This window comes from Gymnogyps californianus, chromosome 1 (genome assembly GCF_018139145.2).
Source record: "Gymnogyps californianus isolate 813 chromosome 1, ASM1813914v2, whole genome shotgun sequence".
NCBI lineage: Eukaryota > Metazoa > Chordata > Aves > Accipitriformes > Cathartidae > Gymnogyps > Gymnogyps californianus.
This window is the reverse complement of record NC_059471.1, coordinates 153,318,065-153,390,153: the sequence shown is the minus strand read 5'-3', so window position 1 is coordinate 153,390,153 and position 72,089 is coordinate 153,318,065. Positions and strand designations below refer to the sequence as shown.

The 72,089-nt window shown below is 38.2% G+C and overlaps 1 protein-coding gene across 1 annotated transcript; it reads left to right on the top strand.

Moving 5' to 3' along the window:
- The first annotated feature begins 15,790 nt into the window (after positions 1–15,790).
- Positions 15,791–59,172, top strand: MTPN (myotrophin). Its single transcript, XM_050906369.1, has 4 exons — positions 15,791–15,966; positions 41,121–41,234; positions 42,402–42,485; positions 55,896–59,172. The coding sequence occupies exons 1-4, from the start codon at positions 15,895–15,897 to the stop codon at positions 55,980–55,982; spliced, it is 357 nt and encodes a 118-aa protein (XP_050762326.1). The 5' UTR covers positions 15,791–15,894; the 3' UTR covers positions 55,983–59,172.
- Positions 59,173–72,089: the final 12,917 nt, after the last annotated feature.

Below are 72,089 nucleotides of genomic sequence, written 5' to 3'. Positions count from 1 at the left end.
TAAAGCAAAGCCAGGCAACAGGAAAAAATGTGCATTTATATGTGAAGTAAATGAAAATTTGCTTACTGGAATGCCAGGAGAAAAACAGGGAAGGAAATGAGAATCCTTTGGGGCTAGTTACTCAGTCCTTGTGCTAGCAAAACTCTGCATAAAGCCATGTTAATTTGTCTGTGGTCCCTGCAGAAGGATGCAAGTTAGAAAAGAAGGTACGGCACCGAGAGATTCAACCTACTTTTTTTCCCTCTTCTGTATTGATCCTAACCAAGAAACCGCTGCACGTTTAGGAGGCAGTGATCCACACGACAGCTAGCCTGCATAGGCGCAAGCCTGTGCTGTGCTGCGCTTCACGTCCAGCGTGGCCCTCAGGCCTGTGTTGTGCTGCACAACGACCTTGGCTGCAGGATAACCTCAGCCAGACCATTGCAACCGAGGAGCCTGCAAGCAGATCCCACTTGGTACCGGCGCTGGCACCGCCTGCCTGGCCTTGCCTTTATCTAAAAGTGCAGCAAGAAGTTCTCATGACAACGTCCCGTAGGAAAAGAGTTATTTTCTTGTAAGGAAATTACACATTAGCTCGAATGACCAAACGGAAGAGCTTCTCTCCACAGACAGGATCTGCTCTGCTCTGCTCTGTGCGGTGTGCAGTGGGAAAATCTATCCAGGCTCCATCCGATGCTCTGCGAATGTAGTGTGCCCAGCATCTGAAGGGACGTAAGATTTACTCGCTATCTATATTCTTCTTATATTCTGTCTTATTAAAGCAGTTCTCTTATTAAACCATTTGTTGTTGGGTCTTTCTTATTGAGGTTCAGACAGGACCCTGCACCATCCCTCTCTTCCCTCAACGGTGCAGAACAGCTTCCAGCTGAACTCAGTCTAATATCATCTCATTAAAAAAGGTACAAAACCACTATGCCACTCCCCAGAAATATCTCCAAGCATTCCTCCCACTGATAGCTCCTCCAAAATTAACACTTTAAGATTGCATTAAGGATGGGAGTATGAGCTAACCGCTGCCTCCATCCACTCTGACAAGAAGGCAACAGTGACTCTATTTGAAGAAGGTACAGGCAGTTTACTGGCAGGTTACCAGCACAAACCTTCCATCTGCATTCCATTACAGGTGCTGTGCTGACATCTATAAATTAGCTCTTTCTGTTTTCTTCAATTGGAATCACTCCATTAAGGACAGCAGTGAAAAATATATGACTCCCAAATAAAGTGCCCGGTATCGTTTTAGACACATAATGAGTCACGGGCAAGGAATAACGTATTTTATTTGAAGTTCACTAGTTAAATAAGCAATCATTTCAAAACATCAGTGCAGACTACATCCAGTACTATCTACACTACCACCAAACCCAACTGTCTGGATACCTATCTCTGCTAGCAAGGCTAGAACTGAGTTTACCCTTTTTCTGTATCTAATTCTTTTTCTCAGAGGAGCTATGAATGGTGATTTTAATTAAGGCTACCGGCCCATCATCCCAATTCCTCTTACTTTTGCTAAATTTTAGCCACTGGTTAATAATGGTAAAGTGGACAATAATCAGTCTGGTACATCCTAATTTAGAAGTGCTTGACCTTGCAATCTTAATCTACTTTCATTAATAATGGTCTTGAGCAGGTAAAGCCTACTTACCATGGTCAAAACTCTGCACAGATACTATATACTTAAATTACATAATTCCCTGATTCAGAAAATCTTGACAGAATATGTTTAAAATTACTAGCCCAGGACTAAAGAAGTAGATAATAACAAAACTGCCAATGGATTACAGGAGTTTCTTGCCTCCAATCTCATGATTAATCCACTAATATTCTTTATTAAACAGAGTTTTAATTCAGCTTCTGTTCTCTTGATATTCTATAATACTGACTTGAAATACTAGTTACTGCTCTTATTTTTATGTCAGATGATCACAGATTAAAATTCCCCTAACCATAAGCAAATGGAACAGTTACCCGCTGATGGTAGTGTGGAATATTACACAGGACTTTCAGTTCAGCTCCAAAACTGCAGTTTACTAAGTTAATGCTTCAAATACCATGGCTGGTTCATTGACCACATAAGGTGCAATAACAGCAAATTTAATTTAAAATTTAATCTATTAAAGCAGTAGCTAGGTACAACAGTGAAAGGCTCCAGAGAAAAGGAAAAAAAAAAAAAATCTGTTTGCTGTTACTCAGCATACATTCCCACACTTTCTCCTATTTGCTCTTGCCACTTGCATAGAAAGCCTTATTTCTGTCTCAGGTGTTCAGACATTGGTGCACGGAGATTTTATATCATTACCCAGTCTGGTGGGTCTTTTAACCAGAAAACCCTTCTCAAATACAGGGAGACTTCTCCTACCAATTTTAGTATCTGTAATACAGACAGGAAACATTAATATCAGGCTAAAAAAAATCTGTAATGTCAACATGTTGAAGCAGAACTGCTTACATTAAAATCATTACCAAGAGAAATTGGTGTATGCATTGACATTAAACATTCTAAAGCCACATTCATTCTTCTAGGAGAAAAGCTATATATAGTGGATTATTTTTTAGAAGTAGATGCACATTTAACAGCAAGATTGTTTTTCTACTAGCATAGCAAATGTAGTCAAACAGATTCTGGGTGGAAAACTGCAGCAGCATCTGGGAATTTGGTGGAGCTGATCGGCTGAGATACAAGCAGTGTGAATACATGCCCATTCATTGCTCAGGTAACTGTTGGTTATTTCCATGTCTGTTCTGGTGATTATGAATTATTTATGCTTCATCCATAGTTTGTTATAGCAATTGTTAAGTAAGCAGACAGTTATGAAATATTTAAATGCACAGAATAGGAACATGACTAATGCCCAAAGGAAAAACAGGTTTTGGGACATCAGATTGATTTTGCACCCACTGAAATAGGATTACAACATACAGAAATCTGCATGCAGATTCAGCATGCAGAAATATGTACACACACATATCTGCATAATCTACTTGTACATGCATGCATATAGGCATGCTTCATAATTACCTGCAAAGAGGTAAGATATATAACTACAATGATGTCTTCATTTGATTTTACAAGCAATAGAGATAACCTCTGAGTACATAGGCACTGGTATATGACAAATACGTACAGAACAATGCACTGAGAGTACCCACACCCTTACGCAGACCCAGAAGATGTCATTGCTGCTTTGTAACATCAGGTTAGGATAGCATCTCTTTTGTGCCCTACTTCTTTACCACTGGTAGATCAAGCCTACCTAAATTCATGAAAAACTTATCCATGGACCTCAAAGCACTTTATAAAGATGGCTAGGTATTATTTCAACTCACAAACATGTAGAAGTGTCGTGGTTTAGCCCCAGCCAGCAACCAAGCACCACACAGCTGTTTGCTCACTCCCCTCCCCCCGTGGGATGAGGGAGAGAATCGGGACAATAAAAGTGAAAAAACTCGTGGGTTGAGATAAAGACAGTTTAAGAGGTAAAGCAAAAGCTGCGCACACAAGCAAAGCAAAACAAGGAATTCATTCACCACTTCCCATCGGCAGGCAGGTGTTCAGCCATCTCCAGGAAAGCAGGGCTACATCACACATAATGGCTACTTGGGAAGACAAAACACCATCACTCCAAACATTGCCCCCTTCCTTCTTCTTTCCCCAGCTTTATATGCCGAGTGTGACGTCATACGGTAAGGAATAACCCTTTGGTCAGTTGGGGTCAGCTGTCCCGGCTGTGTCCCCTCCCAGCTTCTTGTGCACCCCCAGCCTCCTCGCTGGTGGGGTGGTGTGAGGAGCAGAAAAGGCCTTGACTCTGTGTAAGCACTGCTCAGCAGTAACAAAAACATCCCTGTGTTATCAACACTGTTTCCAGCACAAATCCCAAACATAGCCCCATACTAGCTACTATGAAGAAAATTAACTCTATCCCAGCCAAAACCAGCACAAGAAGATATGCCTGAACTCATGCAGTGAGCTTAAAGTCTTTAACCACATGCAACTAATCATGCCTTCCTTCATGCAACAACCCTAATTGAGATCTGGTCTTGAAATCCCATTTAATTTCTCTTTGTGTTGCACCTGCCTAAACCTGAGGTAGTATTACATCTGTGCTCACCCCTTTCCTGACTGCCAAACGTAAGAGGTGAACTTCGTCACTCGGTACGCAGGAGGAGACTCATTTCACGAAGATAACCACTAGAGGTCAGGCAGGATATAATTCATGGCCACAAAGAGAGGGCAGGTTTTTCTAAGAGTGGCCCTAGCAAGAGAAATGAGTGACCAGAGTGACACTTACATAAGACGATTTAAATATTTGCTATTTTCATGTCAGAAAGCAAAACTGTGCTCTTGAAAACTGATATATTCAAGGCAGATCACATGCACTGGTATGAAGGCAATGGTGAGGAAATAGTTTTATTAGATAGAAAACAGGTGTGCAGTTAAATATGGACATTCTATATAAATAGAAGTTGGTCACAGTAAACATCTCGCTCAGCAAGCGTTCAAATCTACCCAAAGTTTACTTGTTTACTGGATCTTCAGTTGCCACCTGAAGCAGTTTTTCCACATTGCTTTCATTACACAAAGGTGTGCGTGGGGAGGAGAATACAAAGTAGAAAAAACCTATAATACTCGATTTTTCTTGGCTGACTGAGAAATGCAGTCCCAGCCTTGGAATACATGCAGAATATCGTAATGAAATATTCAAAATAGTTCAGCAGCTACTTCCCTGAATCACTCACTCAGTTGTCACTGTTACGGTGAGGTCCCCAGGGACATCTATTCTTTCAGTGGAAACAGATGAGTTAAGCTCAGTGCGTGCACAGATGACCACTTCTTGTCACAAAACCAGTAGCACCACTCAGTGGGAGAGCCGATCTCCAGCTGCCAGGGCCTCCTTTGCCTCACAGGCTTTTCCTGTCCACAAAAATGCTACTTCTGATCAAAATGCCTCTCCCCTCCAACATATATGCTCATATTCCCTTGCAGCCTATACAGGGCTATAAGTTCAAAGGTTAGGTAGCAATTTGTACTTCACAGAGTATGTTTTAGAGAACTTCCTCAAACAATCATGTTTCTTTTTCCCATATACCACTTCACTACCTCATGCACTCATCATCCTGCCTGACTTGCAGCTGAGTTGCTCTGACGTCACTTCTATATTTCTTGGAAGCTCATTTTCTTGGAAGCATTTAAAATAATTCCACCAACACTGACATTAAGGTAGGCTCAGTTATCCAAAAACAGGCTACAGTGGCTTTGGTTTGCTTACTTACTTGCAAATAGCTATGTTTTATCAGATACCATACCCAGAGTGAACAGAAGAAATGATTGAAAAATCGGTAACATTTACTAAGCTTCACATCTAACTGTATCTCCTACATTCCTACTTCGGTATAGATCTGTAAATCTATACTTAGAGACATCTGTCTCTGATAGCTCTGTCAAAAACAGCACATCCACCAGAAATATCACTTTATTCAGGTTAGCCAAAATCTGTATAGGCACTTGCCATCTACTGGACTGTGAGACAGTTGTGTTAAGTATATAAGTCCTTAGTGGTATTAGGCAAAAAGAGATACAAAAAATTTAGACATACTTGCCACAATATGATAGGAAATAAAGAAGGAAAGACGTGTAATATGTGTTACTAGTTGAAAGAGAATCTGCTAACCTTTTAATACTTGTTGATTTCTGATAAACCTTTTCCTCCTACAACAGCTGATGTCATCTTTAACAGATATTAAAAAATAAGTCCTACATCTTCTATGCAGCTGCTTCAATGTCAGAACTGGCCTCACACAAAGCGGGAAAAACTAGGAACCCTTCTGTTCTGGATTTGTATCTGAACAGATAAACAAAAATTAATGTCTAATTGTTACCTGTAATGGTGCAAACTTGTTTCTGCAACTGTGGCTTATGCTGACTTGCTTATTTATAGTAGGAGTGATCTACCTCTTATCACTATGAATAGGGACTACAGAAGTAAACTGAAAGGCGGTACAAAAGTCTGCTCTGGTTCCTGTGTCCCTATACATTTTATATATGTGACATTGCTACTTTAATAAGTCTATACCATATGCATAGACAAATATGCATGTAACCTTCAGTTTCCTTAGATGCCTCAAAAAAAAATAAAAACAGAGAGGGCCAAGCGCTCATCAGTTTCCATGGAGAGGAACAAGAAAATATAAAGACACAGGAAAATTCACTGTTTGTCTCTTGTTTTTATTTCCACCTCCACTGCAAAGCCCTGAATTTCACATTGCATAGCAGTTAGAAATTGGAGAGTAACACCTGGTGGATGGAGAGAGAAATAATGTCACAGCTCTGTGCATAGGACAGTACAAGCTTTATTATTAGCATGTACACAATGTAATCTGCAATTGCCTTTCAAATGGGAATTGCGACAAAAGACTCCAAATACTCAATAAGGTGCTATTAGTGATTCTGCAAGTTAACGAAGACCATACCAGAAACAGAGGACAGATATGGAATGAGGCATACACAGTATGTGGTCAGTATGTGTTGATTTATCCAGAGAGGCAGTATTGACACGCTGCTTCTATACTCCATCCCCTTCGGCACAAACAGAGTATGTATCTTCACAAGAATAGCGACAGACCTCCTGAGCATGTTGACTGAATGGAGCAAAGTATGGATGACAAGTGGCTATGCAAACTCATGGTGGATGAGCACAAAGCTTTATAAATAGCTATAGCTGCAGAAATATTCTGGGCATAGGACTCTCCCTCTCCTTTTCTGTGTTGTTTGAGACTTTATAATCCCATGAATCTGCTAAGAAATTAAACAAAGATATTCATTAGCACATGCATGGTTAATTAAAAGCACAAATAAACTGTAAGTGGCAGAATCAGGAGGGGCTACGATACACAGTCTTTTCCATCATCAAGGGTAATGCATACACTTTGGGAAGCACTGGATAGCATGGTGCAGAGGCACCTGAGTTGGTTCCATTGCTCCAGCAAAACATCTCCTAGGATGAGAAGGAGCAATGCAGATGTTTATGTGTAAAGGGTATATGGGTAATGAAAGAGTTACAGTCTGTTAACAGTAATGATGTCTGTATACTATGTCACTGTACCTATCATCACAAACATTAGCAGCTATGTTTCTGAAGTGTGACATATACAGGGCATAAGCAATCTGACAGAATACACTGAGCATTACTTAGCTGTCCTGTTGAGACCATTGTAAGGCTCCTGCAGTATTCCCACACACAATGATGGAGTAATGCATGTTACAGGTTTGCCAGGGCCTTCAGTAACTGCACTATTAAGGTGAAAGGTATAATTTTAAGCTGTTTAAAGTTAGGATGTCATTTATTCCTCCCACCGTCTGCTAAGACCATGGAGAATACAGCAAAAACATACCTTGGGAAGATGGAAGGGGCAGCATTGCAACACAACACCGCTCCAGACAGTACTGTACTGGAGATCCTCACCAAATTGAGAGCAAAATGTTTCGTAATCCATCCGATCCACGTAACAAGAAGAGATATACACCCACTCAAGGAAGCTATTGCCTTTGTAAAAGAAGGAGAACCTAGCCCAAACTGTTACATAAATAGATTATGGTAAGAGCATTACCACAGTTCTGCCTCTGTTAATATGAAGGGATAGTCCATGTATTAAATAGCAAATGGACAAGAGAAAGAGAAAAATATGCAAAGAAAGAAATAAACCAAGAATGAAAAGGGCAAATCTAAAAAAAACAAGTTATTGCTTCAAAATAAGGAAAAGGTTGCTGATTAAAACTGAACATCAAGTCACATCGGTATCTGAAAAACACTGAAAAGAGATCTCAAGCACAGCATTTTTAGTTGATATATCCTGTCCGTATTTTTACAAGAAAGACACAACTGGAGACATGATTGCAATATAAATAATGTAAGAATATGGATAATTATTGTGAAAGAAGAACATTTTTGTTAATGTAGAAAACCAAACTTTTTCAGTGCTGTACGAGGAACAAGTATCTGTACTGCGGCTAAGGCCTTTCTTACATCTGTTTCCAAACATATTTATTTTTTGACACAAACAGCCTGCAAAAGCAGAATATGTTCTATTTTTGTGAAGAAATCTGCCTTTCAAGAAAGTATCCTAACTCTTTTTTTTTTTTTTTAATTCTTCTCCAAAGATGAGTAGTAACAATCATAATTGATTCCTTACACTTCTGTATCCTGCATCTCAGCATATGATTGTCAGGAACAACCCCATCAACCATATATTCACAACATTTTTCCACTGATATAGCATCCTTCATCTGAGATTCTCAAGGCTTTTCACAACTGTAGAAAAGTTGTGATTACGGATGTTTGTAGATTACGGATGGGAAAATGAAGGCATAGGAAATGATGGTTTGGACAACAGTGTCTCCCTGTGGCACCATGACTGTTACTGTCATTGCTTGTTGTTTGTTAAACATCACTAGTGAACAATGCAAAACCCAAGAAAATAAGGAAGTTATTGTCCTTGTCCTTATATTTATAAGCAGAGACTCAGTTTATCAAACACATTAGAATATACAAAATATTCCTCAAAGTATTAGAGTATTTAAATCAGCACAAACATATATAACTGAATGAGTTTTGCTATACTATATTGAAGGTCTTCTGTTTATCCACTGATGCTCACAGGACAAGCAGTGTACCTGCGAAGAACCTACATAAAGCCAGGACCATACTGGTCTGAAATGGTACATCTCAGGGTGGAACCAGTGGTCCCAATTTTATTATGGTACTTAATGGAATATTAACCTACATGTTTCATCAGTGTTTTCAAATGTTCAAAAACTAAATTCCCTATATATAATCTGCATGATTAATTTGGACATTCTAAACTTGAAAACTGTGGTTTTGATTAAAGAAGATTTATTCCATACTTCGTAATTGCAACCTAGGTACTTCCTAGAACAATGATAACTTACAGTAAACACACAGAATATATACACTGTAAAATCTGTGTACAATACTCAGGCAGTTGCATTTGATTCTACTGCTTACAGCTAGATCCATAAGTACTGTTCCATAAAACATTCAAAGAGCAGAAATACAGCATATTTCAGCTTTTTTATGTGGGTGATACAAATGCTCGTGTTTAAGTTTCATTTTGTAACTTGGGATGCTGAACTAAGGTTGTTCATTTTGTGATTTGGGTTGAAAGTGGAGGGTTTCAGACAGTGCTTAAAGCACTAAAAAAATGATGAGACTGTTCCAAAATGAACAAGATTTGGAAGTCAGTAGTCGATGTCTCTGCTGGTTGCAAAATCTTGCCACCGTGAAAAAAGGGGGTCCTAGGAAATTCTCGGCTTAGTAAGGGTAAAGAAACCCTAACACATGCTGAAGTACACAGTCCATGAGTGGTAAACTGCAGATCTAACAAGCAAAAGCTCCAGAGGCAGCTTTCTCTGCTGTGTAGAAACTCAAACGGTTCAGCAGAATCTTTGTAGGTTTTTCAGACAGAGCTTTTTCCTACTAAAAGCAGACGTATGACTATTTCCTAAATAAAAACCTGGAAGATTGCACACAACTGTCTGCTATCTCAAGGCACTGATCTGGATGGAAAAGCAAATGGCAGCAAAGAAAAGTTTAAGTATAAAATGCTTTATTCTGGCTTATCTTGAAACTTTTAAACATTTTTTGCTTGTTTGTTTGTTCTACTTCTGGTATTACCCAACCTCTCGAGTCGTTCATTCACCCAACATATAAGTTACGCCAATTTACACTCACTTTCCAAACCATAACTTTCACACAGACACCTTCTCTGAATTAGGGTAAAAATGCATGAATAGATGTCATTTTTTTCTCAATGGCTGTCATTTCTACAAAAGGCAGAAATTTTCCATCTGCAATTCTTCCCTATAGAGCCGGGCAATTTCTGTTTTCTAACTTTTTCTAAAATCCTAGAATTTCATCTACAGTATTATAATTTAGAATTATCTCTATGCAGCTGAGCAAGTTCAATAATCATTTATTTTCATTTAAATAGAAAATCATATAGGTATCACTTTTAGTAGTCAGTTGTTTATTGCTTTAACAACAAGTACTGTGAGAAAAATGATGTTGCTTATGTTTCCTCTTTGTTAGTATCAGTCCCTAATGCACCCAACTCTCATTTGCTTACTAGCAAAAGATTTCACCTTTGTCAGCACTGCAAAGCCCATACTGTTGTGAAAAAGCAAACTGCAACCTATTCAGACTCTTGCACCATCAGCAAAGCTTTGGGCTAAGTTCTCCTGATTGTGACGCTCAGCAATACAAGTCCCTTGCTTTGGAACAGAGACTGCGTTGTCATTCACGCCAGCATGAGCATGAGCTCTCTGGTGTTTAACCCTTCATTGCAACAGTTTGCTTGAAGGCAATTTCAGCCTTCAAAGGAATAATCAGTAAGGAGTGACTGATCCTTTCTAGTCATCACTTGTGAGGCTGCAGATGGAGTATTGCTCCCAGTTTTGGGCTCCCCAGAGTAAAGAAGACATTGACATACTGGAGTGAGTGCATCGGAAGACGACCAAGATGATAAGCTGACTTAAGCACATGACATGACAAAAAGCTGAAAGAAATTGGCTTGTTCAGCCCCAAGATTACAAGGTCAAGGTGGGGGGAGGGGGATCTTACTGCTGTCTTCAGCTACCTCATGAGAATATAGAAAGAAGACAGAGCCAAACTCTTCTTGAAGAGGTAGGTATAGCATAAGAGGTAACAAATATATAGTTACAACAGGGTAATTTTTATTAGATATAAGGATTGTTTGTTTGTTTGTTTTGTGAAAGCAGTCAAACATAGGAACAAGTTGCTGGGAAAAGTTGTGGTTTCATCACACTGAGATATTCAGAACTTGACTGGAAAAGGCTCTGAGCAACCTCATCTAAGTTAGCCCTGCTTTGAGCAGGGATTACACCAGATGACCTCCAGAGGTTCCTTCCAACCTAAATTATTCTGTGTTTCTATAATTTTATGATTTTAATTTAGAGAAATAACTGAGATTATCAAGAGAGAATTTCTTGAACTTCCATTTCCTATGCACTGCTCCTAAAAAGAGAAATAAAGTTATAGAAAAAAGGTATCTTCTCTTGCGTGAAGGCACAAAGATTTTAGTTCATTTCAGTCATGGAGACAGTAATAATGACTTATACCTATACTCTTGTAAACAAAAGAAGAGAAGGTACAGTACTTAAATGTGAAATAAACAAAGAAAACTGTAAAAACTTACTGGCACGTACAAATGATACTGAAAGAGAGAAGGCCTACAGTCAAAATGTGCTCTGTGTTAATAAATAAGCCCAGCCTGGTCAAACCTCCGAACCATTATTCGCCTTCTGATCTTGCTGAGAGTATTTGTCAACACTGACACACTGCTTGCTTCAGTTTTCAGAGCCAGCCCCTTGTTTAGCAATTGCTAAACTGACTGCTAGATCGTGTTTACTAAATAGTGTCCGAGGAAAAGGCAGTTCCACTCCATGGGAAGATGCATTTCCACAGAATGATGCCCTTCCTCACTACCAAAGGCTGGCACCCAAGGTACTGCATTACTTTCCAAGGTCCAGCCTCACTGGGATTCATGAACAAGTACCAAAAAACTGGAGCTGAATGTCTGACTTTGTCTGCTTCCCCTGCTATTTCAAGTACCACAACAAATACATTCAACAATTGTTGGGTTTGCCTGTCAGCAAGCCTTGCTTGACCTCGGGAGAGAAAAAATAACTCGTTTCCTTTTCCTTTCCACTCCCTCTTCCTTCAGACACTTCATGTCACAGATGGGCAAAGCAAAACCTGGCCCTATATATATATATATATATCTACTTTTCAAATATTTATACAGATTTTCTGAAGGTTAGGAAGAAATTTATTTGCAGTAATGTCAGCAAATATTAAACTATATTCACATAGCTAAAGAAAGAACTCAGGGAGACAGGAGATACTTGTCTTTCATATCCTGTACAATAAGTTTTGAGATGCATGGACCAAAACCCAAAACTTTTTTGGCTAAGATGAAGTAAAACTGTTGTTGGATTCAAAAAGTAAGGGGAAGATACTAGCATTTCTTCTCTGGTAATCTCCATGGCAGACAAACTGCATCAAATAGTATAAATATGACCAACTAATAAACAGAAAGCCAATCAATTGTCCCATTTTCACCTGTCATTCCTAGACCTCTTGTGTCAGTTCCATAACTTTATCTAGTCTGCTGTTAAATTTATTATTTTCTCCTCAATAGATTGCATTCTATATGATGATATTTTATATTACTGCTTGGTGATTGTTGCTGAACTAACAGCTGTTGTGTATGAATTTTTTGGCATTACACAAAGGGAATATAGTATATATGAGATCAAACACGTGTTTTTAAATAAAACCTGCAAGGGTACCAGTATGTATTCAAGTCTCTTCCTTGAGTTTTTATGCTGTTCTTTTTTTTTAATTTCGATAGCTAAATTCATTGGATTGTCTTGTATTCTAGACTGTGTACTGCATTTATGATTTATACAAGCATAAGCATTATATAATAGTCACATTGTATAACTGAATATAACAATGAATTACTATTTATTTGTTGAAACAGATAAATGTAAAACTACATTTATATGCAAAAGTATATGGGCAAACAGATGAAGATATATGCAAAAAATAATGATGTTTATATTCCGTCAGTGAGATTCATTTACAGAAGTGAAGCTCTGGTCAACAGAGCAGGATGAGTCTATGGGACACTTTAGCAGTTACATAGGCCTGCAAAACAGGGCTTAACCAGTAAGCAGATAGATGAATTTCATCTCAACGGGAATAACTGGGCTAGAGAAGGCACAGTTTGTTGATCTAGCAGTCTTCCTACACCTTAACTTATTATCCCTTCCTGTCTCCTCCAGCCATTCGAATGATGGGGCAATGCACCTCGTGCTTCTTCTCAAATTTTCTGGAGGATGCAGAATAGAAATAACCAGTTTTTAATCAGAAAACGAAGCACAGATTCGTAGAGAACATACAAAGATATGCTGTGCTGACTGTGATAATGTTCGTTCTTGCTTGTAATGCATTTGGCTTATATCTCTATCAAAATACAAATGGCACTTTGTTTAGAGGTCTCCTTTATACTATAACTCTTCTGGAGCGTGACTTGCATGCTGTGTTGAAACTCCTGCTGATGAGACTAAAATACTGTTTTGAAGTGGGGAATGTCACCAGGTGAAGGCTTATATCCGAGAAGCCAGTGTAAACTCCATGGCTAACAGTTAGGGCTCCCTCTCAACGATGAACTAATTCTCCAAACAGTGAAATTGCAGCCGGCCCAGAGCTTTGGCTAGCATGGTTAAAGACTGTACAAAGAGGCGATCCTTTCCACAAATGGAAGGTGTATCTGCTACTGCTTACAAGACAGACAAGGTAAGTAGAGAGATGTGTAAAAGCAGTTCTTTGTTTAAGGATTACAGTCAAACCCAGGTCTCACAGACTTTGTTTCGTACTGCATTTCTTTTCAAGTATCTGTAACTTTATGGTGCTTTCAAGAGAAAAAATTGTGTATAAGAAATTCCTTTGCTAAACATTTATTCACTGCATTTCTTTTGCATCTTTTTTCTGATTAATATGTCTAATAACCAAAGTTCTTACATGCAAACAGACTTCTAGGAGTTGGAATGAAGCTCGAAAAAAGTAAAAGGAAAAGAAAGAGGGCTAAGGCAGTGCATGCAGCTTTTAAGGCATGTATGACAGCACCCCACTGTTAGAAAACGGTATCAGGTATAGGTTTTTATTTCTGGAGGCATGCCTGAGAGATCCAGTATTAGTTACCAAGCAGACAAAAGCCACTTTGAATTTGGGCCTGAAACTAACTGATGAGTGTACCTCTAGAAAAGGCATGTATCAGTTAGAAGGGGAGAAATATCCGACTAAACCATGTACTTTAGGTAACAGAACTTGTAGAGACAGAGGGAAGTGTGAAAGTTTTTTTGCTTCAGTGATGAGACAGGAGTAAGGATAACATAGGCAAATTATTGGCAAAATTGATTGGATTCATAGGCTAGTGAGTACAAATATGGCAACAGAAGGGCCCAGCAATGTTTTAAAAAATATGGTCACAACTTGGCTCCTTGATGCATATTCAAAGATCTAAGCAAGTATCCAGAATTTTAAATGTTTTCACCAGACTTACTAACTCCGGATTATTTAGTCTCCCTAAAAAAGGAAGAAATTGAATTTAGCTTATTAAAAAAATCCAAACTTGCTTATCATTTCTGCAGACTGAAAATTAAGCACTGAAAAATTCATATTTATGCATGTACTGGGAGCATTACAAAACAATGCAAGGGCACTTGACAGTTTGCCTTTCACAGTTTTTTGTTTTCTTTTTCTTTAATGACATTAGGAAAAGGATCAAAGACAAAATCATGTGTTCCAAAACTTCTCAGTTTATAAGTGAAATCAGTAATTAATCCAACTTGAAAGGTTATAGATTTTTATTTCCTTGCAAGTAACATTCTAGCTATTTCAACTAAAATTAATTACCATTTAATCCTTGACAAAAATCTGCAAAGCCCTACATATTTAACATTTCTGTGGTTCAAAAATACAAAGAAAACACAGAAAAATCACGAGCTGTATGGCACCACCACCCACCCTTACAAATTTCCTTTGGCTGTATAATGGTGTGCCCCCTCGTTCTCCCTTGCTGCCCTTAAACAGTATCTGTCCATTTTCATACTGTTGCCAGACTGGGTACAGTCAGAGCAGAGCAGCTCTAGCTCTAAGGGTGTTCAGAACGATGCTTGCCAGAGGGGATTCGGAAGAGTGGCTGCCTGTCAGCAGTCAAGCATGATTCACACAACAGGCCGCATGTTCCATACGCAAAACATGCGGTTTCAAAAAACAGATGCAACCACCAAGTGCCAACCTATTAATTAATTATCACATACTTCCTTTTATGTCTCCTCGCTCATGTTTTGGAAGCGTTATGATAATTATTCACAGCATGTTCACTGCCTCGGGTTTTGTAGAACAGCTATTTAGACAGTTCCCTCAGCGGGAACACATACTTAAACACGCAGTTCCTCAGCCGGTTTGGAGGCAGGAGCCACCGGCCCGCCGCCCCCCCGGAGCCCAGCGCGGCCCGCTGCGCCCCCGGCATGCCGCAGCGTCCCAGGCAGAGACGCAACGCCCCAAGCACATCTTCCACAGGGTCCTGGGCACCGGGTGAGGTAAGCGTAAGGCTGAGTTTCACAGGGCTCACCTCCCAGCCCGCGGCAGGCTCAGCAGCCCCGCCGGCGAGCTGGCGAGACGGTTGGCGGGGCCCGGCGCAGGCCGCGGCACCATGGCAATCTCCGGGCAACCGGGGGCGGGGCGAGGCCGCGGGAACTTAGAGCGCATGCGCTCCCATCCCTTTCCCCGCCCGGCGGTATCTCCGGGAGCACAGGGACGCTTACAGTGGGCGCATGCGCAAAGTGGATTCCGTGGCAGTCTGCGGAAAGCGCATGCGCGCCGCGCCCCCGTCTCCCGCGTGGGTGTCTCGGTGGGGTGGGTAGGGGACCGCGGGGGAGGGGAGCTGAATGGAAACCGGAAGCGGAAGCGCTGCGCGCAAGTAAACCGCTTTTCCCTTCAGTCAGGCGGACTCTGCCGTGCTTCCCTCTGTCCGCGTGCCCGGCCTCGCTCCGTGGCGCCGAGCCCCAACCGCGCTAACTGCCGCCGGCCCGCCGCCCCGCCCAACCGCCCGCCCGCCCGCCGGCAGGCAGGCAGGCAGGCAGGCAGGCAGGCAGCGAACGAGCGAGCGAGCGAGCGAGCGGCCGCCTGCCGGGGGAGGGGCTCCTGCCCTCCGCGCCGCCGCCCTCGCTCCGTGGAGGTGCTGCCGGCCCCTCGCCGCCTCGCCCGCCCGCGTCTCTGCCAGGCGGCCGCGATGTCTGACAAGGAATTCATGTGGGCCCTCAAAAATGGAGACTTGGATGAGGTGAAGGACTATGTGGCCAAGGTAGGAGGAGGAGGCGGCGGCGAGGGCCTGGGGTGGGCGAGGTGGCGCTGTGGGATGAGGAGGGAGGAATGTGCACGGAGCCCTCCTCAGGGCCCTCCGTTCAGGCGTCGGGCGGATGGGGCTGGGGAGGTGGGGTGGCCGCAACCGCGACCTGCCTGGGGACAGACTCTGAGTGAACTTTCTGGGGTGGTGAAGGTCCAGGCGGTAGGGCGCGCTTCCCCTCCCCCTCCTGGCGGCCCTCTCGGTTCCTGGGCTTCCTCCTTTTCTCACCCGCCGCCCTGCTCCCCTCCTGCCCCCCAGTCGACCCTCGTGCATGCTGGTGAAGTTATTATATGTCAGTACGTGAAACTTTCTGGATTGACAGCTAATATCCTAGTCCTGCCTCGCTGATCTTATGTGTATATGCATATGTGTGGCCTCGGTTTGGTTATCCTTCCTCTCAGTGCCTCAGGGCTCATCCTTAATAGGGTGTTGCTAAGCTACCGGGTGTTTTGAGGCTTAATTCATTAACTTTCTGTGAAGTGTTTTGACATCTAGTTAGGGCGAGTGCTACAGGAACAGTAGACACCTGTGTAACGGGTGAAAAGTCTTCAGGTACACTGTAGTATTTGGAGGCTGGATTCTGTCCTCATTTGCCTTCAGTTGTCAATGAGGTTTGTGGGAAAAGTGCGTGTACATAAGGGCAAGATTTTGCTTCCGTGAATCCTTAGTGTTCAGGAATACTGTCTAGAAACTGTTATGTCAGAGCAGAGGTTTACATGTAATTTAGCTATAATTACTTACATGTCTGAACAAGTTAATGATTGTCTTTGGGAGCTTGACACATGCTGATATATCTTGCTGTGATGACTTAAGTTCTTCCTACTCCAGTTGTCAACTTTGGCTGAAAGTTACCCAAACTTGTAGCACTTTTGGCAAAAAGAAATGTGTGCAAGTACTTCCAGCTGCTTTAGTACAAAGTCCAGCAGCTTAGCTTGAATAGTGTTCTCTGACAGTTTCGGCTAAGCTACTGGACTTTGCATCAAAGTGGCTGTGCACTCACATGCTCTGATCTGTCTGTAAAGTGCTCGAGGTAGTAACTGGGAATAATATAATTATCCCACTTCAGCTGTTTGTTAAGGGTTGTGTGCATATGTCTATGTAATAAAGTTGGATACTACATTGATGTGTATTATTTCTTCTCAGTTTTGGGAGCATCCAGAGTGTTTCAGCAGCAGATTTGGATTCTTGCTGCAGCTTTTACAAGAATTCCGTATATATCTAGAAAACTCACTGCATACTAGTGATTAATGGATCCTTGTGTATCTATTGCTGAGGCAAAAACTTTGGCAGTAATCATCTTGAGTCAGTTTATATCTACAAGATCACTGCGGTACTAATTACAAAGCTTTTTTTATATTCCCATTCTTCCTGAGTGGCACTGCAACCTCATATAGCAAATGGATTTATGTGATCACTCTTCATCCGCTTCAGCACAAAGTCAGATACTTAGTTCCATCTGCTACTGAAAGAGGCTTGAGCCAGCCTGGATGATGCTATAGTAAAGAGGCTGAAGGGCATCATCTAACTGCACTAATGAGGTAGAAATCCTTAAAATAGAGATACTGTCTGTGGTTAGATGATTACAATAAAAGAAGCCTACAATCCTTGAACAATCTTACATTTTAGAACTGCTTCTAATGTAGAAGGTGAGTAAACTATGGGAATTTTCTGCTTGTTTGTGACCTACTCTTGTTCATTCTTTTCCCCCACTTGCAAATATGCTTTCTATCATCAGCTGTTAAGCATCCTACTTGCCAGTAACACAAGAAGTCTAATGTTTTCTTTTCAGTCCATTATTTTTTCTTGACAGATTGTGGGCTAGTGAACTCTTAGCCTGGTTTCCTGTGGAAACAAAGCTTATATGAGCAAGTTTTGACTGACCCTCTTCCTTCCTAATGGGTTGTTAATTTTTGGCTAATTTTTGATAAGTTTTACAGGGGTACAGGTAGGTACTGGTGGATTTTGTGAAACTAAATGAAGTAGAGGGAGGTACCTTCAGGGAAGAAAAGAGTACAAGAACACGCTTATGTTTTACTGCACAACAGGAAATGTGCATTGAGGAGGGGCGAGAGAACTCTATAAATCCTCTGACTGTAGGAGAAGCCTCAGTTGGAACTTCACATTCTTGGTTCCTAAATTAATGAAATATATGAGGGCAAATCATGCTTTGATAGTTACAGTTCTCAGAAAAGTATCTTTTCTGTGCTGCATGCTCTCTTTTCACTGTCTTCCTTATCAGTTATATGGCTTCTGCTCCCTGCTGCTTTCCTGTTCTAAGTATGATTTAATGTTCAGGAATTTTACTTATATAAACTTTGCAGTAGTAGAAATTTCCTCTCCCTGTAATGTGGGAGGCAGTCTACATCTTCATAAAATTCTTTCTTGTCTGCCTGAAACTTTTGATTTCCAACTTCTCATTTGTTTTGTTTCTTGTTCTAGTCTTGTTTCCTCATTAGTTGATTGGAAACAATACAGCTTTTAACTATAATCTTGCAGTTTTGCTGCGAATTACAACATAAAGGATTTGACCTCTGATTTTGTTGCATATCTGAATGGCAGGGCTTGAAATGCTAACTAGATGACCCTAGGCACTTTAAAAATAATAATATAAATGGATGTCATCAGTGAGGCTATAAGAGTTGAACTCTGATAATCAGTCATAGCTTTTCTTCACTTGTGTGTAGTAAGCTGTGGAGGCTCTGTCTTTGGAGTCATTAGTATCTCTCTTTTTCATCTCAGATTTGGTTAGTAGGTACCAAGAGGAAGGTAGCTTAATGGATCTCAGACTTTGATTCAAACAGCAGGTGAAACTTAAAGTATAATGAGAAAACCTTTATTTTCAATGACATTGTTTATCCTCTTTAAGTAGAGAAAGTTTATGCCACTTCAATGGTTCTTGGACAAAGAAAGGATAGAGAGGCAGAAGGAAGAGTCTCCATTTGCATTTTATGTATTTCTATGTAAAGAGATCTTGCATTCTCCTAAAGATACTTTCTTCAGAAAGAATCTTTCGGAGAAAGAGTAGTTCTGAGGGGTGGCAATGAAACAAATGCCAAATGATACTGCTTTGTTGCTTAGCAAGAGATCTTAGTGCTGCCAGTCTGTCCATTTAGAAGACATTGTTGGCTTCTACTTGATAAAAATGTGAAAGATTATTTGTATAGTTTGAATAGTCCTGTAAGACGACTTTCTTTTTTGTAAGAAACATCTTATTAGTCTCTATGTTTCTCGACTTGCAATCGTGTCAACTTTTTCTCTATGGTAAATGTTAATTTCTACTGAAGTACTGTAGTTAGTGTGTTATGCTAGCAGTTAAGTGTGGTGTCATCTATTTTTATGATGACTAGATTAAAAAGTAGTTTTTACTGTTTGCTTTCTTTGATGTCTTCCTTTTGAATATAGCCAGCATATGTTGGCTTCAGAGGTGTCGTTGCGGGAATTGAAGGGATTGAAGGAATTCTGCACTCTTCCCACATACATCCACTCAAATTTTTTAAATTCCCCAAGAAAGCAGAAGCTTTCATGGGAACAGATGAATCAAATGTGCAGTTACATGGGTGAGGAGGACCTACGCAGATTAGAGAAATTTGCTTCCCTCAAGGGAGGGAACAGGGGGTTAAAAAGTACTAGTTAGAAGAAGAGGAGGGTGTATTAAGCCTGCAGAACTTCTTAACGTGAATGGTGTTTTACTCTTTTTCCTTTTCTTTATCCTCCTTCCCCAGTGGAATGAGATAAGCTGTACAATTGCATAAAAAGGCCTCTCTATCAACATGTACATGTAATGTTTCCAATCAGCAGTAGATTTCTCAGGCTAAGTGTAATTCCTGTTCAGTCACTAGGCACAAAGTTTTTGGCAACATAAACTTGGATTTGTAAGAAAGAGGTTTACAATAAATGTTTGTTCTAAAGTAATTTCATCTCCTGTAGGTTAACTGAGAATTCCTCACTTCATGAGCCATTGTAATCCCCTACATCATTGCTTCCTAAACATACCACTGTTTACAGTTATATTTGGTAAATTAACTAACCTAATATTATAAGAAGATAGGACAGTCAACCAAACTGGAAGCACCAGATTTTTACTGCTGAGAGGACTGGAAGGTTGAAGTTGATGGTAGGCTGTGAAATGAATGTTTCTTAGAAAGTATGTGTATGCTATACTTGCCTAGTAGGCATTTCTGGTGTGGAGTCTTGTTTTTTAAATAACAAACCAAACAAAACCAAATCCCTAGAGGACCTTCAATAACTCAGCTAGAAAACAGCAACTACGTATGCATCCTTCAAAAAATTGTGATACTACAAACAGTCTTGCAGTTCTTTGGGATATAATGATGTTTGAATACATGTCTTGAGAAATGCGGAAAACTTGACTACTGCAAAACTAACTGGAGAAACTAAAACAAAAACATTGTTTAGAAATACCTTTTTGAAATAGAGGTAGCAGTCAGGGGTATAGTTAAGGTCTAAGTGTTGTGAAAAAGAGAAGAGACTTAAGTATGTCTGTGAGAAGAATTATTAGAATGGAGAAATAAATAGCTTTTAACTTTTGAGAGGTTGTCCTGGTTTTGGCTGGGATAGGGTTAATTTTCTTCCTGGTAGCTGGTACAGTGCAGTGTCTTGGATCTAGTAGGAGAATGATGTTGATAGCAACAACTAAAAACATCAGTGTGTTAAGTAGTGTTTATACTAAGTCAAGGATTTTTCAGCTTCTCATGCCCAGCCAGCAAGAAGGCTGGAGGAGCACAGGAAGCTGGCAGGGGACACAGCCAGGACAGCTGACCCAAACTGACCAAAGGAATATTCCATACCATATGACATCATGCCCAGTATGTAAACCGAAGGGAGCTGGCTGGGAGGGGTGGATCGCTGCTCAGGAACTAACTAGGCATCGGTCAGTGAGTGGTGAGCAATTGCATTGTGCATCACTTGTTTTGTATATTCTAATTCTTTTAGTATTATTGTCATTATTATCATTATTATTATTATTTTCCTTCCTTTCTGTCCTATTAAACTGTCTTTATCTCAGCCCACGAGATCCGCCCCGCCCCCCCCCCCCCCATTCTCTCCCCTATCCCACTGGGTGGGGACAGTGAGCGAGTGGCTGCGTGGCGCTTAGTTGCTGGCTGGGGTTAAACCATGACAGGGGTAATGAGCATCCATTGAAATGACTTCTACTTAAGGAACAACCTGAATGAAAAGGAACACTTAAATGGTCCTTATATATGGATGGATTACTTGAGTTACAGATTAACCATACCATGGATACATTGAAATTCACGTTGTCTCACTATGTTGAATGCTGAAGTGCACTTCATTACTATGGCTACATTGATTGGATTGCCTCTGGTTCTGAAAGTTTTCTTGCTCTTAAGTGGCAGGGAGCCTGAAAGCCTGGCTGGATTAGAGTGCAGTGTAAGTATACCTCAGTAGTTTGTCCAGGAGCATATCAGGACTAGCACTGACCTGGGAGCTGCTGGTCTGAGTTTATCCTCTGTGGAGCCTCTTAGGATACTCTGTATTGTAACTCCTCAGTGTTATGCCAATACTTGTGCTATGTGGGTTTTTCTTTATCTGGAGTATTCTAGGCCTTCTGTTATTTTCCTCTTGATTACTGTTGAGTGTGCTGGAGTGTGATTGCTAAAGATATAGTTTTGTTTTACTGCTTAGTTCTACTTAAACTTGGTGTTCAATTTACATTTTGTAAATTTGAACATGATGACCTAAACCTTTCTTTTACGAAACAAGACAGTTGCTTGCTACTGTCACCTGCTTTTAGTAGGCTCCATATTCATGGTAGAGTTACTCTTAACTAAAATGCCATGAATGTACTAGAAAAACTTTCAGAAGAACGCATCATGGCAGCTACTTTTTAGTAGTGGGTACAATAAGATGTATGAGGTTGATGAAAAATACCTTTTCAGGATGGCTAATTAATTTCCCCCATCTGATCTGAAAGCATTTGAGGACAAGTGGCAAAGAATTGCTCACAAATACTAATAGTTTGTGTGTGGGTTAAGTAGTTTATGTGTACAGCATGGAGTAACAAACTCACCTGTAAAGCTGGCATTGTGGTGGAATGTTTGAGTCGTTGACTGACTGAACATCCCAGAATTCTCAAATCTGTCCTTTTTGTGAAGGTACAGATGTAACTGATTCTGAAGCCATTTTCATCTGAAACATAAATGGAGTTCATGGTAAGACTGATCATGAATCTGGAACTGCTAAATGTAGTAGTATCTTTCTGAGATGTTGATGTCAGGCCTGTGATCGTTTTGTTCATTCAGTTGGCTACTGTGCTCTGAAACTCTTGGTGGCTTTAAGAGATTGCCTAAGTATGTGACTCATGTTTGACTTTTTTATGCTTAAATAAAAAATTAAGTACTTCCTTATTTGTTTCTGTTTGGGCTGTTCTTGTCCTGTGTCTAATTGGTGTTTGCTGCAAAAAGTAGAGAGAGTGATCAAAATCAGATTTTAATAAGACATTGAATTTAAATTTTTGTTGCTGAAAGTTTTATTAATGTATTCCATTCCCTAAATTGAAAGCATATTTTATCTCTGCTGTGAATATATCCTGTTTTGTCTGAGTTTGTGGTCTTTAGCATATGCATTACTAAGTATGACAGTACAAAGTTAGGAACAGGTTATGAATAACAAGCAGAGAATTCAGTGGTGTGAGGAAAATATTTACTTCTAGTACTGCTCCTTTTCTTCTCACCCTCCCTTATTCTAACCTCAGTTTTCCTTCTTGTAGCAGTTTTATGTTTACTAAATCCTTGTTTTTCAAGCCTAGCTCTTGTCTTCCAATTCAGTTAGTTAATTTTGATTTCAACAGGAGGGCATATGGAAGATGAGCTAAGCTTTCGAAAAGTCCAAGAGAACAGTTCTGCAGTGGTTTGTATTCTGTCTCCATTTGGAATAATATGTGGAAAGTTGTGTTAGTTGTGAAGGTTATGCATTGAATTTTGACTTGGGTACTGTGGAATTGGTGAGTCATGCAGGCCATATAAGTAAAAATACTGAATGAATGGATCTTGCAGCAGTGTCAAAATGCATAAATAAGGAATCTCCTGGACAGGTCACAATAGACCAAACAAGTTCTATATGCTTATTCTGAAGGAGCATACGCTTAGCTGTTAGGATATCAGGACTTGAAGGTCAAATATTCTACCCAAGTTTAAGCAGAACATAGTGGACTGAGAAATGCAGGATTCTCAAGTCCAAAAATTTCTATGAGACTGAAAGGCACTTTAAAGGTATAGATGAAAGGTTGGAAGAGAAAATTTAGGAAAGATACAGAAAGCCAGGGGATATATAAGGTTGTATTGCTTAAGTCATTCATTTTTTTATATGCATCCCCAGCCAAGTGTTCTTAGCAGGTTTTTTATGGCTTTATGTTTATGCTTGTTTGAACTTCTGAATATGCGTCGAGACAAAAGTGTGAACAAAGTTACTTCTTTGTACCTAATTTGCACACTTCTGAAGTTGAAGGTTTGTATTAAGTTACTCTTAATTTTTCTTCCCCCCACCCCCCCAGCAAAAGCTCCACCTTGAATGTTGTATTTACTAGCCAATACAATTCTGTGGAAAGAGGCAGTTTTCATTTGTGTAGACAGATCTCCTGTTACTAGGACAGAAGCATTAGCTAGAATTAATAAGTGCCAACAACTGACCAGTCGGTTATATAATAATTGTTTTTCTTACAAGTTGCAGTTTCAGCAGTTTTGAACAATTAGATGTTTTTCTACTTTAGCTCATTATGAGGAGGGGTAGGTACAAATAAGCACAGCTCATATGAAAAGGAGTTTGAAATCTTTATTGGATGCTGGATATACTATTGGCTATTTTTACTGCAAATTGATGCTAAAGCTGATGTTGATTGCAACCACCAATGGCAAATTCTGCAATCACATGGCAGAGAGGGGAGGGAAACAATAGTTTCCTTTAAATGTTTAAGGGACTAGTATCTGTGTTGCTCTCTCACGCAGTGAAGCTCTGTAGCTCTCTGACTTGGAAGGCAATCAGTATTAGTAAGTCCTATTGAACAAGCTACAGTTCTTAATTCTCAGTTTGACTGGAATGTACTTGTGTGTGTTTTGGCTTTTTGGGTTTTGGTAATTTTTTTTTAAATAAAGGACAGCAAATAACTTGATGTTATCCTGAAAGCAGTTGAAATTCTGATGAGGGAGAGTAGGAAGGGAAAGAGAAATATGGTCTTGTAAACTCATAATGTGTACACACATGAATATGGCTTTGAAGTAGCTTGGGGGACTTGGGTTTTGGTGCTTTTAGCACTTTGTCCATTTTTACGGTATTTAGTCTTTTGTATGCAGTTTAATTCTGTAGTTCGGTACAGATACATAATATGCCAAGGGTTTTTGCATTTCTCCAAAGAAAGAATTTTTGTAACTTTCTTGCTGCAACAAGAATTAGAGTATGGTCTAGATTTTTGTCTTTGCTTATATACATTGCTGCCTTCCTCACTGGTTACGGGCTGAAAGGGAAATGATGAAATCATTTTACTTAGCCTTCAGCTACACTTTGAAAATCAAATAGAGTAATTGTATGCAATGGCTAATAAGCTGAACAGACCAAAACATCACTGGAAAGGTATTCTGGAGATTTGCCTGTCATACTTCCAGCCAAAGTTCAAAGAATATTCTAAGTGTATCTAATTATGGAGTCAGTTTATAAAACAGAATTGTGTGCTTAAAGTTTCTTATGAGCTAAGATCAAGTCTTGATAATTATTGTTGAATGACTGATACTTTCTTTCCCCAAACTCCAGTAATTTATGAACTTGCTTTTTAACACACTTGTGGCCTATAAATTAGTGATTAGCTTCAAGGAGGAAAGATGAGCTGGAAGGCCATTTGAGACAAAAGGTAGAGAGCTGTCCATAGAACAGTTACCATCAGCGTATCTCTTCTAAACTGATTTGTTAATGATGCTATGAATGCAAATACGCTAGGCAATAAATGTGTAAAAAGGAGTTTTATGTTTGTTCGAAAACATGTCCAGTACTTGATTCAGGTAATGCAATTGGGAGGAGGAGGTTTCAAGTCCTTATATAAAAAAGACAGGTCAGGAGAGTTTCTGTGAGGTGAGATCTGCATTTCTGTGTATGCCCTGTATAAAAAATTTTGCAGGATCCTTTGTATTCAAGTGAGGCATTTGGGAGAATCTTTATTTCTTGTATTGCTGACTTTTCAATAACTTCAATAATAGTATTAACTCTTCCTTGGCTGAAGGGATGGTTATTTAGCATGGTTTAAAAACTTGAATTTGGCCTGTCATAAAGCATTAATTATCTGTTACTTAAATTTATCTTGGAGATAGTAACTCAACAGTAAATACATTTAATTTCAAAGTATGTTCCTTTAGAGCATAACATGAAATACAGTCTTTAGTTCCGTTCTTGTGACAAGTTAGTAGACTGTATTTACTAAAGCATTTTCAACAGTAATTCCTGGTGAAAGCTGGAGAAAATAGCTTAACTTTTGTAGGTGGATTATTTAAATTATAAAAGTACAATATCAATATTGGTAAGTTTTAATGGAAGTATTACAGTGGAGCTGAATACTCCAAGTGTATATAACTGGTTTACAGAGCCATTCTGTGGATGTTAATGCGTATGGGTTCTTTAAGTATATACTGCCTAGAAAGCAGCATTTATTTTATGGATTTAAAAATAGCTTTTCTGATCAAGTTTTTTACTTCCATGTTTTGTTTTTGCATGATTCCAATCATCAACTGCTTCAGCATGACAACAAAAATCTGCGTTAAGGCACAAAACTTCTAGAACTCATACTGCTTTTGATATTTCATATCTTTTTATGCATTGCTGTGTGAAGAAAATGTAAACTCAATGTGCACAGGAAAAAAATGCCTGTTAATCTTATATGAAAACTTATTTAGAAGCTAAGCTTCATTGCTTTGGGTTTGACAGAACACTTGATCTTGCCTTGGACATATCCTTTGTTCAGATTCTAGAGAAGTCATGTTTATGATGCTACGCCCCAATTATAACGTTTAAATTCAGGGTTTTTTTTAAACTATAGCAGTAATTTTTGGAAGATATAATCATCTTCCTGTTTATCCTCTCATGATGGAGTACAACCTTAACTTTGAGAACTCATGTTTATTATTGGGGGGGATGTTTATTACTGTCAGTTTTTAGATCATGCATAGAAGTCAAAATATCAAGCTGGCATCTATCGAAACTGAAACCCAATAGTTGGCGCCTACTGTTCTAGAAGGAAAACAGTCGCTTCCTGTACATTCTTTGGACAATGTGTCCTGAGGATTTTAATACAGATGTTGATGCTGGGGCTCTTACAGTAACTGAAAATGCTTTAAATCAGAGCTAGCAACTGAGTGCAGATTAGATGGTAATGGCTTTTATTCTTTGCTCAGCTGGTTAACTTTTGGAGCAATGGTCTCATGATGGAAATAGCCTGAATCCTATCACTAAATTGCTTTATACTTTGAATTGCTTTATCCTTGAACTTAATGTTTTACTTTAATACAAACGTAGTGTCACCAAGGAAGTGAAGCATGGTACAGTGTATTTTTATCTGTCCAAACTTGCTTTCAGAATTCCATGACTAGATGATCTGAAATGTTAAGCTTGAGTTTGTGTGAAACTACATGAACAGGTGTTTTGTAGATTTTTCTGTTTTGATAGTGTCATCTGTTGTCAATCTGCTGAAGGTATAGTACAGAATTACTGAGACTTCATCTGATTTCTGGTTTAAGTATGGTTGATGTCTGCTGTTTAGCAATCATCTGGCGCCCATGTGGGCTGGAATATTTTCTGCTTAGTATACCCTTAGAGTGGGTATCATCCAAATTGGATCATCCAAATCGGATCAAAATGCAGCAGTGTTAAAACATGGAGTCTGGCCAATCACTTCTGGAGGAAAACGCCTTTTAGGCTGGCTCAGTGTTGCCTGTGAAAATGGACACTGTGCTGTGTTCAATGGATACAGTATTTAACACATCTCTTTAGAGTGAACATCAGTTTTATGTCAAGTTAAGGTATACAGTCAGTAGATCTGGCTGTGATTCCTTAAGAATTAGTGGTTAAATGGTTTTATTTTCAGTTGTGCCCCCTGTGTCATGTCTGATAGACGAGCTCTGGTACTATAACTAAAGCATTTTAACTTTAATTCCAAATTCTAACTATTCTTCTAAGCAGAGTTAGCTTAGAAAGTGTGTCTAATCATCAGCTGTTTCAGTTCATGATCTAGAATATTTAGCACACTAACATTCATCAATTAAACTAGTACTCTAGACAGAGAGTCTCTTGTTAGAAGTAATAATACCTTCGTCTGCAACAGCTTGTTCTGTCAGAACTAGTTGCTGCCATTACTCTGAGCTGTTGCCTAACTAAGAGGCGAGTGCTTTTGGACAAAACTTTTGAATAGGAATTCATAAGAGCTAAGAGAAGCTGCAAAACTGGTCCCTTCATTCCTGTTTCATCACTTGCTAATGCAAATAGTGAGTGGTTTCCACTATTTCTCACTCAAGTCTTAGTTAGATTAAGGATTTGGGTGGGGGGAGAACAACTGTTTTCAATAGTGCACATATTTGACACATCTCTGAAGCTGGGTTTGTAGCACAAGTTTCTAGAAGCTGTAGCTAGGAAACAGTAGGTTCATTACTGTTCTACAGAACAACTCGTGTGTCAGGTTTGTTTGTCTCTAAAAATGCTGATACAACAACTGAAGCACAGATGGCTCAGTAGTTCAGTTCATTTAGCAGTTGTTTCTGGAATCGTAGTCTTTTGACTGAGACAAAGGACTTCAGATTGCATTTGATTACGGTGGATAAGCTAGATACTTATTTACCACTAACAAATAAAATCTGAAAAGTATTCTTGTTAAGTACCTTTTTGTTGGCTTAAGCCAAAATAAGTGTAGGAGTGCTTATAAAAGCTATTCAGAGTACTTTAAATACCATATCAAGACAGGCAAAATCCAGCATCAGGTTCTTAATTAATTTTCTTAACTGGTGTAGACCAAGGATTGGTGTTATCATTAGCAGGTGAGGCTTCTATCAAAGTAGAGAATTGCAAAATAGATACCCATTTTAAACATACATGGACATCTACATCTATCTGCTCTGGTTGTAGAACTTGCTGCAAAATGCCAACTGAAGAGTCTCTCACTATCATCAGAACAGATACCTCTTTTTGATAAACTGGTGAGGGTCTTTTAGCAGGAAAGTTATGCTGGAATTCTTTGAGTAGCCTTTTTTTCAGCTTTTTAAATACTGAAGCTCAGATGGATGTGGCAAGCAAAACTAATAGCAAAGACTGGATATGGATCCAGAACAGCAATGAAAACTTGCTACTGATGTCTGCAGCCTCTTCCACAGAGATTTAACTTTCTGTACTCAAGAATTTCCCTTCTCAACATCTGTTAATTTGATTTTGCTTTTTGATCATCATCTACACGATTTCTTGTGGACATTTTTGCTATTTCTGTTTGTTTCAGTAAGATGTGAGAAGAGGAAGGTGTAAAGACAGCTTGTCCCAAATATTCCCCAAAGCATACAGAGTAGAAAGAAGACAGCTGGGAGAAAAATTCCTTGTTGCTCCAGGTTACGAAATTTAGAGGATGGGGAATAAAAAACCTGGCAGTGTCAAAAAGCCGTTATTAAATATCTCTTACTGTGAACACAAAGATAATCAGTAGAAAGGCTTAGCTAATGCAGTTGCTCTCAGCCGTTAAACAAAAAACAAAGAACTTCTAGATCTTCTGGAATTCTCTAAGTGGAAAGTAGTTATTCTGTACAATAAATCTAAGTCATTTGCTTCTGTTCAGTTGTCCACAGACAACTGTGGTGCACTCAGGCTGCAGTTGGAAAACTACTGGAATGGTCAGAATTTACTGAACCACTGAGCAACAGCAGCAGTAGTCTCTCTGTGGCAGGCTCAATGAGACAGGGTTACGTTAATTTATTTAGTGGAGTGACAGTAAGTAATTTTTGAAAATATAGAGGATTTAAATGAAAACTTGGATCCTGCACAAAATTTTTGCAGTTACCATGGGAAACTGCCTACTTGCAGTTACAATGAGCTGATTTCTCAGCTTTGGCAGGAACTTACTGCTGGTTTTTAACTGAAGAAATCTGCTTCAAAATCATAAACAATTCACAAGTTACAACACTTAATCTTTTTCCTTCCCTTTCTGCTCTTTGGACTTAACCCAGCCTTTGAGTTATTAGTTACTTCACTGTGTTCCACTCTTGCTCTTAGGTAGAATATTGACCAGGGGCAACAGGGTCATTTTTCCTGTGAGTTAGAAGATAGGGACAAGAAAACTTGAGACTCAATAATCTTGCTGAGCAGAATACATAGAAAACTTGCTTCTCCTTAGGCCTCCTGCATTGTTTGAGTAGGTTTTTTTCAACCCATCAGGTTGAATGGAAATGTGGAATTTATCTTTTTCATCTGCTCTGTCCATTTAGTTCTGCAATCCCTGAAGCATTGTATGTCAAGAGTGTTTTCCTCTTACAGGAAAAAAAATGTACATAAGTTTAAATAATATGCTGCACTGACTAGTGTTACAAGCTGGTAATTTGAATTGTTCTTGTTTCTAATTAATAAAAATGGACAGGAATGTGAAAATGGCATGTTAGTCTAGGGTTATGATGACATACCCAGAAGCTTACAAAAATGGTTTTCTTGTCTAAAGTACTAGACTAGTAGTTCAGTTATCTTCAGGTTTGTATTAAGACAGCTGATGTGAGAGTATGTCTACTGTAGCAATTTAAAACTGAGGCATTTTCAGTAATGGATGCAGTTATTTAACCTCTCTGCTCTACCCAGCAGAAACTGCTTCAGGCTAGTGCTCCATTTCAGTTACCATGACAAAATTTCTAGAGAATATTGTATAACGAGCTTGGAAGAAGAGATTAATTTATTGTCCCCGCTACTCGAAGGTGTTTTGAGTACTGTCAATTTTAACACTTGAAAAATAGAAGTAAGTTTTTTAGGAAAAGCCATTAGGCCTGAATTACTGAATTAATTTTAAGGGTGTTTCTATCAGTAATCTCCAAGCACCTGTGAAAGTGCTAGTATGGATTTTGGTTGGCTAAATCAGTTTATATCTTGACAGGAATGAAAACTGTGTCTTCAAAGTCAATGCTGCTTTTTAGCCCCTGAGACTGTTCTATAGGGGGGAAAAACTCAGTTGAACTACAACACCACTTAAACTGGAATGTTGTGGGATCGTTGAACTGAAGGCCTAAAGTGCAGACCAGGTGAATACTTTATATAGTGAGCTCTGTTGTTAAGAACTGATGTTCTATAATGCTGTCAGATTTCTTCAACATATTTTACAGAAATACATATATTGGAACAAAAGACACCTACAAATTCAACTTTAAGGTTAGCAGTACATGAATCAGCTCTTTGGCAGTCATAAGGTGAGAACTAGGATTACAGAATGGAATACATATGGAACCACTCCAGAGGCAGACTGAGGAGGATGAAAGCACTCTCCATCAGGTCATACCAGGAATCTGGGCGCTCTGCACATAAGCCCAAGGAATGTTTCAATAGTGAGAAAATTTCAATAGTAAGAAAACTGAGGTAGTAGCACTTGACTTTTCAGTGGTAAACCTCAGCTTAGTTTTTTGTGCTGGCAAAAGTGAAAAATGAGAGCTTTTTTGTTTTTGAACTCAGCGTTGAATTTTAGTTCTTCTCGATTCTTTAAAGAAAGTTAATTGAAAACCAGGGTATTTGAGGCTCCAGTTCTGTGCTTAAGGAACTGATGGGTGGAAGAAGAATTCAGGGGAGGCGAGCTATAAAATTCTGTTTCTATGAAGGAAGATCAGATTGCCTTTTTTTGGTGTTATTTGAATATAGGTAAGATGATACGGCAGCCTGTCTAAAATAAAGAAGGTTAAGATGCTTCAGGGGCCTTTCTTTGCATTCTGGGACTCGCTTATGAAAGCATGAGAAATATTGAGTTGAGAGAGTGCTTTTCAAGGCTATTACTTGGACATACAACTCGTGTCCCTGGTCACATATTTTGAGGAATCTGTAACCAATACACAGTTACACAGAAGATGAAAGCAAAATGGTCCACTGGAAGGAGTGCAGAAACATTGCATAAATGTGCAGGGGTGGAGGTATGATGGCTGAAGTTCAGTTGAAGTTGAAACTAGCAAGGAATCTCAAGGGCAGTAGAAGGGGCTAGTGCATTGATAATGAAAGGAAGGCAGAGGAAGAAAGAGGAGTGTTCCTGATGAATCTGAGAAAGCAAACATCACGCTCATATTCAAGAACAGTGAGAAGGAAGATCTGGGGATCTGTAGGTAGGTAAGCTTAGCCTCAGTCTCTGGGAAGGCTATGGAGCAAATCCTCCTCCTCCTAGAACCCATTTGACTGGGAACCCAGTGACCCACTCACTGTAAGGATATAGTGAGAGACCAAGTCGAAGTTTGTGGTATGTGGACTGGGTAAGTGGACTGTAAGGTTGGTGGAAAATCGGCTGAGCTATTGGACTCAAAGGGTTGTGATCAGCAACATCGCTTCTAAGTGGTGCCTGGTTACCAGTGGCATCTGTCAGGGGTTGGTATTGGTAGTATTGCTGAATATTTTTATTGGTGACCTAGACAATGGGATGTCTTTACCAGTCAGGACAATAGGATAGAAAGAAGTAAACCTGTACAAGCGGGGGACTAATTAGTGAGGTAGGAGCTTTTTAGAAAAGAACTTCAGGGTTCTGGTGGACATCAAGCTGCAGATGAGTCTGCAGTGTGCCCTTGCATTATTGAAGGCCAGCAGCATACTGGGCTGTATTAGCAAGAAAACAGCCAGCAGGTTGAAAGAAATTTTTCCCTTACCACTTCTGAGGCTGCTTATGAGTATTGTGTCCAGTTCTGAGCTTCTTAGTACAAGAAAGGCATTGACATGCTGGAACATGTTCAGAGTCAAGAGTTTAGGGGCCATCAGGGTTGCTGAGATACAAGGAGATGCTGTTAGAATTGTGGTGGTGGTTTGTTTTTCTGGTTGTTGTTTTTTTGTTGTTTTTTCTTTTTTGTCCCCCCGCCCCTGAAGAAGAGAAGATAAAGGAAAGATTTTATTGGTGTCTTTCTGTACCATGGGCAGGATATAGAGAAGTTTGCTTAGAGGTGCACAGTGAAAGTGTGAGAGGCAACAGTTCCAGTTGGAATGTGAGAAAATCCAGTTATGTATAAGAGAAAAATGTTTCACTGTGAGGATGATCAAGCCCTGGGAAGGGCTTGTGCCTAGAGAGTTTGTGGTATCCTCCATCCTCTGAGGTGTATGGAACTCAGCTGGGCAATATCCTGAGCAGTCTGATCTGATTGGACCTACTTTGAGCAGGTGTTGGACTAGATAACCTCCAGAGTTCCCTTTCAGCCTTAAATAGTCTGTGATTCCATGAGTCAGTAGACTTAGAAGCTTGTAGAATTAAACTGCCCATATATTTTTAGATTATTAGTCAGGTCTCAGGAAGCGTGGTATTTGAGTTTTCTCTCATTACCATCAGTGTTTATGACCCATGGATTAGTTATGTAAAACCATCATCTTACGTTTTTACTGTTACAGCAAACAGAATAAGGGCAGAAGTTTTTGTTTGACTGATAATATTCTTAAGCTCACAATTATTTTAGAAATTGTAGAATGATTGACTTTGAAGAATAAAAGTATGTAGAAAATAAGGTTTTTCTCAGTTGTTTCTGCTGTATTGTTTTTAAGGATTCTCAGTCAAGGTGTTTAGATCTGCAGTGCTAGAGAGGTAACTTTTGGATTATATGAGCCCCAGAGCTGACATGTGACAGCAGTAAACAGTTGAAAATTCTATGAATATACAGCTGAAACAAACACAGGTTAAGCAGTGAACTTTGGCTTAAATACTTAAAATACAACCATTTTGAGAATACAAGTAGAATGACAAAGATAGCTAAATGTATTTTTATCTTCAGAGTACTTATGTTGTTTGTTTTTGTTTCGAGTTTGTTGTTTTTTTTTTAAAGTCTTTCCAGAGGTGGATGAATGTGGAAAAAGTTATACTGGAGAATGATTGAAGGGCTGTGAGCTGACTCAAACTTTGAGAAAAGGAAGGAGAGTATTAGGGGAAGATTAATACACATCAGTTCCTCCATACCCCCCACGTCCCCATTGTGGAAGTGCAAGAATTGTCTGCTAAACCCTGTTTGAGTATATGGCTAAATTTTTTTCAAGGTGTGGTTTGTCCAAGCTTGCTCCTCCCTTCAGAAGACTAAGGAATACATTGCTCTTAAGTGATTTCAAAGCTCAGGTTATCTATGTTCCACTTAAAAACATAAAACTTACTCTTTCAGGCAATTAGTTAGGTGTAAAAACTAAAAAGGAGTTAGATTGGAAGGAAAGATTTCATTAAGTGGATACTAATATAGTTTCTATTATGGCAAAATATGTCTTCAGATTGTATCCAACAGCATAAATTACAGTTTACTTCTGCCAGTTTCATTTTACAAAGTTAAAATTAAATCGGGACACCTGAACATGGTATTTTCAATCAGAGAGGGATCTCTGGATTCAGAATATCACAATGTAAGAAAGATTTTACATTTCAGTTACAGCTCCATCATTGCTATTGGGTGTATCAAAGCTTACCTAGCTATCTACTAGGAATTTCTTTTTTTAAAAAGACATCTCATGAAGATGAACATAGAAAGCAGATGCTACACTGAATTTCATCTGTTTGTTTTCAAATGTTTCTTCTGGCATAAAATCCCAGGAGGATTTTTTTTTTTGTTACACCATGCACTTTAAAGTGAAGAATATTGCTGACATTGCATAAAGGAATATTACACGTGTGATCCTTCTGATATAAAGGCCATGCACTGTAATGTGACAAAGAAACAAAAAGGTACAATACCTAACTTTTACTTTTCTTTCATCCGCGCATATTTGCCTGTTGTTCCTACACCTGAGAAATATAAACGCTCAAAACCTGAGACGTTCCTGCTTTCCGGGAGTTGAATTCTTAACATCTTTTGCTATAGATCTGTACAGTGAGATTGGTTGGAAATACTGCTGATGAACTATCTCACTTAATGTCTTATTTGGATTTTTAAAAACAAATACAATCAGTGTGAATAAAGGCCTGCAGGGAAGATAGTAAAATATGAAGTGTTCAGAAGTAGTATTCTCAATATGCAGTAAGATATTTCAAATATCCATAGGACTTAAACTTTATAGAAAGAGGATTTTTCACTGTTCCTCCTTCCCACTCAGACAACAACAATAAAGTTATTGCTATATTTAAAATGTCAGACTTATCTAATACTCTGTAAGAATGGCCATCCTTTGTGTGCAAAGAGATGGAAGTAATGCAACAGACTGTGCAGTGAATTCTTCTTTTTCCAGAATAATGGAGACAGGAATTATCCAGTAGTGTAGCTCCTGTAGGATGCTTCCCTATGCTCTAAGGACATCTGACTGCATGGAAACTGATTTCCTTCATTAAAACTGGAATGAAAGGAGTGCATGAAATGGGGAGATGAAGTTATTTCTGCATGACAGGATAAGTACAGATGGGGATATGGAGTTGTTTCTAAATCTGAAAGAGCATTTTAATGCCACCAGTATTACAGATACTGCTCTACTAATACAGTTAACCTATGCAATAGGATTTAATGAGGTCACAATTTTCAGTTTCTGTTCTTGTGGTAAAACTGCAGTGTAAATCCCAGCTACTTATTTCTGGTGTGTTCAAGTGCCAAGTGGTGAATCAGATGAAGGAACAGATTAAGCTGGAAAGAAGAAAATGATCAAGTTAATTCTCAGACTGATTAGTTCCCTCATTGGATTCATTGTTCAGCCACTAATTCTGATGCAGGAGTTGAAAGGATCAAACTGTGGCTACGAATAGTGATACTGTAACTGCTACGCAGGAGAAAATCAGTGCTAAACTGATGGGTGAGCTGTGACATCAATAGCATGGCAGTAATGTTCTAGAGCAACACTTCTGGCAAACCACAGTGCCCAAGTGAATAGCTGGTTCAGATTTGGTTTCAGTTGGTGTGCCACTGCAAAGTAAGCCCGTGATTGAAGCACATGGAATATGCTGTAGGGATGCTAGAGTGACAGTAGATGAGTTTAGTTTAGCTCATTTGGCTTTGTGTTGATGCTTTTGAAACTGGCAGGAATTGGGAAAGGAGGGAGTTAGCAGGTAAAGCTAGACCAAGGGAGGCATGGAATGCATTCTGTGTAATAGAGCCTACAGAAAAGATGGGGGCTGTACAAGGACAGTGTCAGTTTGGTGTGGTTAAATAAGCTGCCTGGAAAATAATGAGCTTTAGAACTTGTAATTTATGACTAAACTTGTCATTCAACATTTTCAATGAGCTGATGCCATAATGTGCATTAGGGACAAAGTCAGTGAAGGCTGATTCATTCTTTTAACTAGGGCTGCAAAAGAATAAGGAATTAAATTTGGCAGAACTTATTCAAGGCAGCTGTTAAGGTGCAGATCCTTCCAGATTACTCTGGGATATCCAGCAGGTGTGACAGGAGGGCAGCTTGGCTGTGGGGGAACTCCTCTCTGAGCATGGAGGAGGGGGAGCATGAAAAGTGGAATTGGGGGTGGGTACCCAAGAATAATGTAGGCGCTTTCCGAGGGTGTGCAGGGATGGAACTAAAAAAGCCAAAGCTTGACTGGAGTTAAACTAAAAAAGGACATGAGATACAGCCAGGGTCTTTGTGTAGGTATATTGGCAAGAAAAGGTAAAGCAAAGGAAATGTGCGAGATAGAGGGTAGTGAAAGAATTAAGTTCAAGAGTAACTAATTTTGACAGTACTCACTTAAGAAATTAGTTAGAACAGATGCTTTTATGAATTGAATTGCTCCATTACAGAAGGTGGGTGATAGTTGCATTCAGAGGATGTTATAATGAACGCTACTATTAGTTATTTAAAAAGCAGAGTCTTGAAAGTATTTAGAACTGGGCTTCAAGTTCTTATTTTCCGGTCTTCCTGTGAAAAGTTGATAGCCAGCTTTCAACTGAAGCTGATACTTTAAGTCCTTCTAATTGAATATTCTGCTGTTATCCATGTGTGTGAATTTTCTATGTAGGACATAAGATCAATGTGTTATAAAAATCTCCTTTCATGCTGTCTTGTTTAGTAATTGGAGATTCACAGAGAGGCTTTTCCTTACCTGTAATCAGATTTTAATAGAGGGGATTAAAGCAGATACCTGCTAACTGCTGGTTCTAATGTTTCATGTGTTGAACTGTTTTTTAATGTTATTGCATAGCTAGTGCCCTGGGTCTTTGATCTGCAAAGAAAAACATTACTGATATGGTTAATGCCAGACTTAGCCTTAAATATCTGACTAAGTAAACTCAAAGTATTCTGGCAGGTCATTAGAGGTGATCATGTCTTTCCTTTTGCAAGGGCAAATTCTTTTCTGAGGCTTTGCACAAACATTTGCACAATTGTTAGTGAATTTGTAGGTCTACTCTAGAAAGTGAAAATAAATATCTTCTTTCAGGAGAGGTGTGGCTTTTGACTGAAGGTATATTTTATTTTGAAGTTGATATGATTCTTTGATTCTGGCTTAATTGTGTCTCCTTCAAAGTACCCTTATAACTGTTAACCTTGTTGCTGCTCTGTTGGACTCTAGAAGATGGCAAAAGTCCAATAAAACTTCCTGGGAGAATTGTTCTGTCACTTTTTGTCTAATATACATAAGATTCTGTTCCTGCGGGCATAAAGGAAAAATCGTGCTCTTTGGCAGTTCATGTGGGTTCTGACCGTATGCCTGTGCAGAGTATGGTCTTTTTTAAAAAAACCTTTAGCAGCCATTTAGTACAGTCTTAGTTTCGGCCTACCAAAATGTTGGTTACTTTGCTGTCCTGGAGGTCAGTATTGAGAATTGTCACCTGATAAGATTGTTGATACCCACGTTCATAACATTCAGTATGTCATCTTTGGCCAACATTATTCAAAACCACAGTGATTTCAGAAAACTTTAAATAGAGATAACTCCTTTTCCTTGAATCGTTACTTCCTGTGCTGTTTCCTGCCTCAGCCTGTTACAGGGCTTGAGAGACTACTTTGTCTCATTCTGTTGACATAATTAGCCACACCTTCACCAGAGCTGCCTTATTTATTTATGAGAGGGGACTCAAATCTTGACTTTATACTTAGATTTTCTTTTATTGTATGAAGATGTGAATCGGCGTTTGGAGCTTGTTGCTATAGCTACAATATATAATTTCTTTGCTAATGTGAATCCTTGAATTCTCAAGTGTATAGCCTATCGCTTTTTAGATGTCGCCATATAGAGAAGATGCGTTTCGTATACAAAATGTGTCTGTCATGGCTGGCCAGTCTGTCAAAACTGAGAACCCAACTGCCCACATAAGTCAACATCTCTCCCTGGCTTAGCTGAACAGAATACTTCAAGTGGAAGAGCGAGAGAATCCAACTTGGAGTGCTCATCCAGTGAAGACAAAAATCAACACCCACAGGACTGTACATCCTAAGCTTAAAGGAGAACAGCAGCTTGCTTAGATATAATCTTTGACAACCTTATCTAGGATGCTAGATGTGTTTCACATCACTGTCTAGCCAAGTAAAAGGTTTATTGTTGCAGCTGTGGTAACTACTGTCTTTGGCACCAGTGTACTACCAATTTGGATCATGAGGGTTCAAGCAGTTTTCTGACTTTCCCATTTTATAGGTGACTTTATATGAAACTTGTAGCTTGGAGACTTATTTAGGCACATAAATGGCAGCTGGTGTAGATAAAGATTGAAACTTTTAATAGAATTTCAATTAAAGATATAAAGTCAATATTTTCATGTCTAAAGGCACTTTCTCGTTGCAAAAGCAGAACTATAAGGATGATATTGTGAGTTTTATAACAATTGGTCTTTAATGTGAGTAATTTATGTGTAGGGGTAAGGTTCAGGGTTTTTCTAGTTGACCTATAAAATTTCCACTGAAACTGTTTAGTCTTCCAGCATGAAACTCCCTCTGAAAAAGAATGCATTTATTGTTTCCATGGATACCAATAGAGCTCTAGACCAGTGGTCTCTAAACCTTTTTGATCATGTACCCCATCAGTAAAAAAAAAAATAATTGAGCATGCACCACCAATAGCTGTATATCTATTTATAAATTATATACATGTGCTACTGTACTATGTATTATGTACATTATAAAACATACCCAAAAAATGGAAATTAAAGATGAAATAAACACTATTTTTACACTTTATTAACAGTGCAAAAAATATTTTTCTTCTCACACCCCAGTGGATTGTCTTGCACACCTCTCCGGGTTTTTGCACCCTACTCTGGAGACCACTGCTCTTCCTATGGGGAGATGTCCCAGGCAATATAAATAGGAGATCTAAAGGCCAGAGAGAAATGTCTATGAAGAGTCCCACAAGTTTTCTGACATACGTCTGTTGGAGACTGCATTTAAAGCAAGTGCTTCTGCCAGGATTTGATTGCTGTGTATGAAATGGATTGATTTGTCTTCCATTCCTGCTTATAGATGTCTTGAACTGGGAATAGGAAAGGCCAAATGAAGTTTTATAACATTCAGTGGTCTGTTTTACAGTGGCTTTTCACACCCATGAAACAACTGGATATTTAACTGCAGAATCTAGGAGTACTTTCTTTTTTTAATTTTTGTAACTTACAGGATATCTTGGTTCTGTTAATTCGGACTAAAACATTCTGATGTTTGACTTTGCTGATACATTTTCTCGGTGCTAGTATGCAAATCCACGTAATGTGTGTTTGGGACATCTTTGTTTGCAGACTTTTTGCTAGGTATTCCTCTATAAACAAGTTTTCATCATCTTTAAGGGAAACTTAGAAAACTCAGTGTTCGGGTGTTGTTTTTTCCTTCCAAAAGTTCATTGTCCAGCAGGAATTTATTCCACAACCAGCTTAGGAGAGAACAGAGGGATCTGTGGTATATTCTTTAAAAAGAAAAAAAAAAAAACAATCTTATAGTGTAAGCCAATGAGCCAAATAATATTTATAAGCTTAAGGAAGGAGGAGCTTTACTGGACTGTCCTAATCTTAAGACACGATGATTCTAAATTTCTTTTTGAATGCGAACTTTGTAGCTTTACTGTGTGCTGTCCCAGGAGTTAGCTTGCTTGTCCTTCTCCCTTACCCTCATACTTACCATATCTTAGCATGTGTCAGACATTACAGGGGTTTTTAGAGCCTGTTTTGGGGTAGTGATTGCATGGCTTTTACATGGTTGGCTTCCTAAACTTATGCATCCCAATCCTTAATGTATCTGCAAACATCATATGTTATTTAAATGCCAGCTGTTTTAAAATTGATGGGAAGTGGCAAGGTGCAAATAAGAACATGGGTAGAGCTTAACTTTCTAGATAAGCTAAGTATATGCTGCTTCCTTGTGTGCTTTTCAGATCAATGTGGCTGTTTGTGCTGTTAGTGTACTGTGATCTGGATGATATTTCTTTATTGGAACACAGTTGTTAACATGTCCCCACCTACGTTTTGTACTGAAATTCAGCAAAAGAGAAGTTACATCACAAGGCTATCTGCAACAACTTTCCTGGTAAACAAAGAGTTAGACCTTCAGTTAGTCACATTGGAATTTTATGTTATAAACTATCGTACAGTGTTGATAGTCCACATAGCTAAAGCTGTGGTGGACTTTGTTTAGAAGTACAATTTGTTGCTGTTCTGAAAATCATAGATAAAAGTAAAACTATCTTTTTCCTGATGTCCAACATGCTTCAGAAGCCATAGCCACATTTCGGGTCAGTAACACCAGTTGCAGAGTTTTTTCCGTTGTGCTACTTGCTGCTACCTCATGCTACTTTGAAGCCAGAACCTTCAATAGTGTGAGAACCAGGTCCTGACCTCTGAGACCACAGAACATACAGTGTTTTAGTTAAACACCCGAAGTTAAACACTGTTGTGTTGCTTTGACTTTCAGCAGGGTATATTATGAGAAGAATTGAATATTCCATTGATAGGAGGGGAGAATTCTGAGGTCGTCGTGTTATTTGGCCAGTAGTATAAAACTCTAATACAGAACATCAAATGCAGAATAAGATTTCCTTCTGACAATCTTCTCTTCCATTCTTAGAAGGGAGGTAATGTCTGGAAGATATATGTCAAGCCCTCTATTCTGTGAACTTTCTAGAGATTTGGGGCAGGAGTGAGGGAACTGCAGGGGCTCTGTAGAGAGGTATGAATTGGTGCTGCAGCTGAAATTCTTTTGATTGTTTTTCTGTGGAGATGCAGGGCTTGAGGTATGATGCTAAACTTAGCCACTCCCTAAGATACTAATGTTACTTGCACATACAAACAAGAAGTCACCACATAGCTTGTCACTATTAGATTTCCAGTAACTTCTCGTCATTACTGAAGTGCAGCAAATCAGTTTATCCTTAGTTGCACGACCCAAGGTGAAGAAACAAAGCTGATTAGGCACTCGCTAAATTAAATTTTGTTTACGCCTTAAGAGATGTCTCAATCCACTAGTACGAGTGGCATTAGGATACAACTTCTTGTGTCCTGATTTGGTTGACTGTCTTCAGACTTTTTTGTGTCATGTAGAATTGGCAGGTGCTATTTATAAAACAAATGGACAGTTTCATAATTGGGTTTTAAATTGTGGATGGTCTGTACTCACTTCATAGTAGTTATGATGCTGACTTATTTCTATGCATCTGGTTTCTCAGTGTGCAAAACTTCAATATGTGTAGAAGCAGGTAAAGTAACTTAGCCAGATTAACTAGGATCCCAGTTGGGTGGAAGAAGCAAAATGAGCCAATGTGAGCATTTTTTGCAAGCTCTAATGATTTTTTTTTTTTAATCATATGAGTTACCTAGTGCACTTGGGTACTCACTACACTTGAGATGCAGTGTGGAAGGAGGGACCAAGGTTGTCTTACAGTCTTAAATGCATAGATGAGGGAAAGGAAATCAAGTAACTTAATTTTCATTTTTCTTGGGCAATGACTTAAATTTGGATGGAACATTCTTCAGCATATTTGAAGGTGTTGTATTTTTTTCAAGCTCTTCTTGGTGTGTTAGCTCTAAAATTTTGCTTATTAGATTATGTTTACATTGAAGGGTGAAGATGTCAACCGGACACTTGAAGGTGGGAGGAAGCCTCTTCACTATGCAGCAGACTGTGGACAGCTTGAGATTCTGGAATTTCTGCTATTGAAAGGAGCTGATATTAATGTATGTACATCAATTTGCAAACAGATATTAGGGTCTTAGGGTCTTCCCACACACACACGTAAGGGATTGGTATAAGTGCCTAAATGGTTACTGAAAGACTTAGATCAAACTAGATAATTTGATGCATTTAAAAATGTCTGAGAGGTGGTCTCCTAGAGGTTAGAAGCTTAAAATTACATTTATTAAATGTTTTTATTCTTTTTGGACACACTAGGAAAAGTTGTTTGTAGCTATAAAAAGTTTAAATTTAATTTGACTGTGATTAGAAAAATAAATCCAGTAATCACATCTAAATAAAGTTTGCATGAAATACATATTACATTTGTTGGAAGGGACTTCAGAAGACAGTGCAATGCGTCATTGGCCGGGGCAGGATTAACTCTGTTTAAATTGGTGTGCTTCTCTCTTTTTTTGGAGACATTCTTACTTGTACAAACTTAGTCATTTTGCTGTAGCTTGACATGCATGGCTTTTTGTCATGAAAAGACTTGGCTGGGCTGTGTTGGCACTTCAAAATAGTGTAGTTCTCCATGAAGTGAAGTTTCTAAATACTTTAACCATACACCCCAAACGCTGTGCTTTAGAATACTTGTCTGAAAGTTAATGTATAAGACATCTTAGCTTTAGTCCTTAACAAAATGGCTTGAATTTTTTCCTTGGTGTCTGGAAAGATTATCTCTTCCTCAGGAGCTCTCCTAACTGGAGAGGAGGAAAAAATGGAGGAAAAAATAAGAACATTTCAGTTGCTCCATTTCTTATTCTTTCCAGGACTACAGTTGAGAGAGGAGAAGACCACCCAAACAATGTTTCAGCCAAAACTGGTTTCTGAAGTCAGGCTGGCTGAGAAATGTGAGAATTAGGAGTAGTGTTTTTTAAATTGGGCAAAATTTGTCAGCTGAAACCCCACAATTTCTATCATTGGCCTAAAAAAATAGACAAACTAGAAGTATTATGGAAGAAATATCTTGCTGTTACCTGACTGTTTTTTAAACAATGACTTTTCTTTTTAAAAAGGAGAGTAAAAAATTCTGAGGGAATGCATGTCTGGATAATATTCTTAAATCCTTACCTTCACTCTACTGTTGACAAAACAAAGTTAAAAAGTTAAGTGAAACCTTTTAACGCTGTGTGAAATTGTGCTTCAAATAACTGTGTCTCAATTTACAGGCTCCAGACAAACATAATATCACACCACTCCTATCAGCAGTCTATGAGGGCCATGTTTCCTGTGTGAAATTGCTTCTGTCAAAGGTGAGATACAAATGTTTAGAACAAGTTATCCATTAGCAAAGTATATTACTATGTTTTTTTCAATAAAATTATGATGCTGCAGATAAGTTCAGAACATCAAACAAATACTGTTTATGTTGCTAAACCAGAGAGGGTACTCTGATTATGGAGAAGATAGTTGAAGGAGAAAGTTCCAGGATTTTTGCAGTGTAGCAAAAGTAATAGTGACCACTAAGAGTATTGTGAGCTCCAGCTAGAGAGCAATTAACAGCAAATCAGGCAAGAAAAAAATGCATTCCTTCAGCAGACAGGGAGGAGTGGGATTTAGCTTTGGCAGCTGCTGAAGTGTTTCATGTGATGGAATCTCCACTGTGAAGTTGCTCAGAGGTGTGGTTTCCCTCTGCTTTTGCCAGATGACTGAAAACCCATCTGGGTTGGCAGAATGAGGGGAAGTAAAAGTAGGAAGACAAGCTTTCTGTGTTGTAGAGCTTGTAAATTTTGTCCTGGGGAGAATGAGCTTAATCTGTTTCTGTTCTCCCTTTGATTGCTATTACAAAGGTGATCCATTTTACAAAGCAGTAGTTAATTCAAGCAATGTTTTGTCTCCATTCATATGTGCTCCTTCTTGTTACACCTCACTTACTTTGAAAAGAGGAGGTTAACAGTGCATTTTCAGTATATGAACCCACTTAAATCATTTGGCCAAAGGATTTCATGCTGTGTAATGTTTTCATATGCCACTTCCAAGGTAAAGTTCTCCTTAACTGCCTTAATGCTGCATGAATTTCACTTTTCTTCACTTCTCTGATCCGTCTAATGTTAGTTATGCCTTTCTGTGAAGAAATGCTGTGACTGTTAATTTAGGATTCAAATGGTACATCCAACTTGCTTAAATTTGTTATGAGGACTGATCCTTCATTAAGGATCATTATATACATGTTACAAAAAAAGATATCCTTTATCCCATGTTGTATTTCTTTCCATTTCTGTTTTGAAGTGTTTTGCATTCTAAATAAGTTGCTCAAATAATAAATAAGATGCCTCAAAACTTGAGTTCACACATGAATTGTCTGGCAATTAGTAAGGGTTGTGCATTCATTGTAGTCTCTGTCAGCGAGGGCATTAAGGTCCTTCCTGAACCAGCTATCTTTCACATAGCTTGTGAGAATGTATTGATGTCTATACTTGGTACAATTTGAATGGCATTTGTTAAGTTCAACAGTCATAGAGTGAGGCAATCTTACAAAGATGTGCAGAATGTTTTGAGAAAGTGAACTTGAACTGGAGATGAGGTCAGAAAAATGTTACTGCAGCTGGATAGTTTGGGAAAGCTTGTAGTATTTTCAGATTTCTTCATGCAGAGCTAAATGTTGTACCACATCTGCTTGCTTCCATTCACATGGGCTAGCTGATGAAATATTTATGAACTGGAACTTCGTTCATCAGCTCACTCTGAGGCAGATCTTATATTAAGAGGTTGTTCTTTCTCTTAATACCGTTATCTTATGACCCTTGTTTGAACATCTGTTGTCACACCTTATTTGTAACATAGTCTGATTTCATATGTTCTTTGATAGCAGATACCTAGGAGATCAGGTAGTTCAACCCTTATTGAAAGTTCTAAAAATTACTGACTGTTTAACTTTGACTGTTTAATGTTCTTCCTAGTTACTTCTGGAGTGGGGTGTATTTTATTGTTACTCCAAATGCAGGACAAATATTGAATATCTGATGTTAGTGTATGTAAATAGTGGAACTGCAAATGATGGACCAATATATTTAAGATTTTTCTTCAAAGCTCTTTTGTTGCCTTTGTAAATACTACACTACTTCTTACTGCTAAGAAGCTTCATTATTTTACATGTACCTACCTTCAGCTGCCTTCATTTACCCTGTTAGTTGATCTCTTGCATACATGGCCTCTGTCATAGAATATCCCTTAAGCTGTTGGACTAGAAGTCAATAACCTCCTTAACATTTTTAAACAGGAAAACAAAAATAATGAATATTCTTTTGTACTTTCACAAGTTTTGAGAACCGATGAACACAGCGATGCATATCTCCTTAGTCTGTTTGCATACCACAAATATAGAAGAGTTAGCAGTTTAATCAAGTTAAAATTATGTAAGGAATAAGAGATTGTTCCTCTTCACCTGCTAAAATTAGATTTAATATAAATAATTCTATGTTGGATGCAGTTGTTGATTTGGAAACTGAATCGTTTTAAGCTAACGTTCTGTACTGCCTTCTACAGTATATGAATTGTGGGGATGTTCATAAACCTTTCCTGTGAGACTCTTGAGCTATTGAGAGGAGGCGGGGTGTTCCAAGAAATATTTCAGATGTTAATCAGACATAAAATGCAAAAAATGTACCTTAATAAACATACCGAATATGAAAAAGGTTAGCTTAGTCAAGGTGACCTCTAGGATTTTTGTAAACTTTATGTTACTGTAGAAGATTCATTCAGCTGATGGAAGTAAGCTGGTTACTCTTTCATATAGTGTGACTGCAGAGCATTCTTTAAACAATCTTCCACTGAAAGCAGTAAAAGCATTAAAAGTATTTGGGCATAATTCAGTTTCAGAGGATAATAAATACATATAAATAGTAGAGACACTGAATCAAGATTCTAAGCTCTTAAACTGACTAGAATGATTAGAGTGGCCAGTTGATCTTAAGCTGAAGTAGCCTGGGCTGCTGCAAACCTGTACTTTCTGTTGTTGATACTGGTGATCATGCAGTTGCACAGTGAAACACAGCCAAGCTTCTTCTAAGCTTATATTAGAGACAGTTTACACTCATAAGAACTTAACTTGAAAAGTACCGGGGGACCTATGCTGGCTCTTACCAGTTCAGTCTCTACAAAAGTTTTTAATGTACATATTGCATGAGTAATAGAATTTTCTGTAGAGGATAGTAATAGTGGAAGCCATTACACCAACTATTGCAATTTGTTTTATGGTATTTCAACTAACTTTCAACAAGGCTTTCCTATGATAAAGCACAGTTGTTACTCTTGTTATTCATGAGAAAGGACTGTTCTGGGGTTCTTAGCTAATGCTTATCACACATGGAAGTTGAATGCTGTGATGACAATGTGTCAAATACAAATGACTTTTTAGAATAGTGAAGGCTGGTGGTTTATCTGGGAATCACTGGCAGCCTGTAGACAGCTGAACTGATAGAAACATAGAATCATTTAGGTTGGAAAAGACCCTTAAGATCACCAAGTCCAACCGTAAACCTAACACTGCCAAATCCACCAGTAAACCATGTCCCTAAGTGCTATGTCTACACGTCTTTCAAATACCTCCAGGGATGGTGACTCAGCCACTTCCCTGGGCAGCCTGTTCCAGTGCTTGATAACCCTTTCGGTGAAGAAATTTTTCCTAATAGCCAATCTAAACCTCCCCTGGTGCAACTTGAGGCCATTTCCTCTCGTCCTATCACTTGTTACCTCAGAAAAGAGACCAACACCCACCTCGCTACAACCTCCTTTCAGGTAGTTGTGGAGAGGGATAAGGTCTCCCCTCAGCCTCCTTTTCTCAAGACTAAATAATCCCAGTTCATTGAGCTGCTCCTCATAGGACTTGTTCTCTAGACCCTTCACCAGCTTTGTTGTTGCTCTTTGGACGCGCTCCAGCACCTGTGATGGCTTTACACACATCTGCCTTTGAAGTGTGCTGAAATATTTAAGGTCATAAAAAGAAAGAGTTGAGGATTAGAATTCTTTAGGCATGTAGTTATGACATCTGGGCTACAAAGCTTTTAATAATCCATTGAAATCTGGCTAATCCACTGGATGTGATGTGTTAAACTTTGTCCTTCATATACGTTGCTCTTTTACTGGTAAGTTGGGGGGAAATTTCCAGTGTTAGCATAGGGTGCTGGGATGATTTGAAATAGTTCTAATTCTGTTCTCTATCACCCTTTTCAGCAGAAGAGTTCAGAATGGACACTGTAAAGACGAGTTAAAAAATAGTTCTTTCGTTGGTCTGGAGATAAGATGCTCCTTTTCTCCTCAGAAGCTCAGTTATTAATTATAAAGCTGATGGACCCATTTGGATTTTTCTTATATTAAAGCAAGAATTGTTATGCTAATTATATACATTTATTGGACGTGCAGGTAACTGTATTTTCCTTTCTTATGGAAAACTTAACTGTTAGACTACATTTGGAGTGACTACAGGAAGAACAAAACTGAAGATGTTGCTCTTAGACCTAAACTACTAGCTCTTTGTCCTTTTGATGTCCTCTGAGAAGCAGTAGAAAGCGAATTCTAACTTTGAAGTAGTGCTCCCAGCCATTCTTGCTATAGCCCCAACCAGCTAACCAGTTCTTGTTCACTGGGGTTAGCAATGAGTCAGAATCAAATGGTTTCACAGCTTCTGAGGAAGCAAGCTTCCTCTGGGAACTGCCCACATGTGAAGTTTTATGTGAAGGCAGTGGAGGGAGAGAGATGTTTCACATTCTCAAGAGCTCCCTCAAGCACCGGTCTGGTTTGACAGTACCATAGCAGGGTGATACCTTGGATGAGCCTGCTGTCTCAGAAGCAGAACTTTCTACTTTATTCTGCAGTATTTGTAGGAATATGTTGAGGTATTTGTAGGAATATGTTGAGGAAAAGTGTAGAGAAATCAGGTTGGACTACATTTAACATGCAGATTAAATAATTTTTAAAAAGTCTGGAAAGGACCCCAAGAGGTTATCTTCAAGTCATTTTTAAGAATGCCACTGACTTGTTCTCGAAGGCCTTCCGTCAGCCAACTTCAGTGTCTGCCATTCCATAATATATTCAGCTTTCCATCATGCTGGTCTTCAAGTCTCTGGAATAGAACTGTACATTGTTTGTCAAGTCGTAGTATCACCACCATTATGGGAGCATTGCCTGTGGCTAGGTTTGGTCAGCTTCTGAATAAAATCACTGTTGCTGGGAGAGTTGTGTTGGGTTGCATACCCTATATCTAAATCTTGTGGCTCTCGGGCTTGAATGTGTATAAAATTATATAAATCAGCTCCTTTCTGAAAATCCAAAAGATCTTACTAGCAACCTTAACTCTTAACTTGAATAACCTTGTTTTGGACATTCATAACTGTAGTAGGGAGATATAATTTAACATGCTGCTTTCTGAAGAAACAAAGTGGAAAAGCGTGGTATGTGATCTATAGATGGCCCTTTCCTTGGGCAATTTGAAATATTCTAGCGTTAAAGCAGTTTTTGAGGCTGTAGTTTGACAAGACAAACCATTCAATGGTATAAGGAGTCTCTACACTATCACCAGTCCCCTAAAATGGATTTTGAATGGCAGCATTTGGAAATGGGTGAGGAATCTAGCAAGACTTCACAAAAAACCACCTCATCAGTAGCCTTGTCAGGATTGATAAGGGTCTGTGGAGATGAGGGGTGACCTAATCAAGCAGGCATTGCCACTGGATGCTTTGTAACATACAGCCAACATGTAGTGACGTTTAAATCTGCCCATCCAGGTACTTGAGGTGTCTTCAGAAGTTTAATTTGTGGTGTTCTGCAGCAGGTTTAATTACATAAGAGTGAAGGAGTGCTTGTATGCAGTCTTTCTTGCCATACTGTCCCTTCAGTTTGAGGTGAGCGTGCTGTCTACCAACATTAGGCTGCAGTCCCATGTTACAGCTAAGCCAGTGCAAAGGTTAGTTGCCTGCAGAACAGGTGATTCTGTTCAGTCTTTTAATACTCTTACCTGCATATTCCTACTGCTTCCTTGCAATAGGCGTGGCATTTACCCTGTTCATTCGTTCCTATTGCAAGTTAATTTCTGTAGTTAGTTTTCTGCCAATTGAGGCCTCCAAATTAAAGTTCTGTTGTGGATTTAGTTCCTTGTATTCGTTTATGGAATTGGAGAAACATTGGTGCCAAATCAAGAGACAGAACAGATGTATCTTCAGTTTCACTTCAGCTGCTGCCTTGGGAATTTTTTCAGTGCTTTTGCAGTGTGACCTGCCTGTTCCAGAGGGTGGCCTTCTGGGGTTGATTACAGTTTTTGTAGATGTACAATAGAACCCAGTTTCTCTGTTTCACGGCTCACCTGAGTGTTCACTGAACACTCAACAATGTGTTGTTCCATTGTAAATGGCCGATGGTGTTTGCTTGTTGCCACATACTAAATGCTTGCCTAGCTGTCTCTGTTGTGGTGCTGTTTTTGTAGGGGATGAATGAATTTCAGATGAAATTTGAGAATGAGACATGGAACAGATGAGAAGGATGAAACTGAAGTCCCTTTAGCTAGCCCTGTAGTGTCCCTTATACCCACACTCGCCATATACTGTTAGTTGTGAAGGCACAAGTGGTCTCTTTCTCTCCATTACCATACTTCATGTTTATTCTTGAAGAACTATGGGGAAAATATTTTGGTAAGCCTATTTGTCATCATCATTTTGAAAGCCTCATTCAATTTTATTAGTTTTCATAAGCTAAAGAGACACCAGCTATTGTCATTTGACAGCAGGTACCTTGGATATTGTCATATCTGAAGGATAAATGCATCCTTACAACTTCTTTTCTAAGAAAAAAAATAGTCAAGGCTAAAGGTTATCTAGTCCTTGCATAACTTTTGCCACAGCTGTATTCCCTTTTTTGTTTCCGTGCAAATCTGTATTCCTTAGCTGTGCAGTATAAGATCTGTGGAAACTTAAATTTGGGTAGAAGCTTATGTTGGGAGGCCTCTGTTTGGAAGTACCTGATCACAGGAAATCATGTTGTTTGGATGCACAGTTTCATTGCCTGGGAAATGTATTTGTAATTAAATATGCATTTTCTAAGAAAAGAAATCTTCTCATTGCTTCATTTTAGCAATGAAAATAAAAGTACTAAAAATCTTTATGAAGAAATGGGTTGGGCAAAATCCAAATACCAATTTGGGTTAATAACAATGGTTTTGACCTTTGTATGGAGAGTAACATTCAGCTATAATTGTAGGTGGGATGAGACTTTAAGGAGGTGAGAAGTGAAGTGAAATAGATGCTTGAAAAAAGAGCTGTAGTTGCATGCTCAATGAGAAGGGGTTTCACTGGTAGAAGTAAGAAAGTCTAGAATATTACGCCTGCCAAAACAGAGTATACCATGCTGCTACCTCTCTTGTGCAGTTTCAGGGAACTGGAACTGATTACTTCTGGATAAGTTTAGATATCATAGACCTTATTTCCTGCCTCTTCCCTCCCACTAACCCCCTAAGAATGCATTGAATTCTGTCTTGAGTCAACCATGGCTCCAAATTATGACATAGTTAACGTTTTCTGAACTACCTGGTGATCCTGTAGCATTTGGCTACATATTAAAACTGGAGCAATACAAAAACTGGAGAACTCCTTCCTTAATCTTGTGTGTCTTATAACACTTATTCTAGCTTTTCAAATTGCTGCCTCCGGAGGGGTATTAAGAGCTCCCTAAACCAAGTGATTTAGCTCTAAGTTTCCTCTTGGAATCCCTTCAAGCATTTCAAGTGTGATCTTCTGTGAAAGGCAGGTAATCCCATAACATTTGGTTTGACCTTGGAAAGTACATTCATCAAAAATAGTGAATTAAGTACTGTGAAGAAGAATCATTTGATGGAATTTCCTGGTGGGTTTTACAGGAAGTATTTGAAATGTGATTTTAATATTCATTAGTTGCAAATGAGTACTCCAGCAGGCTTGAGCAGTAATTTTGCAGCTTCAGAAAGCAAACAGCTTTATAATGCTGCTTTTACTCTTCGGTAAATCCTTTGTTCAGTATTGAAGTTGTTGACAATGTTTTAGGTTTTGGGGGTTTTTCCCAAGTTTTCACCTATTGTAATGGTTGCATGGATTTAACCCCAAATATTTTGGTTTTATTTGTTTTTTTCCTATTCATGAAGCATAGCAAAAAACATTTTGTTGAATTACAGTTTTATGATTAAGGTACTCTGAACTGTAGCTTCACATATTACCATAATTTGTATTGGTATTCAAGTTTAGACATTTCTTCCAGTATGGAAAAAAAAGATATAACCAACATACAGTTGTTTTGCATAAGTAACTTGCATTGTTTAAAACAAAGTGAGATAGTTATGACTTTGCTCTCATAATTACAGTGCATACATAGGATTACTGATAAACACCTAACACAACTTAAGAGTAGATACATTATACTTTTCCAAAGGTAGTTTCTCAAAAGGGCCTGTTACACACTTTCTTCTGAAGTTAGCATTTCAGTGAGGACTTCCTGATGCCTTGTTCAGATGTTTTAATTTTGGAATTGACAATGCTCAGTTTGATTTATTACACTATAAGAAACTTAGATGCAGTTTGAAAATTTCAAAAGTTGAGATTACAAATGATTGAGTGTTTTCAAGCACTGCTGTTGTGCTAATCATAGTGATCAGCCATAATCAATTATTGTCAAGATTTTTACAGATTGAATTCATTAAATGTTTTTTACCATAGCACAGTTGTGGTCATCTCTGATGGTTCAGGCCTGCCCAATATGAACTAAAACAAAACATTGATAATGTGGTAATTTAATCTTAAAGATCAAAACCAAAGTTTTTGTTGGCATGTTTAAAATGTTCAAATACTGTCACTCCTTCCAAACCTATAGGGATTAAAGCTCCAATGTTGGTCTGAAATCGCCAATTTGTTATAAAACTGTAAAACATACTTAAGTAGGAAAAACAATAAAATGTGAGGTTTTGTACTTGAAACTTATCTGTACATTAGAAAAGACTTTACCTTCCATTTGGGCACAAGATTTTAATGTTCAGATTAACAAACAGCTGCTACAGGTATGCTAAATCAGCCTCCAAAAAGTTTAATTAACCTACTATTATCAGTAGGTAATAATACAGTATCATATTAATTCTCAAAAATTGAAAGACTCCAAGTACTGAAATACGCAATGGGTGAAGAAGGTTTTTACTGCCCTCAACAAGGGATGGGTGAATTTACTAAAGTAGAATCAGTTAAATCTTAAGGTGTTCTGGCTACCAGAAGTAGTGTAAACCCTCTAGGTCAGAGTTGAGACATGCTTTTCTAATAAACACTGGTTTTGGTCAGGCTAGAGATCAAAACTGTATTCTTAAAACATATCTTTTGAAGAATTAATTTTGCCTGTTCCTACAAAACTGCCCTTCTTTATAATCCTACCTTTTTAAACTATCAAGCCTTACTTATACAGTATATAGCCTAGAAATAGTTTTGGGAATTCTTAGTATATCTTTCAAGTTTATGAAAATGTGTGGAATATCATACCATAGACATCCCAAAGAGTAGACCTATGGAGGTTTGCAGAGTGATACCTAAAACTGCTCTATCAGCATCTGAGTTTCAGTTGAAAATGTTGTTTTGCTCTGACTTACTGTAATATGTGAAAGTAATTAGCTTTGGTCTAGAGAGCACTTCCTGCTTATAGTTCAAAGGTAGGGCTTGTTGTCTTACTACTACATTAACAGTAGTTAATCCTTTTAATTGATCTTAAAATATTTTTCTAGGAATTTGAGGCATATTAAAACAGCCTTTGTAATTTTAAACAGTAAAGTTGTTTGCAGCATGTTGTGACCACAAAGTGAAACAGAAATGCCATATCTTGTGTTCATTTTTTTCACTTCTGCCTTGTCAGTAGTATTAATAATGTTAAATAACATAATATTGGAAGATATTCTACTATTAGGGAGGAAATGAATTTTTAGTAGCTTTTGACAAAATTGGAACTGAATTGTCTTCCAAAATACTAGGTTTTTATTTTGCTCATGTTACATACCAGCCTTCTACAAAACAAAATAACAGATAAAGTAGTGAGTACTAAGAACTGGACTGAAGCAACATCCGTCGCTGTATTTCAGTTTGCTTTTAGTTTTTTCAGGGGCAGCAGATTTAAGGGATTCCTTGAAAAGCAGAAAGATGTATAAAATTAAAATTGTTCTATGTTTTTCTTTAATAATCTTATATTTGATTTTGTAATGTAAAAAGATTTTTTTTAGTGTAGGAGAAACCAATATGTTACAATAGACAAACCGTTTTGAATGCTTCTAATGGAGGATGAGGTTTGTCACGAAAGATGCAACAGATCTCATCCATTTGTTCAGCTTTCAAAATAGTTTTGCTTTTTGTAAAATATCTAATGCAATTTGGTGTCTGCTTTCTACTAAAAATGTGTTATAAGAAATATCCTATTGAGTTAGGCAATTTAGCACACTTTTTTTCTCCTCCGACGGTGGCAAAAGGGATGCCATTTGGGAAGAGTTGTGAGTATGACCACTTCTGCTCACTTATTCCCCTCATTCATAGTTGTTGTATTAGGGATTTTAGAGGTACACACATCTATCCCCTTTAAGAAGTGTTTATAGATTTGTTGTCCATGAATTCATCCATAACCTTTTTGAACAAGCTGACATCTGCCTCCGTTACTTCATCTGGCAACTTGTTCTGGAAGTTTGCTGCTTGCTGTGTAAACTAGTCTTCTACCAGCTTCATTAAGTGCCCGCAATTCCAGTTTCACAGGGTTTAGTGACAGCTCTGCATTGCCTTTATCTGCTGCCTTCATGGGTGGTTTTTCTGAACTGCGATTGTACCCTAGTAGCTATTGTGCTGCCTTCAGAGCATGTTTAACATTTGTGCTTTGCCCAGTGGCTTAAGAGGGCAAATGTTCTTGTTTGTTACTACCCTGCCAAAGAAAGAGAGTTTATATATATTTGTGTGTGTGTATTTTAAGAAAAGAACATAACACAAACATAAAATGTTAATAGCTTTTTTCTTTGGGGAAGTAGAGAATACTGTGGAATCATTGTACTTTTATGAACTTTTCATTAAACTTGCTTTCAGGCAGTGTTGTACTTCTGAAAATTAAAGTCCTCTTGACCTGAACTTTATTATTTCCTTCTCGTTCTATTGAATGCAGGCAGGAATCTTTCTGCCTAGCTAAGGGGCCGTTCTCCTAATTTATTAACACTGAGTTTATTAAACGGTGTCCTCCTTAGGTAGTCATGACCCTCTTATCCTACATTCAGTAAAGCTGTTTTAGAAAGTCAGGTCTTGCATGTCTGTAACTTTTCTGAAATACAAATGTGCATGAGGGTGGAAAGCAGTCCTATATCTAAACTAAAAGTTTTCTTTATACTTTAAAGTTACTTTAGTTAACAGTTATCTTTTATACCCTAAATGCTGATATATTGGTGGAGAGTTTTGTAAGTTAAAGTTCTTTAAAATCTGATTCAAGATGAATACTGGCAGGTTAGTTACTGCATAGTTCCATTTTTCTTCAAGTCTAAGTTCCTTCAGGTTTTCTGAGCTTAACATCAAAGAAGAGCTTTGAAGCCCTTTTGGTTTCCACATGGATTCTAATCTGAGAGTGCTATCTAAGCAGTAGAAATAATCAACACCTGCAAAAGAAGCCATTACTGCTTTCATGGTTGCCTTTCTTCTCCCAGGACAGCTAAGATTATAGCTGTCAAATACCTGTTAGGGGAAAAATAAATGTTTCACAAGCAATGGGTTTCAGTGGTTTCAGCCTAAGTGTGTGTTTGCAATGACCATCTAGTCACTTCTTGGGAACAGACTGATTCAGCTCATGTTCATACCCAACAGAACAGTGATGCTGCAGCATACTGCGTACTGTTTGGGCCAAGGATGTTACACGGTGACAGGAGAGAGGTAAATGTTATGATTGCTCCTGTCTCTGGAGTGAATGCATTGCATATGCACAAAATGTATGCCTGTATTCTGCTACCTGAAAGGTACTAGAGAAAATGGGCTGCCTGGAAGGAGTTACTACAATTATAGTATCCCTCTCTGAATTCTTTACTGGAGTTCTCAAGACCATTTTATTTTCCCAGGCTCTTTCCCTGATAGCAGAAGCCTGTCTCCCTGCCCCACAGCTGACCGCCACCAAACAAAACAGTCTGTTCAGCTCATGTCTTGCACTGAGGGTCTCTAGGGGCTGCAAGGAAGATGAACAGCTCCAACAGGATCAGTGTGGCCAGTGGACCACAAGATGGGCACTACTGCATTAGAAACCACTGTAAACCCATCTTTTTAGAATGGCAAATTGAATATTTACAAGTAGAGAGAATAGAGGTTTCAAGGAGGGAAATATTCTATGTTGTGAAAAGTAGTATTGGCAGCAAATCATAGTAATATCAGATCCAGTTTATTAGATTGTTAGAAACAGTTACAATGGGAAGTTTAGGGGGCTGAGAGTTGTTTTGGGAACAGACATGGTATTATGTATAGAATTTTAGTGGGGTTTTATGTGTATAATCTTTTATCAGTAAAGAAGCTCTGGAAATTCTAGGTCCATTATGTTCTTAGAAAACTATTCGGTGTCCTTAATAGTAACACTTAATCTGTGCACTTCCTTCCTTGTAATTGAGAAGAGATTTGTACTTATTCTATGGAGATTTTATACATAAACTAAAGACAAACCTCTGCAGTACATGCTCTTGACAAAGTGTGTCTGTATCAACAGTGTTTTTCCTGTCATTTGATTGAGCAAAGACACGTTTTTAAAATGAGACTTGCATATCTTCTCAAGAAGAGTTGTTCTGGAATCTGATTTTCAGGAAACATCTCTATCTCTGTAGTCAGTCCTGTGCTCTCTAATAACTTTTATCCCTTTAACTACCATATTTACAATTTAGTCTGGGTTTTCACTTTTATGTATATAACTACACAGTGCTCAAAGCAAACATGACTAGTTAATCACTCCTTGCTTCTCTTCTTTTGCTCTCCGTCCATAATTCTGGCACTGAGGCTGTGTTTGCACTTACTGTTCTGCAGTTTGTCTAGTTGGTGCATTTCTGTTATCCTCTATCCTCCTGTTGCCTCCCTATTCTGTTTTGTTGCCTTTTAGGTGTACGCATAGCTCATTCAAAACAAACTTGATCAGTTTTGGACTTAGAAAAAAATACCACAAAATCATTCCATGTAGCAACAGGGATTTTTTCAAAATGGGAGAGAAGCACAATCCTAGATGGATGTAGTCTTTTATGATAAAGAAAACAGTATGATTTGTTAGTAAGCAAGCTCTTCCAGGCATTACCTGTCTAATTTAGTGTGTGAAAAAGCTTGTTGCACCATAGGTTTCATAGAAGTGCGTAACACTGAATTCTTACATTCATAAGAGTAGTTGCTGGAAACAAAAAATCCTTCTGTTTCTATCCAAGATTAATTGATAATTTGTTGATCTTGCAGCCTGCTGTGTGACAAAAGTTATGTGACTTTTTTCTAGTTCTAAAGTATAAAGTTTGAAACTTAGATTAGCTGCGTACCTAATAGTTTTGTACATAAATCTTGCCTGTTTGGTTTCTAAATGAAAACAATGCACTGCACCAAAAAGCTGTATGTAATCCATATAATTATACAAGGTAAGTAACTGTTGTGACACACTTAATACTAATGCAGCCTGGCTTTATGAATTGACAATCCTTCTCAATGTCTTTACAGGGTGCTGATAAGACTGTGAAAGGCCCAGATGGACTAACTGCCTTTGAAGCCACTGACAACCAGGCAATCAAAACTCTTCTTCAGTGACGGATGGACTGATATCTTAAATGTCTCTCCTGTGGCCTCACACTGCTGCCTGTCTGTCACTCTTTGCATCTTCCAGCTTCTTCAGCTAAATACTTTGGGGGGAGGGAAATACTTTATGAATCAGACTAGTTAGGGGCTTATATCGAAGATAATCTGTTTGGAGAGGGTTGAAAACTATTATGAACAGTGTCCCTCTAGGACTTCTTTTCAGTGCACAATCTCTTCCCATTTCTAGTGAAAATGGAAGAAGGAAGGCAGACCATGCTCTTGAATTTTTGGCTTGTAAACCTCCTAGGTTAGTACTAAGATTTTTGTTGAAAGATTCCTTTAGATGGAAGTACTGTGCTATGTACTTGAAACTAATTGTGAAGGAGACAATAGTCCCATGCTATTAGTGTCTGCCATAATCTGAAGTGTAGTAATGTAGGTGGCTGGGTTGCTTTTCTCTCTTCTCTATCAGTGCGTAGCTTTATTCTTCTGCCTAAAGCTTACGTTGCAGTTTTAAGGACTTTTGATACTAGTTATTGGAGCTGTTCTTTATATTGACTAATTGGATGTCACACTAATGTTTTTCTGACTCTTGAGTAAACCAGGAAAGATCACTTGAGGCATGGTGGTGTTACACTCCAGAATATCTGCCAAGGTACTTTTGGATGCTTGAACTTGAGGTTTTTCTTTCCATGTTTGTTCTAGTCCAGGACAGACATTTTAAGCAACTGTTTTTGAGAGAGTTCAAAATGTCACTGTAGTTATTTCCAAAAGGATTGTAAGATGGAATTTCTTTACTCACCATGTCAGCATAAAATTTGTAGACACATGCGAAAGCTACAGGCTGTTTGGTATGCAAGGATAATCAAGTCAAATGTGGAAAACGAACAGTAATTATTTAGACATTCATATCAGGTGAATATTGTTGCTAAACTTTTCTGGTAAACTTTTAAAATACATGTAAGCTTTCTAAGTTCAGGTGTTAGGAACAGGAAGATGTACAAGTAGAAGTCTTAAATTGCTCTACTGGAGAAAAAAAAACTTTTAATTGTGCGTATCTTTGAATCGGTGTTTCATTGTTGGCTGAATGAACCTCTTAAATTTCATTAAGGCATGGGGCTTGTTCTGAAAGTTCCCAGTGCAACCGTAACACATTAACCATCGACTTTTAGATAAGATTTACTATACCAGTATGTATGACAGTACTATGACAGCCTTCATAATTCATGGGAAGGTATTTAATGATCTTGTAGAGATTCCCATCACATCTTATGGTCCTCAGGAATGTCTGAGCTTCTGGCTTTCATCTTGAAAATTTTCATTAGACTGCTGATTCACCCAAAACTGAATAACAGGTTTTATAACAGAAAAGTGTATACCACAAACTATACATCTTCCTCTTTTTTGGAATACAGATTTCAAATTTTCTGATAACATACACAATACAGAAAACAAATGTATATAATGTCTCATGCTGAATTCTTAAAAAAAAGTAGCTGATATTATTTTGATATCACTGTTGAAATTGAGAGGATATGTAGAAGTAGGCTGGCGACTACCACTCATATTTAATGGAGACTTAGTTTTACTTGAATCATGTTGCATATTATGATTGAACGTCTCAGCTATAAAAAGCCTTGCATTTAAACTGTAAAATGAGAGCAGAAACTGATTTACATGTACACATCCCATAAGAAAAGTGATGGAGAAAACAATCAACTCTGGCCATAAACTGTACAGTGCAATTACTCTTTGATTCTTGGAGATGGGTGGCAAGGAAGAGCAGAAGGATTGGAAATCAGTGATAAATCAGTTGGTGAGCTGCTGATAAAAAACCAAGCATGTTTGGTGAACAGTGCTTTTAATGACTATTTAAAGAGAACTCTTTAATCTTATCTCTGATCAGTGCTGGATTGTCATGTCATTGTAACAGTGTGAACACAGACTATAGGTTTAACTCTTTATTCAGCTATGAAAGTAACCATCTTTGGCATAAATTTGCCTCCATGTTATGCTATTAAATACTTAGCTATTAAAATACTAGTCTAGAAAACTGCAATCTGTTTTTATGTGGAAAACTTGATTATTCAAGTTTTTTGTGTTGATTAGTGTCAAGTTGTCTGGCCATAGTGTTTTTGTCTTTTTGGTTTTTTTTCTCTGTATTCTTTCCTGCCCTTCCCTTCAACTCTTGTTTAAGTGAGCATTATCATAGTAAAGAAACATCATCTTTGTACTAACTCTTCTGGTGATTCACTGAGGCAATTTTGCCTACCTTTTTCTACAATTATGTGGACACCTTATTTTTTCTTACTTCACTTGAGGGGAAAAAACAAATGCAAACAAACTTCAGTGAGACAAGTGTTAATTTGGCTGTAATATATACCCAAGCTGCCTCTCGAGATAGTTAAAAGATGGCATTTAATGTTTGGCTCATAAAGAAGAAATACTTTTTTGCTTTTTGCACTACATAAGAGGTGATTGATCATTTTGCCCAGGATTTAAAAAAAAAAAAGTAATAATAAAAGCTGATGCTTTTGTAATTGTCTAGAAACTAGGCTTGTTCATTTGTTCCCTTGTTAGCTATATTGTGGAAAAAATAATGGGTGGCTGCCTCTATCTTTGAGTAGGTCCTAACTAGATGAAAATACCAAACTGTAAATTATTTTACATTCTATAAACAGAATTTAAATACTTTGTCAGACTGGAATCACATATGCTTGGAAATCCACTCTGTTCTTAAACCTTTTCCTTTGAAATTTGTGCTGAATAAGTTAAAACCTTAAGTATATTTTGGATTTTGTACCCTCTGCTCCTTTTTCTTAAGGGGGAGCAAATGGGAAAAGGAGTACAATAGTTAAATGGAACTTTATCCTTGAACGTAACATTGAATTATTTGTAGAAGAGGCTGGTAAGAATGGAGTGTCCTAGGTCAAGCAATTGCAGTGTTGCATGCAAAATTTCAAAACGAACTTGTCTTAATTATATTTTGTAAATGGATAAACAATCATCTTTCTACGCAGTGATGGAAGAAAATTAGTGCTCTGTGCATTTTGATATTTGACTTCTTCTTTTCACCATTGTTAACTGTTTTGACACAGTTGGGTTCATCATTATCATGGTTCATAGACATCAGAATGCTAAATGATACTGTATTTTTAAGTTTGTGTTGCAAGAATGAATGGAATAAACTTGAATTGTGCGATATGAGAATGTAGAGTTTTATTTCCCTTTCTGCTCCTGTGTTTTATTAATCTCTGGCTACAACTTTTTATTTGCCTGGAAGGCGTCTAAGCTCCAGCTCACGTGTACAGCAATTAAAATGTTCAGGTACTTATAAGACTTAAATGTGGAATGGAAGCTACTTTGAGAACTAAATATATTAAGTTGTTTGGGTTTTTTTTAAATTACACCAATTTAAAAAGTTTTGATTAATTCTGTGGTCTTGTAGTCTGCATTTCCTGCTTAAATGGTAATGCATAATGTTGAAGATCTCTTATTCATGTTAAATTCTAAGAGGCAGTCTATAGATAGAGGGATGTTCCTCCCATTACCTGTGAAGACTAAAGCAATTTATTCTCTCCTGTACTTCATCAAAGAAATTGAAATGGTTATTTACAGAAAGCACAGCTGAAGTATAAATCAAATTGTATAGAAATGTGTATTCATTATTGTTGCATCTTTATGGTGACTTTGTCAGAACTTCCTTTTGTAACGTTGCTTGTCAGTAGAGATTTAGATCCAATTGCTTGAATTGTTTGATATGATTTATTTTAAAATATACACTTTTAAAGAAAAAGTACAGGAAGGTGTTGTGTCAAAGTGGGAAAACTATAAATATGGAAAAAATATTTCAAAAGAAACCTAATTTGTCTGTTTTTCTGTGGTAAACTTTGAAAACAGGGACTTCTAATGCTGTATACACAACTTTTCAGTCAAATATTGGAGAAAGGAAGGAGATGTTCATCATAAATACCAAAGCAATTCAAATAGTGTGATGGCCAGTGGCAACTGATGTGTGCACTTCAGTTGGTGTTCATCTTATTGTTTTTTTGTTTGTTTTTTTAATGGACAGCTTTATTGTAGGAGGAAATACTAGCTAGGTTCAGAATGCAGATGCCTTTCACTCGCGTTCCTCAATGACTGGCTAACCAAATTCATCTATACATGTAAAGGCTCTTCCTAATATTTGTCTATGGCTGATCTTTTGGAACAAATTGATTTCTCAGCTCCCTTCCAAAAGGAAGCTGGCCCAAGAAAGCAATTTTTTCAATTGCATCACTTGATTGTTTCTCTCAGTTTTGAGAAAATTATATTCTCAAAGCTCTCCTCAAAATATTTTTGTTTTATTCATAATCTGACCTCTTGGAACAGCTTTCAACTAAGTTATGCCATAAACTAACTAGATGAGTTGTTTGGAAAACACTTTGTTTCATGTAGTGCCTTGAAAGGCTTCAAAACCATATAGTGTTTGCCTGCTCGGGAAGTGAATGAGCATTTTTTCCTAGGAGCAGCGCTCCTCTCTCCCTGCCTTAGCAGTCCAAACAATGTTTCTAATAATTTTAAACTAGGAAAAGTTGCATTTAGATACCATTGCTTGCTATTGCGATCTAATGTTAATTTGGAGAGCCTTCCTTCCCATAGAAGTCCTAGAATCTCTTGATTCTTCACTCTTCAAATTGCATTTGGAAAGCACCTGTGTGCACATCTCCACTCTCCTGTGTCCTGGAGAATGTCTCTGTTTTCGGGATACTGTGGGCTGCTACAGAATACGGGATTCTTCTGTACTTTTCAGTGAGTTCCTGTTTTCCACATCACTTTGCAACATTTGAACATTAAGAATGGAGGCTTTCCTTTTCATACACTGAGGTTCATGTCATAGCCATTAAAGTTGAGAGGCAGAACAGTGTGCCAAAACCACAATAGACTGCATATCTCAGTTCATCTATCAAACTTACAATTCGTTAAAGGAAAATTTCTTTCAGTTGTCTCAAGCTGAGCATAAATTTGAAGGATCCAAAACTCAATCTCAAAAATGATTTTTTGACCTACAATAAACTCAGGTTTCATGCATCTAAAATTATTTACCTTTGAAACCTTCCTTTGTATGTGTTCCTTATAATTTCCTCTAACTGAAAGTAATTCCTCAGTACATTCAGAAGAAGCTTCAGTTTGTTCACTAAAGTTTTTTTTTTCAAAGTAAAAGAAACCATTTTCTAGTTTGGATCAATGTTTGACTATTTTGCCTCAAAAGTGTTTGGAGGTGGGAAGTCTTGAAAAGTATGTAGCCTTTCATGGAAATGAAGTTATACTTCCTGTTTCTTTTTGGCATACACTTTTAATTAAGAAATGTAGCCTTTTATTTAAAGAGTGGCAGCATATTGTGACAAAAAAAATCCAACCACCCATTTCTTTTTTATTTATTTTCAGTGGAAAACCAATAGATATGTTCCAGGTTGACACAAAATGTTTGTTTTTCTTTTTTTTTTTTTTTTTTTTTTTTTTTTGGCCAACTTCTCAGTGCAGCCACCAAACCAGATCAGTATTTGTGTGCCCCTATATAATGATTCAACTTGGTGTCTGTTTAGAGTGGTGATATCCCTGGAAGAGCTGCATGATGCCCTAGACTTCTGTAGTGTCTCCTAATCGAGCTTCATGCTACAGTCCACTGTAGCACAGGGCAGATGTAAAAGTTTAATTAGGACTAAGATAAAGACATATATGTGAGTGGGGTTGTTATTACCTAATTCAGTTTCTGCAATGCAGAAGACTTCGCAGTATCTATCTCTTGGCATGCGGAGAGTGAGGATAGCTGCCATTGTTAAAGACTGTTAAACAGTAATTTGTCATTATAGCGGATGAGCTATGGCCATCATAACATGGTAGCCTTCTACAAAGAACACATACATTCTAACGTTAGGTTCCAAAAGTGTTTCCCAAAGTTTATTCTTGTTACTTGTATACATTTTTTTGGGGGGTGTTTTGTGTTGCATGTGCTTTAGGAAGCTTCCTGAAACAAGAATGCTTTTGAGTTTTCTTTCATTGCTCCTTTGCATAAAGCAGAGGTGTAACTTTACCTTTTACAACAGAAATGTATCTTTTGCATTATTTTGAAATAAAAAATGTAGCCAATGTTTGTGTGTTCTTATCTATTATATAAGAACGGTTGTGCTGAAGGATACTTCCCAACTATACTTTTGACAAATTGCTATGAAAAACTAGTCCTAAACCTGATACCAGTATCTACATGTAGACAAATCCTGAATAGTAGGCATACATAGAATATGGGAGGAAATGGTTAAGTTTTTGAGGCATTGGATGAGATATCATTAGAACTGGGATCAATACAACAGCAAAAAATTTCTTTTGTGACTATGCACAAACCTCTCTGTATTTAACTTCTCAATAGGAAGACTTAATTTCATTCCTTTTTTTGTGCACTTAGCCTGTAAGTTGATTGAAGGATTATCTCTCAGGACTTGACACACCTTAAAGGGTTTTTTGTGTGTTTTGCAGTCAGTGTCAATAACTTTCTCAAAAGCATGGAAGAGCTTATTTAAGGAGAGAGATGAAACAGATGGGAAGCACACCGATTTCTAGTGTCAGAGGTTTAAAATGTAAGAACGAAACCCAAGCTTATAAATTAATGAAATTTCTGAAGATAACTATAAATTTAAATATTTACAAAGCCATATTAAACAATAACTTGAAAGAAAAAAGACCCAGCCTACAGCAATAAAGCTGCCTAACCTGTATACTTAATAAGGAGGTGCTTCTATGGCTGTGTTCTCACTATAAACAGCTGAATATATATTGGCCATTTTCTCTTGTCTGTTTTTAAAAAAAAAAATAAATAAATAAATTGGCACTTACTTAGCAGATGGTTGCTTTGGGGAAAAGAGAGTTCCCTTGTTCCCAATTTGCAAAGCTCAGAGGTTGAGATTGAAGGGTTTTTCACCATCAGAGGTGAGATTTAGAGATGTACAGAGAGTGAAATGTACTATAAATTAATGTCAAAATCGTCCTGAGTGGTTTCTAAAGATCATGTTCTGTCAACTGCATTTGTTCTCCACTTGTCAGAGCTGACCTGTGACACGTGCTCCCATTCTCTCATCTTTATCTGTCCTTCCTGAATGCACAGCTTTCAAAAGCTGTACTTTACCCCCATCGCAGCTTCCTCTTTTTAATAGGTGCCTAGAAAGTAGGCAGAGGACTTGTTTGTAGATGTTACTAGAAAATACTCCGTGTAAGGCTGTCTGTTATCTATAACAGGAAAGGAGGAATTAAAATCACGGGAGGAAAGACTGAGGAGAAATTAAGTAAGCGAAGGACTTTTTCCATCCTATCTCCTTGCTACTATAGGCTTGTTCTCTACTTTAAGTATTATAGTAGTATGTCCTATTTCTTTTTTTTTATCAGATGCTTTATTTCCTTACTGCTTTTCTTCACATCAGGTGTACACTGAGTAGTTGTAGGATTGGAATAATATGATTTACTTTCTCCTTGGTTTTTTTTCCTGAAAGCTACTGGAAGACAAAGTGGTTGCAAAATACGGTAATATCAGTGGTGCCACAGAGATCCTTGGTGCTACCCTGAAATAATGTGGATGTAACACAAGTATTTTAACCTGCGCATTGTTTTTGACTGCTTATCTCATAATGCTACAGGTTGGTACGAAGAATGTAAATGACTACTTTGTTTCAGCCTTTGGAGTAAGATAATTTTCTTAAACCTGCAAGGTACTTGATTTACATACTGAACTGTTGATGGTTAATACATCATACTGCTGGCAGAAATAGAAGACATCATGTGTGTTGTGGTCCTACTGCTTTTTACAATGTAGTTGGACTTGCGACTCCTGTTTTCTTGTTAGTTGTAATGCAGCATAATTCAAAATATACCTGGGCAAATGCACCTTTCCAAGATTAGACATTTTAATAGCAGGATGACTCAGCAACAGGCATCTTATTTTTAATTAACTAGACAAAATGGTATAGTAAAGATCAGGATTTAATGCAGCTGTAATGCAGAAGGGTAAAAAGACAGACCTAGAAGCCAAAGAGGAGCTGGAGTAGGCTTTGCAGTATTTTAGAATTTTGCACCAACAAACAAGGCAGGCAAGTGAAGGATATGAAAATAAGATCCCATAGTGACTGAGTAGTTTTTCATAGACCATTTTCTATTTTGAGCTCATTTCTTCACAATTTCTGTTGGAGACAAAACACTTTTCAATAACAATTATAAGCCAAGTTCATAAACATCTGAGCTTCAGACTGGAGGGGGTGGAGGGCAATAGTTGTTGAGGTGATAAGGCAAACAAAGGTATTACATTGAGGTTTTGTGTTCAGCAAACCAGCCTGTTTTCCCAAGCATTTGGTATTTTAATGAATAAGATTTGTGTGTGCATTTGTGAGATATAATCCATAATCTCAATGACTGAAACTTGTTGGCTTTTCTTATCACTAATATTTTGACTTATAATGTTCCGTAATACTTGTGTGTTCATGCAGAAGACATTGTTTATTGCCTTCCTGCCCTGAAATGATAGATGCTACATGCTCTATGAATTTTTTTATTATTTTTTAATTTTTTTCAGAAAAGCTTAGGTGTCCGTTGCTCCTCAGTCACTTGGACTGAGAAATGCTGCTCTATTGAACTGGAGTTTTGCTATGAAGCAGAGGCTTGTGTCAATGCAGCGCTGCCTGCTGCATGCACAAGCATTTTTGATGCAGAGAGCAGCTACGACACATTGTGGACTTCCAAATGCATTTTTCCCGCTGGTGGCTGTGAAAATCCATCAATAATTTCATGGCCATCTAGGTAGAAAACTCACCTTTTAAAAAAGGCTTCAACCAAATTGTTCTTCTTTTCATGTAGTGACAACTTACCAGAGTGAGGAAATGATTTGAAAGAGGTAGTGTGAGCTTGACCTGTCTAGTGTAAACCTCCTAGAGAAAAAAGTGTATTCTACTGGATCCTCTCCCAAGGAAACATTCAAACCATTGCCAGGTAGTAGGTATATATGCTAGGATGCACCTACCAATCGGTCATGTTGTCTCATTCATTTACTGAGGATTTAAAATATTTATTCAAATGTTCTGTGTTCCACTGCTAAAAAGCTGATGGGTGAAACCAGCAGTGTAAAGCTGCCTTTGTCGTTCTTGAGAGCAGTTATATTAAGAAAAGCAATGATACTTGTGGTGGATGCATACTGAGAGGGTAGCAATTTTCTTTTTAAGTTTTATTTAGTGTAAGAGCAGCAGTGATAAAGGCTAATAGCTAGTAAAGGAGTCAACCTATTAAGGTATTTGACTAAATAAGAATATAAAGCTTGTCTTAGAGGTTTTGAAATTACACCAAATTTTTTTTTTTTTACAGGTTAATGTAAGAAACATTGTCACTTTTTAACATGTTATCGGCAGTTGAGTTTTTTCAGGCTTTCTTTTGTCATAATGAGAAATTCAGTCAACTTCCCTTGTGTTCACAAATTCATTTGCCTATAACGGTAGATGAATTGATTATTCTGTCTCTCAGTTCTCTTTTTAAAGCTGGGATGTATGCTTTGTATGCTTCTTGATTTAAAATGGAATAATCCCTTGTAGCCTGGGGGAAACTTCTGTATATGTAAATAGGCAGAGTAACATCTAGCACAGAAGCTGATTTTTTTTTTTTTTTTTTAGTTACTTTGCTTTCTTTTCAAAGAGAGAGAAAGAGGCTAATTTATCTTACTCGTGGACCATTGATCACCAAGTAATAAGAGGTAGGAATTTCCCTCATCCCTGGACTTTGATACAATTTTGTGATTAAAAATTGATAGCTTCATCAGTGTATCTTTGGCAGGGTTAGTATAACAACAAGAACTGATGAAATTTTTCTGCCAGTTGATTTCTACATAAATGGATCACATCAGACATCTTTGTTATCACAACTGTTACCTAATATATAAGAATTTCTTCTTGAGAATTGAAGAATTGAGGGCAATTTGATCCAAACGCTTCCTTTGTAATGAGGAGTTAAATGAATGTACTTGGCTTTGAGTGGCAGGTGATAAGCAGGTATGGAAATAGCCATGGGCATCTTCCACTTCCTTTGCAAAGGCAAAACAAAAAACCACAAACAAACAGTAAAAATGAGCTCTGTGTTCCTGCCTGAGATAGTTGGGAGATTAATGTCTTTCCACCAAGCTGAGAATTGCAACTTACTCAACTTCTTATCTGTGTTTTGATACAGTAGCATATAGAAGGCCTCATTGTCTCCATGCCTATGCTAGTACTGGTAGCATCTTAAAACCGTTTTCCCCAAAGTTATGTGACTACACCAGAGAAAAATGAGATACTAGGCCTCAAAGGTTTGTGTATTAGCAGTCTGCTGTCTGTTTTCCAGAGTGTCTTCAGGCAAGTGTTTCCACATGGCATTATTTCAGTTGATAGCCAGGCCAGGTGTCTACAGGAGACCAGGTCTTCTCAAAACCTTTGATCTTTTCTATTCTATTTCTGTGAGATGTAGTGCTTCCCTTTTTTCATAAATATTAGGGGAAAATATTAGGGAGAGTGTTAAATAGTTTCACTCTTTTCATCTGTGGTGTTTAGCTTTTGTAAAGCTAGAGTTGAGCTTTGAGTGTTGTTCCTGCAACAAGTTATTTTTGCAGTGAAGGAACTGAGGCTGATACAACATAGCTAAGTAGTATATAGGGGACAAAAAAAAAAAGTGTTGATTTTTGGTTCTCAACATATCGAAGTCCCCAGAAAATCTGTGCATCCTTCAGTTTCATGATTATTTAGCAAGTCATTCCTTGAAAACATTGGGTTTGACCTTGCCAATTATAATTTCCCTCTGGAAAGAGATGACGGGAAGTAGGAAATACTCATGAGTTTAAGCACTGTTAACCTGCGTAGTACAGCTGCCCAGGATATTGCTACCAAGTTGAAGAATTCTGAATTTGTCCTGCTTGCATGCCAAGAAATGGTATTTGGCTGGAAAATAAAATGTGGTTCAACAGTGGAGCCAGTGGCAGGGAGGAATTTTCAACAAACACAAGACAAGAAGCTGAAGAAGTGTGCAGGATCACATACAATGCATGTGGCTATACTGTCAAAGTAGCTGCACTTCGTAGGTGGTGGTTAGACTGAATATCACTTTTTCATGACTTGTGACTCTTGTCGCTGAGAGTAAATGTCCTTCCAGAACTAAAGATTGTACCAGGACTGCAGTCATTCAGCTGTATTCATTGTACTGGCTAATCAAGGAAGAAAAATGTAGGATTGAATGAAACTGAGTCTCAGACCAGTGAGAACTGGGAACACAGAAATAAACATGGTCATCCTGGCTTGGGGAAAGGGTCGAAACCATTTCTTTCTCTTTGATTACGAATTGATGAATTTTGGAGGAAATGACATTGGAAAGTGACAGCTGCAGAGAAGATCTCTAAAGGTAATACATAAGAGGGGCAAAGCACGAAATTTTTAGTGTTATTAGCGAACATAGAAAATTATCAGGTAACGTAAAGAAAGAGCAAAAATAATGCAAAGTATGCATTGCAACAACACTTGGAAAAAAAATACAGAATGGCAAAATATGGCCAGCATTCATATCCGTGGTTCTTACAGCAAAGCTGTCTTTGTGGCCAGGGCAGCAGAAAGAGTTTTTACTCTATAGGAAAGGAAAGCAATTAGTGTCTGTTGCAATGCATTCGCTAATAAACTTCAGGTTTACACAGTCCAATAGTTTCTGCTCCAGAGGGCATTAGCTCAGTATAGTAAGATGAGAGTTGAAAAAGGTGGGGTTTTTATGCTGTAATTTGGGAGAGAGCAAAAGAAATAAATGTAAACTTGAGGATATTAATTAGAACCTATTTTCAAATGAATGAATTATGCTTTTTCATTTAGTTTTCTTTTTGTTTTATTTTAGTTGTGATTTTAAATACATGAAAGCTGAATAAGTTAATGTTGCAGCTTTGAAGTTCTTTGGCTCAATATTTGCTTTCTAAATGGTGCTATTTAATCTTGAACTGTAAAACCACTATATTCTGCAGAGTTGAAATAGCATTGTGAAATACAGTGTTGCAAAAAGCACAGGAAAGCAGTTGTAATGTTTATTCGTGAAATAGACAAACACAGCAGCCCTTCTAAAATGCGAAAGTGTGTTTAAAATTGGCAGTATATAAGTGAACAACAATTACCAAGCACTACTTTCCACAGGCTTTCAGGCTCTGTCTCCCTTCTCATTAGGAATGAGCAAGTTCCATTTATTTATAGCTGGTTGGAAGTTGTGAAACTTTCTTCTGTTTTGATGCAGACTCCTTATACAGAAAAGTTGGAGAACCAGTCACCCAATCCAGTAATCCTTAATACAGAAATAACAAAGATAAATGTATATTTCAACAAAATAAACAAGGACTAAACTCTTTCCATTTTGTAATAATCAATCCCAACAGAGGTTGGCAAGTACGAATCTATTTGGCTGAAGGTTAGCTAATCCGGTGTGACAAAGCTTTGGGTTCTCCTGCTAGGGTCCTGTCCTTGAGGCAGCTCCCCGTCTTCTAGCTAGCAGTGACAGGAGTGCCTGCGTATGTTGGCTGCAAATGACTTCATTTTTCACAGCTGTCACTTCTAGGTTTGCTTTAAGCACTGTTAAACACCTTTTTAGTATATAATCTTGCAAGCCTTGGTTGATGAGCTTCTGTGAACTACAGCAGAGGAGAAGGAAAATCCCTATTCAAAGGGTAGCGTATTGGGGTCTGGTGTAAAGGATCCTTATGCAACTGGTATGAGATACAGAGGTGTAAGCTGTCATGGCTTTTACAAGTGTGTTGCTGTTATTGCAGCAGTAGTGGGAGAATTACAGATATCCACAGTACAGAAAGACACAGTGGACAGCCAGTAGATAATTGCTGTTCACTGCTTTCCCCTGCTGAGAAGAAGGATGTCCCAACTGATTAAGTGGCTGTCTCCAGATTCAGGAGAGCTGATTTCCTTATGTGACAGACTTTGTCTGATCTTTGGACAAATCATTTATGCTGCAGTTTGATGGAACAGTTGAAGTAGCAAATGCTGCTGAAAAGGCAGACTTTTTCCCCCTGTCTTGGGCTGAGCCCCAGCCTCTTTTCCTGCTTTAGCACTAATGCTCACCTGGTCCTGAAGAGAGCTGAAACAGCAGAAAACGTAGCCTAACAGCAATAACAAAAATATGATAAGCCTGAGACAATATTTTAGCTGTTGTTAGGGAGAAGAAGCAAATTTTTCTTTCTTAATTTATAGCAGTGACAAAAATTGTACATAGCTATCTGTGGATTCATTGCATCTGGCACACTCCCCAGGCTTGCTAGGTGTTTCCAAAGTTTCTTGTAATCCTCACTGGCCACAAGAATCTAGAATAATCAAGGCGATATAGTCACCTTGCTGTTCACCTTCCCTTTCAGTTCATTAATACATGGGGTGAATGTCCTTGGTCCAGTCCTAAGGCTGGTCTCTAGGTCACTCTAGTATTAACCTCTGTCAACAGTGAGAAATAGCTACTTATGTCTAATTCTCTCTCACTCAGGTTTTAAACTGTGCCATGACTTTTCCCCATACTGGTTGCCAGATTTGTTCAATAACTTCTTGTCAAGGAGGTTGTAAAATGTCTTTGGAAAGTTTAAACATTTTCTATTGAGAAGTTTCTCTATTTAAAATCAATTGGATATTGGGGGGGGGGGGCGGCAATAGAGAAGAAACAATGTGGGCAATTTTTTTAGAAAGCATAGTCCCTTAACAATCAGTGGTTATCTTGTAACTTTACAGTCCTTCAGGGCTCTGGACTCTAACTTCACAGGGAACAGAGGATGCAAGCATCCCAAACACATAAATAGACAGGCAATTAAAATCCAGCCAGAAGTTCTGTTTTTCCCCAAAGTCCTTGTGAAGCATCCTACTCTATAAACTGTTCTTTACGAGGGTAAACATATGCTTAGGGGAGTAATCGATTCCTTTTCCGAATGAATTAATCGATTCCCTGCCCCTGCCTCCTGTAACAAACAACAAATTACCAGCTACTGCTAAGGCAACTTCAATACACGACTTCATCTCCATCTAAACTAAGTTTGGACAGATCGTTAATAATGCAGGCCCAGGAATGAAGTGAACTTGCATCTCTGGAATATTTTTCAGAAATCCATTGCAACTGAAAATCCAAGGTTTGCCAGCAGCCTGACAGTTCAAACAGCCTGTTTCAAGCTGTCAGACTGTCTTGTATTTCAATTATTTGTCATCATTCTGTGAATATACTAGGCAGTCCTTTAGAATTTGAATAACCACTTTGAATGACATGTAATCTTTGCTAGAGTTCACCACTACAATGACAGTGTGGGCAAACAGCTGAAAAATGCAATTAGTAATGCCTGGTTCTTATGCACTGTTTTGCATGTGGGAAGTTCTACAGAGGAAGCAGACACTTTTGAGAGAAAAGCATCATGGTCAAGGACAGAAATAGAAGAAAAATTCACGTCTCCATATTCTCAGTCTGAAGCTCCACTGGAGCTTGCTGCTGCCAAATCTATTTAATGCATTATGGTGGAGTCCAGAAGCCCCAGCCAAAGACTGGCATCTCTTTTCTTCTGTGACACAATGCAAACAGATAAAAAGGCTATAGCAAGCTTATGTTTTACATCTACTGCTACTTCAAATAGCTCTGAGAGATCAAAAGTCCTGAATTTCAGTAAGATAAACTCTGAACATTCTTCACACAGAGGAGAGCAGCAAGAATGATCAAAGGTCCAGAAAACAGATGCAATAACAGACCTTCTGATATGTAAAACAGTCTTGTAAAGAGGAAGGGAAGCTGTCTTTCGCCGTGACTGTGGTAGACAAGATAAAATGGGTATAAACTGTAGTAAGGAGTCAAAAAGTAGTGAAGTTCTGAAACTGATTTCTGAGAAACTCTATGGAGTCTCCATCACTAACTGCCTTTAAAAATAGATATGAGGGAAATATTTTGTCAGAAATTACTCACGTAATCCTCTGGTGAGGTCTAGATCACTTTTTCCAAACTCCTAGGCCTGCAATTTTGTGAAGTTTCAGCTACTTGAGAGGTATATATATTTAATACAGGTAAGTAGATCTAAAAAAAGCATTAAAATACATGTCTAACAAAAAATGCATATAAGGAATACATATTTATGCAATTTATATGGATTTAAACATTTTTAGTCATATTGAGAATGATTAGTTTGTCTTTCTGTGTGATTTAAAGGATGAATTTGGATTTGGTGTCCTCTGAAACTGGGTCATTCAGCATACTTCATAGGTGTTTTCATCAGATATTGTGCTCATTGAAGGCAACCTCTCTGTACAGTTCATTGAAAAATAATGGACTTTGGTAAGAAAAATAACAAAGGCTTGAAATTCTAAAAAGAAAATTATAAAAAAACCTTTATAATGTGGGGTTTTTTTCTATTTTCCAAGGACACATCACCTGCAAGTCTATGTGTTGATCCTAACACTGACTACTATGCAGAATGCTGCTGAGTCACTGGGACAGCTCAGTCTATGAAAAAGATTTCAAACAGCCTGAAAAATAAAAAAAAAAGGCTCTGAGAGCCATGTTGGATGTTGAACAGTGTCAGAATCACAAAGCTGTTCAATCAATCGAAGTCCAGTTCTGATGCCTTACGTAGGCACAGGCTACTTGCTGGTGTTATTAATTCAGTTAAGTGTAATACTTTTTCTTTGTGTTCACACTAGCTGTATTAGTACTTTAGTGTGAAAATAGCTTATAGCAGTTCAGTTTATTTCCATTCCTACTTAGAAATGATGTCTGCCATCACTAGCCCCTTTTCACTAGTTTGATATTTAACTGCATCCACAGTACTAAGGTTGTGCTTCTGTAATTACACAGGTCTAGATAGGGCTACTCTCTTTTTTAATAGATTTTAGTTTCCTTCATGATGTAGCATTGCTGATTAATGGATCTTTTCTCCTAGGAAAATGGGATTTATACAAAACAAACTGCTTGCCAACTGGCTTTAGAGATTTCCCCCATTCATTTTAGTTTAGTTAAATGAAATTATGACAACTCTGCAGCTTCTTAATCAGAGATTTCTCTGCAGAGTGCCACTTCTGGAGATGCACCACAGCTGTATATGACTTC

Bases quoted from the DNA above. Each gene is read 5' to 3' on its own strand.
- MTPN (XM_050906369.1), top strand. From the start codon at position 15,895: ATGTCTGACAAGGAATTCATGTGGGCCCTCAAAAATGGAGACTTGGAT. The intron at 15,967-41,120 runs GTAGGAGGAGGA...TTTACATTGAAG, and splicing joins TGAAGGACTATGTGGCCAAG to GGTGAAGATGTCAACCGGAC. The intron at 42,486-55,895 runs GTGAGATACAAA...ATGTCTTTACAG, and splicing joins TGAAATTGCTTCTGTCAAAG to GGTGCTGATAAGACTGTGAA.